General features: G+C 38.5%; 7 protein-coding genes across 8 annotated transcripts in view; 3 read left to right on the top strand and 4 right to left on the bottom strand.

Annotated features, from left to right (window-relative positions):
* Positions 1-13,788: 13,788 nt before the first annotated feature.
* On the bottom strand, positions 13,789-20,967 carry rhoua (ras homolog family member Ua). Its single transcript, XM_061744789.1, has 4 exons — positions 20,411-20,967; positions 18,399-18,457; positions 16,898-17,086; positions 13,789-14,967 (listed from the first exon to the last, which is right to left on the bottom strand). Exons 1-4 carry the CDS (start codon positions 20,715-20,717, stop codon positions 14,683-14,685), a joined length of 840 nt encoding a protein of 279 aa, XP_061600773.1. The 5' UTR covers positions 20,718-20,967; the 3' UTR covers positions 13,789-14,682.
* A 1,766-nt stretch (positions 20,968-22,733) lies between these two features.
* pdcd2 (programmed cell death 2) lies at positions 22,734-26,556 on the top strand. The gene is made up of 8 exons (XM_061744802.1): positions 22,734-22,993; positions 24,059-24,167; positions 24,318-24,374; positions 24,691-24,876; positions 24,972-25,127; positions 25,207-25,307; positions 25,378-25,491; positions 26,067-26,556. The coding sequence occupies exons 1-8, from the start codon at positions 22,814-22,816 to the stop codon at positions 26,238-26,240; spliced, it is 1,077 nt and encodes a 358-aa protein (XP_061600786.1). The 5' UTR covers positions 22,734-22,813; the 3' UTR covers positions 26,241-26,556.
* Positions 26,557-27,301: 745 nt separating this feature from the next.
* tbp (TATA box binding protein) lies at positions 27,302-33,838 on the bottom strand. Its single transcript, XM_061710866.1, has 9 exons — positions 33,747-33,838; positions 32,065-32,285; positions 30,531-30,696; positions 30,255-30,432; positions 29,913-30,000; positions 29,598-29,689; positions 29,214-29,381; positions 28,999-29,093; positions 27,302-28,535 (listed from the first exon to the last, which is right to left on the bottom strand). The coding sequence occupies exons 2-9, from the start codon at positions 32,113-32,115 to the stop codon at positions 28,456-28,458; spliced, it is 918 nt and encodes a 305-aa protein (XP_061566850.1). The 5' UTR covers positions 32,116-32,285; positions 33,747-33,838; the 3' UTR covers positions 27,302-28,455.
* Positions 33,839-36,526: 2,688 nt separating this feature from the next.
* psmb1 (proteasome 20S subunit beta 1) lies at positions 36,527-38,986 on the top strand. The gene is made up of 6 exons (XM_061710867.1): positions 36,527-36,722; positions 37,030-37,137; positions 37,274-37,355; positions 37,861-37,990; positions 38,233-38,339; positions 38,430-38,986. Exons 1-6 carry the CDS (start codon positions 36,622-36,624, stop codon positions 38,613-38,615), a joined length of 714 nt encoding a protein of 237 aa, XP_061566851.1. The 5' UTR covers positions 36,527-36,621; the 3' UTR covers positions 38,616-38,986.
* Positions 38,987-41,370: 2,384 nt separating this feature from the next.
* psmc3 (proteasome 26S subunit, ATPase 3) lies at positions 41,371-48,140 on the bottom strand. Its single transcript, XM_061744814.1, has 3 exons — positions 47,474-48,140; positions 43,578-43,904; positions 41,371-41,824 (listed from the first exon to the last, which is right to left on the bottom strand). Exons 1-3 carry the CDS (start codon positions 48,089-48,091, stop codon positions 41,486-41,488), a joined length of 1,284 nt encoding a protein of 427 aa, XP_061600798.1. The 5' UTR covers positions 48,092-48,140; the 3' UTR covers positions 41,371-41,485.
* A 4,560-nt stretch (positions 48,141-52,700) lies between these two features.
* wdr76 (WD repeat domain 76) lies at positions 52,701-59,037 on the top strand. Its single transcript, XM_061744826.1, has 15 exons — positions 52,701-52,805; positions 53,836-53,955; positions 55,131-55,220; positions 55,335-55,418; positions 55,673-55,728; positions 56,047-56,164; positions 56,293-56,394; positions 56,572-56,609; positions 56,729-56,882; positions 57,236-57,394; positions 57,543-57,658; positions 57,792-57,890; positions 57,985-58,137; positions 58,221-58,274; positions 58,378-59,037. Exons 1-15 carry the CDS (start codon positions 52,719-52,721, stop codon positions 58,631-58,633), a joined length of 1,686 nt encoding a protein of 561 aa, XP_061600810.1. The 5' UTR covers positions 52,701-52,718; the 3' UTR covers positions 58,634-59,037.
* Positions 59,038-59,159: 122 nt separating this feature from the next.
* LOC133463345 (FERM domain-containing protein 5-like) overlaps positions 59,160-70,436 on the bottom strand; it is a 99,637-nt gene continuing 88,360 nt past the window's right edge. The window contains exons 8-14 of one of the 2 annotated variants that reach the window (XM_061744847.1): positions 70,279-70,367; positions 69,655-69,718; positions 69,209-69,300; positions 69,053-69,127; positions 68,858-68,926; positions 68,630-68,736; positions 59,160-63,007 (exon numbers count right to left, since the gene is read on the bottom strand). In XM_061744847.1, the coding sequence (XP_061600831.1) occupies positions 62,418-63,007; positions 68,630-68,736; positions 68,858-68,926; positions 69,053-69,127; positions 69,209-69,300; positions 69,655-69,718; positions 70,279-70,367 (1,086 nt within the window). In that variant the 3' untranslated portion in view covers positions 59,160-62,417. Of the gene's footprint in view, positions 63,008-68,629; positions 68,737-68,857; positions 69,128-69,208; positions 69,301-69,654; positions 69,719-70,278; positions 70,368-70,436 lie in introns of both variants that reach the window. The other variant, XM_061744838.1, reaches the window with a different exon arrangement.

Raw genomic sequence — 70,436 nt, forward strand, 5'->3', positions numbered from 1 at the left:
AAGGGCATCTGATGTCACACCTAGGCCAAATCAATATGACCATGATAATCTGCTATAAAGTGAAGAGCTGACAGAACCTACAGGCAGAGGTGTCAAATAACGAAGTACAAATACTTTGTTACCTTACTTAAGAAGAAATTTTGGTTATCTATACTTTACTGAAGTAATTATTTTTCAGACGACTTTTTACTTTTACTCCTTACATTTTCACGCAATTATCTGTACTTTTTACTCCTTACATTTTAAAAATAGCCTTGTTACTCTATTTCATTTCGGCCTTAAAAAAAAACTATCCAGCTAAATTTGGTTGTGTTTGTGGCACAGATGCTCTTAACCAGTTTTGTTCTTACATCCGTTCCCTCAGATTCCTGCAACTAAACTTGGATGTACATTCCAATAAAGGTTAGGATAAATGATAACATGCCTCTGAAGTTTGACTTTTTGCACCATTACAATACTTATAGGCAACTAGTCATCATATCTGCTGCTCCCTGAAACACATGTTAATGCTCAATAGTACACATATATGGTTCTTTAATATATAATATTAATATTATACTAAGATGCATACATTTTCAATGGCTTTTGTCCTTAATGGCTTTTTCCCCCCCTTACATTACTTTTACTTTTATACTTTAAGTAGTTTTGAAACCAGTACTTTTATACTTTTACTTGAGTAAAACACTTGAGTTGATACTTCAACTTCTACAGGAGTATTTTTAAACTCTAGTATCTATACTTCTACCTGAGTAATGAATGTGAATACTTTTGACACCTCTGCCTACAAGCTTCATTAAATACACGGGGACTAACAATATGTCATTGTAAACACGGGTGGCTGATACATCCGTCTCGGTTAACGTACTTGAAACCTTCATCCTAACATTGCCTAATTTGAACATTTAGCCATGAGTGTGCATCCACGCTGAGGAACCTGCATGTCATTTCTGAGTTTCAGTGTTCGGCTGCGGCATGCACAGCAAAGGACGTGTCTGCTCTCTGCTACAGTCTTGTGTTTAGCATTTTCTCCGATGTAGAATAAAAAACTCAAAACTGCTACCCTGAGCAGATCATGATCACTCAGTTTTAACACAAAGAGAAACCTATTTTACATCGGTATGAAAAATAAAATAAATCAAAAAGGTCTTGTGATGGAGGAAACTTTGATGCAGCCCAGGGCTCTTTGATCTTGTGACTTGTTTGAAAAGCATTTGAGAGGAGCAGCATCTGAGTGGTCTATATGTGGTGCAGCTCAATCATATGAAGAGCCGTCTCATGACTGCTCCTGCTGCTGCTGTTACCACTAATATCACTAATTTCACCAAAGAAACCAAAGCATTACTATATATAGTCCAAATAATCCTGAGAACATAAATGGAAATGGGAGACTGTGTGAAAACCACAGTCCACAAAAGGGGTTGCTCAGGCCGACTGAAAACCACAAACAAAGAATTAGGCAAATTAGGGTAAAATCTTACTTACAGATCCAGTCCTTGCAGTTTTAAACAAGACAAGAAAAACTTTGAAAAAAACCCATCTAAATCTGATTGATAGTATTAGATCATTTGTGTAAACGTGAGTAAAATATTGTTCAGATTTCATTAGATACAAACCCAGAGTTGGATTCTGGGATGTGATCAGAACAGGCGTGTCTCTACGATGTGCATGATTCTACGACGGAGTATTAGGGCCAAACTAAGACAAAAAAAATTGGAAATTACGAGAATAAAGTCATAATGTAATGAGAATAAAGTCGTAAAATTACGAGAATAAAGTCGTAATGTTGCGAGAATAAAGTCGTAATAGAATAAAGTCGTAATATTATGAGAATAAAGTCGTAATATTACGAGAATAAAGTCGTAAAATTACGAGAATAAAGTCGTAATGTTGCGTGAATAAAGTCGTAATAGAATAAAGTCGTAATATTATGAGAATAAAGTCGTAATATTACAAGAATAAAGTCGTAAAATTACGAGAATAAAGTCGTAAAATTACGAGAATAAAGTCGTAACATTACGAGAATAAAGTCGTAATGTTGCGAGAATAAAGTCGTAATATTATGAGAATATAATTTATGAGAACTCTAACAGGAAGAGCTTCTTCTCCCTGTGTTAAAATGAGGAATATTGAGCATCTTGTGAAGTTATATTTATATATTTATAATATATTACGACTTTATTCTCGTAATATTATGACTTTATTCTCGTAATTTTACGACTTTATTCTCGTAATATTATGACTTTATTCTCGTAATTTTACGACTTTATTCTCGTAATATTATGACTTTATTCTCGTAATTTTACGTTTATTCTCATTACATTATGACTTTATTCTCGTAATTTCCTTTTTTTGTTTTTTTGTTTGGCCCTAATACTCCGTCGTATGATTCAGCTTATTCTCCAGAAACATAAAACCTCCCTTCACTTTCAAAACCAGCCTCCCACAACTTATAGCGAAAAGGATGAGTCCAGCGTTAGTTCACCAGCACATCACACACCCTTACTCTCCCCCGCTGTGTGTTATAGGTTAGACAAATAGACATGCACATCCCACAAGAAACCCAATACATGTCAGAAGATTGAAACGTTAAATTCAAGCTGCAGCTCTGAGAAGAAATAAAAGTTTGACTTTTACAGATGGTGGACCTCCCGGCACAGAGACTGAAGCAGCGTCTCTGGACTCTGCAGAGCTTAAACCGGGCCTCTCTAGCTCCATTGTGTGACAGCTCATACAGCTGAGAAAAGGACAAAAGTTCTGGCCACAAGCCTGCTGTTCACTGTGTGTGCGTGTGTGTGTGTGTGCGTGTGTGTGTGTGTGTGTGTGTGTGTGTGTGTGTGTGTGTGTGTGTGTGTGTGTGTGTGTGTGTGTGTGTGTGTGTGTGTGTGTGTGTGTGTGTGTGTGTGTGTGTGTGTGTGTGTGTGTGTGTGTGTGTGTGTGTGTGTGTGTGCCAACTGGTTACATCTGGTTTAAGAGGCCACAGAGGGAGGCCGCTATCTCTCACCTCTCAGTTACTAATCCCTGTTTCCCAGAAGTTTGATTTTGTGTATGTGTGTGAAGCTTTCTCACAAGCGTGATACATCTTAAATTCAAAAATTAGATTTTGTCTGTGTTAGATTATGATTGCAGGAATCCATGCAAATGAATGCATGCGAGCGATACCAATTTAGTAGTGGGAGCAAAATAGTAAAGTGGAAAATATTGTATTTTTTAGGTTTGTACTCAAGACTTCTCCATGGGAGTATCTGAACTTTCAACCTGAATATAGTCACATTGTGACATTGAATGTTTCGTTGTGAAACTTCAGGATTTGTGCTGTGGACCAACAGTTATTTCATGTTCTGTTGTGAGATTGGGCCGGGTATTAAAAATGAATTTGAATAGGTCAGTTGTCAACATGTCAAGTTGAGAGGTGCTTCATGCTCCCCTCTTACCTCTCATGCCTCGAGTCAGTCTGTTCTCTGATAAACTGATTGAAGCTGACTCGGTTTAGTCTCTGTTAGAAACTAACCCTTCCTTCATATTCCAGGAGCACGTACTGTTTAAAGCCAGCGTGCCAAAGTGAGTCTACCGTTTCACAATGGTCACCACTGCCAACGCAATCCACGTTGAACTATACTGATACATACCCTCAAGTCAATAAAAGTAAGTGCTCAGGAGACCTTACTCACTGGACCTCCTACTGAAAAACAAGGAGGTATTTAAACACTTCATGAATAGCTACATGCAATGTAGATGACCCAGTTCCAGGTTCTTGTCCTTGCACATGCAGGCTTTTACACCTCACTGGTTATGTAATTGAGCATCAGAGGTTTCTGAAAACAGCATGGCACTTTTATGTTTATAGGTCCTGCGGCTGAGATCAAACCAAAGGTCAGACTTCAGATGTACGTAATCTGTTGCACAAATCTGTCTTTTTCTGGAGGGATTGAGATTGTGGGGTGTGGTAGCCATGTTGGCAGCTACAGAAATGGATAGAAAACATTGAGTAAAGATGAAATGAATCATGGGAGAAAAATAAAGAAACACGGGAAGAAAACAAGCAAATAATAAATCTGTTTACAGTGACAAGTTATCAACTGAAGCGAGATTTCATTATTTGTAGATGGAGCTTTTGATATAATAGATCTCAAAGTTTGCACCGTTGATCCCACCTGCTGCCGCTGAGACGTCCAGCATGTTTTCTGATCATTTGTGGTCTGAGCGTTTACATCTGAGAAGTTCAATTCAATTCAATTCAATTTTATATGTTGTCTCTAGGCGCTTTCCAGAGACCCAGAACATGACCCCCGAACAATTACATACACATAAACATAAACAATGGCAAAACTCCCCTTTAGGAGGGAAGAAACCCTGAGCAGGATCACAAGAGGGGACCTTCCTGACGAAGGCCAGCTGGGCAGAGCAGGAAAAGAGAGAACAGACAGAGAGAATGAAGAGAGAGGAGAGACACAGACACAATGGGTATGCTGGTGTACTACAAAGACGACTGTATCAACAGATGTAGACAGACACTGAGGTGGTCAGAGGGAAGGGCCGCAGGTCAGCACGCAGCTCCTGAGGCTCTGGCCTGCAAACATGTACAGAAGAGAAAAAGGAGGGGGCAGACCCGTACGACAAACAACAATGGAGAACAATGGAGAACAATTATACTTATGAGATACTTCTAATTTATAACTCAGGGTTGATCTGAAGAAAGGAAAGAGAAGAGGAGTTCAGGAGGGGTTATGTTGGTGTTCCGCTGCAGTGTAGGCCTATAGCAGCATATCTACAACAGGAGTTACACATCTCTTGAGACACATGTGTAATTAACAAACTGATGACTTACAAACCTTCAAACTGACAAGCTCTTCTAACACGGTTTTAACAAACGTTTCTTCATTCGCATTTAGTTTCTGTTTTCAAAATCTTCCACAGCTTGGGTACATACATTAATGTCCACACGAACAACTAAATTACTGTATTTTCTGGACTATAAGGCGCACCTGTATATAAGCCGCACCCGCTCTATTTTAAAAAAACAATAAAAAAAGATATACAAGCCGCACCTGTATATAAGCCACACCCACTTTTATTTAAAAAAAAAAGATATGCAAGTCGCAGATATTTATGTTGTTAGATTAGATATTTACTACATGTACAGAACGATTTTGAAGTGTAAATGATGTACATGTTTGTACCTAAATAGATCCTTTCCTAACAGTGTCTTTTAACACGGCAGCAACTTTACTGATTAAAACGGGACAGAACCAAGAGAAAATAACCAGTATTTATTTATCTATTTGAAATCTGCTTCTACCTACTTCTATCTGCTAAAGAAGAAGTAGCGTATTCTTCTTTGCATTTATTTTGTCTTAGTTTTTATTCTAATTCCGGTTAGCACTCCCCCTAGCGGTGGAAGAAAAATCCACAGAATAGCCGCACCTTTGTATAAGCCGCATGGTTCAAAACCTATGAAAAAAGTAGCGGCTTATAGTCCAGAAAATACGGTAGTAATCATGACAAGTCAGAAGTACAAACAACTATATTTTAGTACCAACAACAAGAAGATGTAACTACCTTCTACTGCTGATATACAAACACCAAACATGTAGCTACCAACATGATCTCGAACTCTAATTTACAGGCACAATCTGCCACAAATTCAGGATTAAAAAGAAAGATAAATACAAGGAAACTCAAGTCTGCAGGAATGTGTCACAATGTAAATAAATACCACAGAATCAAGAAGCAGATATGTTATTTTACTGTTATAATGGAAACACACGTCAGTAGGTGTTACTGATACCACGACTGTCACCTTGGAAACATGTGGAAATGATGCGTGTACCGATAAATACAGGAAAGCATGGGCAGCAGTCTCCATTGCTCGCTACCATGCTCATACTAGATAGTCTTACTATGATAATAACTACCATTACTGTTGATGATACTGTTACCATAGAAAACGCCACAGCAGCTGCTGCTAAATTCTTACTTTGGAGACAAACCTGAACAACTGAATACAAAATTTGTTTTGGTTATGAGATATCCTAAGTCAAAAAGCCCAAATCAGTCATCAGTAACGTTTCATTAACATTTTTTATTTATCAGTTTAACTTCTTACAGTTTATTTTGGGTGTAGTCTGGTTTACACCAATCTACAACATTCTTGAAAAACCAGTCCCATCTTGAAGACTGCTGCTGCTCTCAAATGTTGCCAGAGATTCAAAAGCATGAACAAAAACAAAAAGAAACTAAATGTCAAGCCGGTGTGATTATCAAGATACTTTAAATGAACGTAATGCCCAAATGAATTACCAGTTACACAAGTCAATCATAGTTTGAGTGTCGGGTTGTGAGTTCAAAGACTTGCTGTGGAACAAGGTGCGTTAAATCAAACACTCTCAGTGAGAAGTGAAGAGGAATCATTTCTTTCACTGTTCATATTTGTGGACCCTGCACCCCACGGTGTAGCCACACATGTTTTTTCACTTATTTTGGCCTGATTGCCCCTCCTCCTCGCGGACTAGGTAGTTATGTGTTGATATCTGTAACTCTCCTGGCTCATTTATGCCGCTGTGGCTGAACAAATTACACTTTTATCATTCTTGCCGGTACATAAAGTCGAGTCACTCGTAAATGTCTCACAGTCTGACCCTGCTGCAGTCCCAGCAGACGTCTAATCAGGAACAATAAGTGAAAACAACTGTGGGGGTTTGGCAAACTTAATACACTGGTTACTACAACAAATATTAATTGTGGGCCAATATTTCGATACTATTATTTTAACTTTGATAATAAACATATCAGCCAGAAAAACCTGGAGAAATATTATGTGGGATATTGTCTTTCTGGGAGTTATTTCAAGTCTCACAAACAGACGGAAACACACTATTTCTGTAATTCTTAAAGCTGAAGCTTTCCTGGGAATCAGTCCTGGGGCAGCTGTTACTACTGATGCAATGTGGAGCTTTCCACTAAATCCATCCAAGCAGTGACTAAACAAATGAGATAAAGTTATTACCCCAAGATAAAAAAAAAAAAGAAAAAGTTTTTACTACACTTGTTTTGAAGCAAAACCAGATCGAGAGTCAGCTGTTGGAGATCTGGAGGTGGAGGAGGGGGAGGAGGCTGGGAGTGAGATGTGGGGGTGTAATCTCCATGTGTTACACTGTTTCTCCACGCTGTAAAAGCTGGACGACACACTCAATGAACTCTGAAATACAACATTTAAAACCCTGTAGGCAACTCCAGAGACATCCACAGACACACCCCATCCCCACGTTGTGCACTTTAATAACCTGAATGAACAGCCGAGAGGAGAGAGTATTTGAAGAGGCAAATCTTGAAGGGAACCACTGTTTAAGAGGAACGAGTAGGAAAAGGTGTGTTTAAACACAGCAGGAGTTGCCAGAACACAGATAAACAACAGTTGTTTCACTTAGTCAGAAGGGATTCCAGCAGTGTGTTTCTGTCTGTTTGAATCTCTTTAGTGAAAATATAAAAGTTACTCTTACAGTAGTCAGGCTCAAAAAATCACTAAAACAACATAATCAGAACAATCAAGCTATTGCCTCTTTAATCAGATGAACAACTCCCTAAGAGTAATGAAAAATCACATACGCTTTCAAATGACCGTATTTTGAGTGATTCCCATTTATCTTTGTTGTATTTGACAAAATTGTAGGTCACATGTCAAAATGTTGAAGATATTCTGTTTTTTTTTTACAAACTTTTCTAATTTTCTTGTGTTTTCTAAAGCTGCTCGGTGCTGAGGTTTTTTTTTTTTTTTTTTTTTAAAATACAACCATGTCATGTGCTCAGCATGAAATGCATGTGTAGGTTTAAATTCACACTCATCTATAAGACAGTATGTGAAAAACTGAACTCTTCCTAAAAGTAACTTTAATGCTTCAGTCGGTTTGTTGATTGTCTTGGGGAAGGTGTTACACCACTTATCCACCCCTTTATCTTAGGAATACGTGCACAAACAGATTGTGTTTTGTTACTGTAGTGTTTGTCACTTTTTCTTCCTTACCATCCAGCATATGGGTTTCCACCTCTCTTCTTTCTCATTTTCTTCTCTTGATTCTCCTAAAACACACACATATATACACACACACACACACACACACACACACACACACACACACACACACACACACACACACACACACACACACACACACACACACACACACACACACACACACACACACACACACACACACACACACACACACACACACACACACAAATCACTACACTGGCTTCCAGTGAGTCAAAGGATAGAGTTTAAAATCTTACTGCTGGTCTACAAAGCACTGACTGGTCTTGGACCAAAATACATGCTTGGTCTGTTAGTTCCTATGAAGCTCCCAGACCCCTGAGGTTCATCTGGATCTGTTTTGTTGTGTGTCCCAAGAACCAGAACCAAGCAAGGTGAGGCAGCGTTCAGTTATTCTGCTCCTCACCGGTGGAACAAACTTCCTGTAGACCTGAGGTCTGCTCCAACTGTCAGCTCCTTTAAATCAGGGCTAAAAACATTACTGTTTACTGAAGCGTACTCTTAAAATTAAATACTTACTTGCTGTATTCTACTGCCCTTATTTTTAACAACTTGTGCTTTTTATCATTTGACCTCTTTTCTTATCATTTTATTTGTTAATTACTGTTTAATTGTGTCTTGCCGCTTTTAATGTTGATGTAAAGCACTTTGAATTACCTTGTGTTGAATTGTGCTATACAAATAAACTTGCCTTGCCTTGCCTTCAACCAAATGCAAGTCTTCATTGACAAATCTTTGGTAATTAATAGCTTCTCCGAATCTCCCATGGGTGTTGTTACATTATGATGATGTTTTTCTGTATTTGTGTGTCCAGCAAAGGTATCTGTGGACGGGCAGCCAGTCAAACTACAACTCTGTGACACAGCTGGACAGGTCAGTGATCTTCATGAAAACACACACACACACACACACACACACACACACACACACACACACACACACACACACACACACACACACACACACACACACACACACACAGATTGGATTTATAGCTTGTTAGGAAAGTGGGGATTGCATTTCAGTTCTGCTTGTTAACAGTCCGCACTGATTTCACTCTGACTCCCCTTTGTATTATAACACACACACACATCTATAAAAGTATAAAATAAGCCAGAAAAAGACCCACAAACCACTGCCGTGACAACTGGCAGCTTCTCTCAAGTTTCTATACGTGTGCATGCATTTGCATGTGGATTTTTCATGGCCAGTTTTACACTCGAGAAGTTGCTGTATAATGATGCATTTTGTCCATTATTTGGTTAACCAGCAGTTTTATTTTGTTACAATATAAAGAGTTTTCATAATTGTAAGTCAGAAAAACAACCCACAAAATAACACTCCTTGGCACAATGGATGTTGCACCAGATGTCAAAACACACAAATGCAAACCCAGGGTGACAAAAACAAAATACTTTGGAGCATTTTGGCAATTCAAAGACTTTTAAATAGCAATTAAAATAATCATGCATTTTTAGAAAACTGCAGCGTCATTGTTTTGCCAAAGTCTACACAGTTAGTGATGACTGGTGCATTTCACCCTGTCAATGTCAGCTCAGTTTAATCATTTGTGGGTTTTGCAGCTTCATTCTGGGTAATATTTGATCAGATTCTGACTCAGACTGGTTCATTATATAATACATGGTCAACAATTTGCATTGCAAAAAAAAGACTACCAAACAATACAGAAATACTGTATTTTCTGGACTATAAGCCGCTACTTTTTTCATAGGTTTTGAACCGTGCAGCTTATACAAAGGTGCAGCTATTCTGTGGATTTTTCTTCCACCGCTCGGGCACTCTAACCGGAATTAGAATAAAAACTAAGACAAAATAAATGCAAAGAAGAATACACTACTTCTTCTTTAGCAGATAGAAGTAGGTAGAAGCAGATTTCAAACAGATAAATAAATAACATGTACATCATTTACAGTTCAAAATGGTTCTGTACATGTAGTAAATGTCTAATCTAACAACATAAATATTTGCGGCTTGCATATCTTTTTTTTTTTAAATAGAGCGGATGCGGTTTATATACAGGTGCGGCTTGTATATCTTTTTTTATTGTTTTTTAAAAAATAGAGCGGATGCGGCTTATATACAGGTGCGGCTTATAGTCCAGAAAATACGGTAATAAAGAAAATGAGCACATGACAGTGTTTGTGGCATTGCTTCACCATTACCATTCAATTTATGATTAGCACCAACTTCATCCAAACAACAGGTTATATAAGAACAAAGCCAGTCGTATTACTATTAGTTAACTTTATTGTTAGGTGGAGCCAAATAGTTTGTGTTCCTACCCGAGTTAAGTCAGGTCATGCCCCCTTCTCTACACTGCCCTCAAAAGCAGAAACAGGCCACTACACCAAACAACACATGACAGACTTCAAAATAAAGCTCTTACATAACTCTGAGGGGCCTGGAAGCTGAAAGTCAGTTTACAATGATCCAGTCTGAAGTTGGATGAATCTCCGTCTGTGTGCTTGTGTGCTTCAAGCCCCAAAGCATCACTCGCATCTCAAACCCTGAGTCCTGATGTTCATCGGCTGAGCGCAGCGTGGCTGTTGCACTTCACAAAGCCAGCGGTGCATTTCCAAAACATGACCTCAGCCAAAATGGCATGAAAAAACATGTTGAATGTCTACAGCCACAGCAACCAACAAAAGCTGCGTGCTGTCTGAAGAAAGAAAGAAAGGAAAAAAAGGGGTGAGACTAGGTTCAACTTCTTTCAGATCTCTTTTTTGACAACATTCATATAGTTCTCTTCGTTAAAAGAAAAACAAAAACCAGAGAAACCTGTTGACTGTCTGTTAGCTCTCATTCTGGTGGTAAAAGAGTATGGACACACATGCATTCCCAATTCCACCAATAAACACTCAAAAACAGCATGTATTATGCAGAATATTCTTTATTTATTTAATATATCTGTACAAAAACACCCTCCTATGACTGCAGTCCTCAGTTTCACTGAGAGAGGTTGCGGCAACATATCCTCAATTATGTTTTTACATAGAGGGACAACGAAAACACAGCGATGTTTCCTGAGAGAAGCACTCAGCTGGCGTCCCGTGTGAGTGAACTCAGGTTTGCATTAGTGGGGTATCAACCCCAGCAAAACAAGGGAATCTTGATGTTGAGTCTCTGTTTTCTTTGCTTTTGCTTAATCTCAGATCTCACAGTGCTTTATGGAACCAAGAAACAGACCAGCGTGGGAATTTAACAGAGATAACCGAGCACACATTGATTCCCTGAACGCATGTGCAGCCCAGGATCATTCTGCAGCCTTACTCACACCTGCCTGAATGGATGTTGTATATATTTTCACTTTTTATTAAATTAGACTAACGGACATCCTGTATCTTAGTCACTTATCTCGTAGCATCAATGCTCTTTGGAAGCCTATTCCAACATTAATGGAAGCAAGTGAGCTCAGTCATATTTCTGGCAGTTTCAAATCTCATACAGCATGTTATACTCGTATATATCAACACACCACAGGTATGTTCAACCTACAACAAAACTCCAATGCAACATTCTCAACCTTGTCTCTTCCGACTGTCTTTAAACATGACTCTTCACTTTCAGACGCCCATCTGTTCGACATTACGCTGCCATACATTTGTCATAAAGGTTCAACACTGCCGTGGCTCAGCCACCTGAGAGGAAGTTACATGTCAAAGTGGCACTATATAACTGATGATCCCACAGCCAAGGAAGTTGTTTTCAGAGATGAAAAGGGCAGAGTATCATTTGAGAACAGAGTAGCTGCTGGGCTGATAAAGCAAACAACTGTATCTTATGGGAAAGAGTGAGAAGAGGCAAAAAACTTGAATGATTAATTCTCAAATCCTTGTCAGAAACCTGTCTGTCTGATAAACTGACTCACTGAGAGGCCAGACCAAGAAATCAGTCATATATTAAGGTATTTAAAAAAAGCAAATAATTGCATGAAGAGAAACATATTGCGCTCTGTAAACTTTGAATGTACTGTAAATAAAATCGGACACAGGAAATGCCAGCTATCATAAGTGTGTGTGACCTTAAGCCTACTTCACTCCACAATGAGCCAATACTGCACACAAACAGCAAGACAAGTAACCTATTATGCCTTTTTCCTCTGCAAGACACAATGCATTTGCTATCTGGAGAGTCAACATCGACACAGTGAACCCATTCAGACACAGCTGGATCATCTTCAAACCACTAGTGAGCTCCAGTCTTCAGATCAGGAGTTAAAACTTTAACTCTGAAGCTGAAACACAACAAGGCTAAACAAAGAGTACAGGTTTTAGAAATAATGTGTCGGGTTTGATTAAAGAAACACTGCATATATCTATGCCAAGAGGAGATTAATATGCAATATTATGAGAGAAAAATGATAAAATGATGCCTGTTTGCTTTAACAAGACAGAAAACACACAGTGGATCCCAAACATTTAAATCTGAGTTGGTTACACTAAACTCAATCATGAAATAAATATTTATGACCAACCAAATAAGCTCCATAGCTCAGTCCATACCTGATGTTCAACTGCACGCCAGAAAACGTGATACTCGTGGGCCAGAACTGCTCTGCTCTCTCAAAATTCTTGTAACACTCTGTGCAAAGATGCCCATTTAGAAAATGAGCTGAATCTTCACCCAGGATTTACAAAAGTGCCACGCAGTAACTTTAATTTTCATGGTCGCTGGCGTGACTTACTTGTATAAAAGGGTAAATTAAACTCTGTCTAACAGCAGAGACCCTGAACCATCATCAGTTCATCTGCTGCGTGACAAGTCAGTTGAAAATTGAACCTGGCCTTGAGCTAAAGAGAAAATGTTTCTTTTTTTTTGTTGATGTCTAGACGGTATAAATAATTACATTCTGGGTGTGTTTAATAATAAATTATCTTAAAGTCTAAGACACACTGTAGTCTGACTTGCTTTTCTGTTTCTTTGGTTCTAACACAAAGACACATTCAGATGAGGGCACTGCAGAAAAACAGATATTAGTAGGTTGTGCTCTTGGTTTAGTGAATACAATGTACAAAAGCAGGTGTGGCAGCTGGGAGTTCGACAGCCACACATTTAGTGCTTCAGTTTGCTGTTTTATTTCTGCCTTAGACATAAAAACAGCATGTGGTGTATGAGAGACAGTGATGAATAATTGTTATCATCTTAATCAAACAGCGGACTGGTTTTCTGTAAGGAAAACAAAAGCAAAGCAATATAAGTTAATCTAAAGCTCATAACTACTAAGAGAAGATTTAAGAAAATAATTCAAACTTCACAGTGTAAAATGCATGATTTCATTGAAAAACTAAATATTCAACCTTAGTTTGCTTAGATTATTTTCATGCAAAAAAAGAGACGAGTCTCTCTTGTAAATTTGAACATGAGGAATGAATATTTGGTTTATCTCATGCTGCTAAGTGCTCATACTTAACACTATTAATGTGATTAGAAAGATAAACTCACAGAGCGCAGTGCTAATATCAAAAACAGATATGCTATGTTTTTGCCTGCCTGTGAACATATACCACTGGTCACCGGGATGAACTTTTTAAATTAAAATGTCTACGTTCTCAGCGTTTGAGTACATTTTTCAGTAACATAAGATGACTCTCTAGCCTGGTTACTTTACTGACAACAGTTCTGACTTACTGAACAAAGTAGTCACAAACTGCTGTGTTGTCAAGCCCGATTAAGGTCAAATGCTGACCAGACAGATCTGTCACCACAGGGGAAAAAGAAAAAAAAAAAAAAGAATCAAGCAAGCCACACTAGCACTTTCAGACGCTTCAATTATTCCTTTGATGAGATATAAACGAGGTTGATAAAATACCAAAGCTAAGAAGAGAGTTATGATCAGAATGAAATCCAGGTTACATACTAATTTATGGGCAGCACAACAGGAAACTGTGCTTGTGGCCAGGATAAAATGAAGCTGTTAGTAAGGAAGTTCTTACACTAGAATAACAATGGTCCCAAATTGGCTCTAAAATTAGCTACTGGCAAGACTTGTTCTGACTTTAAATGTGTCCGGTGATTATGTCTGGGTCAGAAAATCCTGAATAACAAATTTTGGTCTGAGGGCAGCTCTGTTTCATTCAGTAGTTCTTTCTAATCATGGGTATTTGAAAGCAGTGAGTATATGTACTAGTATTTTGGTCACCAATACTAACAATTATATTCTTCCTTTCAAGGCTACATAACAAGGCCGCATGAAATCCACAACAGACGGAGAAGGATTTACCAGAACTCAAAAGTTTAAATGGTTTCAAGTTCCTCTTCGAATCCGGACCCATCAAGTCCTGAACAATACCCTCACATCTTCTGCTGGTCCCAGAATAGAACTGGGTCATACCAGTTTAATTCAATGAGACACGGAAGCACGCTGGAGAAGACTCGTATGAGAGGCTCAGTAGTAAATCTCATCCACGGTATAAACAAAAACAGTTTGCATCTGTGACCGTCTTACTTGATTTCCTTCAACAGTCTGGGTATGTTCCTTTACCAGGCTTTCTTTGGATAGAAAACCAAACTTTTGTGCAATCAGAGCCAAGACTCAGTCAGCTGAAACCAGACTAGAATCATTTCATTAGATGATCCGCACTGACAACAACCACCAAAAGCATCACAGGTCTGCTCTAGGCCACACAGCAGTACCTTTTCCACCACGATTTGGACAAGCTCTTCATCTTGTTCGGTGCCTGCGTTTGCTTTTTTGGATGTTTTTGTTTCCCTCTCCGGTGCTTACAAGAGCTGTTATTATTCAGGCTGGCCAGTATGGCTGTGTCAAACACTTCCTTAAGATTCTTTTGGGTTAAGGAGGAACATTCCACGTAGGCCACAGCTCCAATCTGCACTGCACAGTCCTGGGCATCCGATGGGTCCACGGGCTGCTCTCTGTATTTAGCCAGGTCAATGAGGACCTAAGAGAGGAGGCATCAATTATTATTCATATATATGTCTTGTGATATTACAAGAACATAAGACAAAATGACAAGAAAGACACACATCATTATTTATCTTCAATTACATTTTTGATGTTTTGTCAATTTGGTCAGCAAAGATGCAATATATTCACATTCGTTGCAGCGTCTTTACCCAACAGCTTTTGCGTTTCCCAAAAAAAAAAAAAAGCTAAACTTTGTCAAATCCACCAATCATTCTTAAAAAAATATTAATAATCATAAAACAGTGAATTTAATAATTACAACTGGGCTGACACACAAGAGTACAAAAACAGAGATCCAGAGAACAGAAGAAGAAAACTACAGTAATAGTAATGGGATAATAATGGCTGAACAGTTGCCAAGCTTATTTGAGCACATCTGTTTCCTAAAACTGTTAACTGTAAACATGACGAGCTTTCTGTGACTGTTACACACTACCAGTGGGGGGGTGGAAAAAGCAGTTACGGATAGATTGGAAGAGTTTAAATGTCACTGGTTCACCCTTTTCAACTAAACCCTACAGTAGTTGAGCAGGTCTTTTTCCACAGATGACAGTTTAAGATATCCCTGGAGGAAAAGGAAGTGTAAATAATAACATTTATGACAGCTGAGGTCCATTTAGCTGGTCCAGTTTCACAAGTCACCCCAATGTCACACTGTCTTGGCTTAAAAGGACAGTGCAATACTACCTGACGACTGAAAATGTCCCCACTCATATATTCCACTGCAAAAGCAATACTGGCAACATTCTTTCCTGACATAGTTGAGATGTTGAAGCAGTGCAACAAGTTTTTTCCTCATCTCAAAATATCAGTTTCAATTTTATTTGAAGGAAAACTTGATTACTTAAGAAATGCTAGCTCTTTTAGTTTCTCATCCCTGTCAAAATTAAGCCTAAGTTATTTTGGATTCTTTTCCCAGTCATCCCTTGTGACAACTGCATACCAGTTTATACACAACTACACATCCACTATGGAGTTAACAAGAGGGACCAAGCAAGAATACTGTACATCCTCAAGCAGCAACTGACCCTGGCAGTCCTCATTAATATCAACCATTGATAGAAACTTTTGCCTCTCATCCTTTGATTTACTGGAACACATACAGCCTTAGTACAGTGGACTTAACTCCACTCTTAATGAAAGTTTTCAGTTCATCTCTTGAAATCGATCGACTTTTATTTAGCATTTATTGTTGAGTAGTTTGTGGTGATGTTATGTAGCGCTCCGATACACAGGGTACATACATTTTAGCCCGTTATAAATATTTGCATCTGTCAGTATGTGAGAGTTTGCTGGATCCAAGTGATGTCCACTAACGGGAATACACACAACTTTGTGAAATATTTTATCTGCCCTCAAATGTCTGTGACTGTGTAGGAATGCAATTACCACTGCAAAGCCATAATGTGCATAACATAATGAATATGCCTCTTTCTGTAGCACATCCCTCCAGAGAGTTGAAGCTGAGCACTTGTTAAAGGCAAAGAGTGGGGCTCAGTTGTTCATTGACCCATATAAATGAGTCACAGAAGAGGAGTTGCATCCAAGTACTTTAAAGAAATGAACACTTGTCTTCTTAGAAGAGTTATACCTAATTTTGATGAAGGAATACAGGTTTCTAGGGGTTTAATTAAAGGAATATTAAACCAGTCAAGTAAAACATAATTCATGCAAGGATTGTGCTGATCTACTTTTGCATATCTGCAACAATAACCCAAAATAAAAGGCCTTTATGAAGTTAGAATGTATTCATAGATGAATGTACTTACTTGCATAACAGCTGAAGTTTTACCATTAACTGATTTGACAGACTTCTACAACTCTAGGCATCAAAATATTCTACATGTGTGCATTCTCAGTTGTTCATGTGATGTGATTTTTTTGCATTTGTTTAAACTCCACACCTTGACATCCTCTCGAAGGTCGCACTGTGTCCCAACGAGGATGATCGGAGCGAAGGGGGCATGATTACGAATTTCTGGAATCCATTTTTCTGGAACATTCTGGAAGGAGGCCGGACTGACGACGCTGAAGCAGAGCAGGAACACGTCTGCACTGGTGTAACACAGAGGACGGAGCTTGTCAAACTCATCCTGGAAAAAGATTGAGGAGAAACGTCCTTGATAAGTCTGACAGATAAAGCCAATCCACTGAAAAAGTTTAAAAGAGCATCCGGATAATGATAATGTGAAACCAGTGTGGCATAGACGATAATCTACAATAATCTCTCAAGGACAAAACTGGAGTCAAGAGACAAGGAGGAATTATATGATGGTAAATAGTTAGAGAGGAGGAAGCAACTGAATAAAGACAGTAAAGAGATATAGATATAGTAGCACCAGTGGAGCAGGAAAGACAAGACTTCTAAGACCCCCTTTATGTGTGCAGGAGACACAGGAGTATATCAAGAACAGAGACTGATTGAAGTCTTTACTTACAGATCATAATCTGCAAAGTTTGGTCTGGTTTCACCTCTATGTCTCTTTGATCTCAAATTGTCATTCCTCTCCACTGTAATCCCTTTCCCCTCCTTCATCTACTATCATATCCAAGGAATATCTGGAAGCCACATCTTATATTCACATGCTCCTAAGACTAAACACTCATTATTAACCAGCCAAGTATGGATTTCAATTGCAGTTTTACAATAATACTCTTAATATTAGAAAAAAACCTATCGTGTTTTAAGTGTTGGTGGGTTTGGCAGCTATTTCCTAACAATGTTGTTTGCAAGTTCAGCGTCTGTTGGCCTTATCAGGAATATGCAACTGGAAATACCTAAGAAGCCGTGACTAAAATGTCTGGGCGTCATTTTTCACCGTCTGTTCTTGTTTGTGCGTTTTATTTATTTTTCCAGTGAAAAGTAGCTTGGGATAGCCAATGGATAATTTACCATCTTCTAAGATAAAACTCTGCCACTGCAACTGTAGAGATTATATTATATCAGTTTCGGTATTCCAAGGAATTTTCTGGGAAAACCCTGGTAAACATGCAGTTTACCTGGCCATTTTTACAGTAATGCCTACCTTGGTGGAATATAATACAACCACAGCTACGGACATTTAGCCTACTTTAGGTTTTTTTCTTTTCTTGTGTAGCTTTTCATTGTCACATGCCCAAAAAAGGCAAAAATAATAATAAAGAAAATAATATAATTTCTTCTGCCTACTACCTAGACTAGAGAGAAGGAATTCTTCCAGCAGATGCCCAATATTCAATCAGATACCAACAACAGGAAATGTTTCTGTGTGTGTGTGTGTGTGTGTGTGTGTGTGTGTGTGTGTGTGTGTGTGTGTGTGTGTGTGTGTGTGTGTGTGTGTGTGTGTGTGTGTGTGTGTGTGTGTGTGTGTGTGTGTGTGTGTGTGTGTGTGTGTGTGTGTGTGTGTTTTCACGAAGATCACTGACCTGTCCAGCTGTGTCACAGAGTTGTAGTTTGACTGGCTGCCCGTCCACAGATACCTTTGCTGGACACACAAATACAGAAAAACATCATCATAATGTAATCAACACCCATGGGAGATTCGGAGAAGCTATTTATTACCAAAGATTTGTCAATGAAGACTTGCATTTGGTTGAAGGCAAGGCAAGGCAAGTTTATTTGTATAGCACAATTCAACACAAGGTAATTCAATGTGCTTTACATCAACATTAAAAGCGGCAAGACACAATTAAACAGTAAATAACAGTAAAATAATAAAAAGCACAAGTTGTTAAAAAGTAAGGGCAGTAGAGTACAGCAGGTAAGTATTTAATTTAAGAGTACGCTTCAGTAAACAGTAATGTTTTTAACCCTGATTTAAAGGAGCTGACAGTTGGAGCAGACCTCAGGTCTACAGGAAGTTTGTTCCACCGGTGAGGAGCAGAATAACTGAACGCTGCCTCACCTTGCTTGGTTCTTGTTCTTGGGAACCACAACAAACCAGATCCAGATGAAGCTCAGGGGTCTGGGAGCTTCATAGGGAACTAACAGATCAACCATGTATTTTGGTCCAAGACCATTCAGTGCTTTGTAGACCAGCAGTAAGATTTTAAACTCTATCCTTTGACTCACTGGAAGCCAGTGTAGTGATTTCATGACCGGTGTAATATGGGTAAAAACATCTATTCTGTGAATACTTGCCTACACTAAACTGCTTATGGTAATGAAAACAAGTTAAATTACATTTCTAATGAGACTATTTATTTGCTTTAATTCATGGTAAACGTGAATATGGTCATGAGTGAGAAATGGACAAAGTATGATTAAGTTCTGCCATCAAAATCTTCAATAAAACAGTGACTTGTTCTGTAATTAGATATGATCAACACTTTTCCAACTTAAGGTCTCTGGCTGAGACATCTAACATCATGCCTGGCTCTAGAAAAACTCACCTACTGTGTTAAGAAAACGCACCTTGAGTTTGATGACATTTGGGGAAAGTTCTTAGCTTTTCTTAAAAATGGTGATATTGATGAGGCCTTGTGAACATGACTATACTGTGAGGTGACCTGAAGAGGCATTGTGGAGATAATTTACACTTTATTTAAATACTTAACTTTTAATTATGCCTCGTATTTTGAGTTTATTTATCTTTTTTTACTATCTAGTTTGTTATTGTTATTATGATTTCAGTTACGAGCTTGTTTTCATTTTGTTAATGTGTTTCTTTTATTTATAATGTCCTTGCCCTTGTCTTGTTTTTGGTTGTGGGTTAGGGTTACGTTTTACTGCCAAATGGGGTTTCTGTATTTAGAATTTTATTAAAGGATAGCCCCTTGAGATGTGCCATCTCATTTTCAAGGGGGTCCCAAGAAAACATACAACATTACAATACATCACATTACAGTATAGACATACACAGTACTCGAGTTGTAAAAGAAAAAACAAAAAATCAGGGGGGATGGTGGATTTTATCATATGGGGACAGATAATTTGTGCTGATTACAAATAAATTATATAATATATTACAAATAATAGCACTGACCAAAACACCTGCAGAAATACTGCAGGAATGACATAGCAGCAGTTAAATGCAGCCTTCTGTAAGCTTTAAATATCCACTGGGCTTACATCAAATACATCAAAACACAACAATAAAAAACAGTTTTCTGAACTTATCAATATGCCTCTGTCCTTCACAGGATAAATAAAATGAATAACTGCAAAAACTCAAAATCTTAACAGGAATATTTGTCTTATTTCTAGTTAAAATGTCTCATTTTAGTAAAAAAAAACTCATTACACTTAAAACAAGACTCATCACTGGAAAAAACAACAATTTTCACTTGTTTCAAGAAAAATCTGCCAGTGGAACAAGATTTTTTTGCTTGTAATAAGAAGATAAATCTTGTCCCACTGGCAGATTTTCCTACTTATTTCAAGTGAAAATTTACCTGAAAAAAAAAAAAAAAAAGATATGATCAACAACATACTTTACCTGAGAAGTTGTCAAAGGCAGTGGGCACGTACTCTGTGGGGTATCCATTGGTGGTGTAGCTGACCACCAGGCTGGTCTTCCCCACGGCCCCGTCCCCCACCAGCACGCACTTCAGGCGGGGCTCCCCCGGCCCCGGCCCCGGACCCGGCCCCGGCCCGGGTCTCCACGACCCCGCGGCGGCGCGCCGCGCCCTGCCGGCGGAGCCCCCCTCCCGGCCGGCGGAGCCGCGGAGCCTCCGGGGCGGCACGGGGGGCTTGTAGCCCCCGCGGTCCCGCGGGGACGCCGGGCACGGAGAGGAGGGCGACATGGAGCAGGGAGCGGACCGGGGGGGAGAAGAAGAAAGGTCACACGGCTTCTCGAGTTTGGCCAGTTTTCACGCCGTCCATTCCTCCGCCGTCCACGTTTATCCGGTCCCCATGGCTGAATGAGCAGCAAAAGTGCTGAACTTCTCGGCGGGTCACGGGCTCCTAAACCGGGACGGTGTCCCGTTAAAGCGCATAGTTATAGTGAGCGCAAACGCCGGTGTGAGCGGCGGAGCTTTAATGAGCGTCTGTCATCTGTTGGGAAGCGGGTGCGTCTTTTCCTGCCCCGTCCCAAACTACCCCCTCTGTGACGTCACTGTGAGCGTGTGTAAAGCCCGAATTTTTAACAACTGGTACTTGAATTATGGTTCCGCGTTAAATCGACGCAGAGCCTACGCCGTAGCCTACGGCGTAGGATCCGCGTTGGTGTAACGCGGTACCATAAATCAGCCTTAAGGCAAGGCAAGTTTATTTCTATAGCACAATTCATCTCTAGGTAATTCAAAGTGCTTTGCATCAACATTAAAACCGGCAAGACACAATTAAACAGCTAGACTTACTCTTAATTGTTCTTATAGATCTAGTGTTGACCGAATGCATTCTTGTCTCAGTTGGCTGAAGGTGAATCATAGGTTATCTACCAGTTTATTATTATTTATTCGAAACATTATTCATAGCAGGCATCCCACTGCCTTCTCAAATCAGATTAGTTATAGTGCAGATGTTCATCATTACAGTACCAGAGCTTCAACTCAGCGTCAACTTACATTACCAAGACCAAGAACTAATTCAATGAAAAACACTGTTGTATATAGAGCAATTTCATCATGGAACACTCTTCCTTTAAATATTAGGAGCATTTCAAACAAGAAATTATTCAGAAAAACATGTTAAGTTTTTAGATTGGAGAGTTAATAGTGTTATGTTATCATTTTGGGAACTGTGATTTCTTCTTTTCTTTTTCTTCTTTTCTTCTCTTTTTAATTGCAATTGGATCTGTGTATGTTTTGTAACTGGAAGTGTATGTTATTGTGTATTGTTGTTTATATTGTACTTTTTAAATAGGACCCCAGGAAGACTAGCCTGGCGTTTGTGCGTCGGCTAATGGATCCTTAATAAACATAAACATAAACAGTAAATAACAAATGAAATTATAAGAAAAGAGGTAAAATAATAAAAAGCACAAGTTGTTAAAAAGTAAGGGCAGTAGAATACAGCAGGTAAGTATTTAATTTAAGAGTACGCTTCAGTAAACAGTAATGTTTTTAGGCCTGATTAAAAGGAGCTGACAGTTTGAGCAGACCTGTGTGTACTTGGACATCAGAACATTTATGGGTAACTTTTGAGAAATGTATTGAAGTTAAGACGTGAATACTTTTCAACAAAATTATCGTAACTTTTTTTTTATTCCTTCTTTTTGTAGATTATAAAATAATTTTCCATAATGTTTGTTTTCGTGAAGTTGCATTCTGGTTCTGATTCTGCACAAGTTGCACTAAACTGAAAACATTGAAAGTTCTGAGTTTATACTTTATCATTCAATCAAGTTTGTCACATTGAATTGATTGTAACAAAAAATAAAAACCTAATCTGAAATGTTGCAACTGAAGTATACATGTATAATATTTGTGTGATAATATATGATATAAATGACCACTGTATACCAATATTACTAGTATATGCAACAGCAATGACAACAGTTTACAAGCAATTTTATTATATATTTTGTTTCCGACTACAGATAAGACAGTTGCGCCATCTAGTGGGTAAAGTATAGTACTAACCTCAGTATTACTATTTACGACCTTGTCTCAGAACATTTTGGCATATATTTTTAATTAAGTATAATTTGATATGTATAATATAAATTGTACATAAATAATGGAGAGTAGGTGGTACATTTATAATGTTTTATCGAATATATTATTACTTGTTTGTGAACTGAGAGACTCGCTCACTGCGGAACTGAACATCGGTTGAAGTTTCCCGACGGACGATTTAAATGTACATCAGCATGTGTTGACGGCTAAAGCAGGGGCTCCGTGTTTTCAGAGAGGCCAGTAAAGTTGCGTGACCATTGGACTTTAAGATAAATAATAAGATGTCTTCGGCTGAGGTAGTGTTGGGTTTCCTGGAGGAGGCGGAGCCGTGGCGGCTTCGGTCGCCACAGTTCCCCAGTAAGGTTGGAGGGAAGCCGGCGTGGCTGAGCCAGGCAGGGCTGCCCTCCCAGTCCGCGCTGGAGTGTGAGATGTGCCATCAACCCCTGGTCTTCCTGCTGCAGGTTTGTATCCTGCTGGGGATCTCACGCTGCAGCCTGACACGCACTGCAACAACTAGGGTTGACACCTTTCAGAAATAGAAATAAGGGACGCCCCGATTTCAGCAGCGCAGGCGGAAAAAAAGGGAAATCCCCAAAACTTCTAAAATGCATAGAAATGTATTTATTTTATAAAACAAAATGCTTTGATTTAAAGTTTAAAGTGCCTTAAGTAACTTTTATATAGACAAAATTAACAGGCTATTCGTACTGAAATGAAATTGCTATTTCATGGATATTTTTGTTTGGGTGTTTATTGTATTTTTCTTTGTTTCTTTTACCTTTCTATTCTTTTTCTATTGATTGATTTGTTTTGGTGATTTTGTATTGAGGGGGAGGATTTTTTATAAGCCCTTCGGGCTTCTTTTCCCCTCATGCACAAATTATTTGTCCTTGTATGATAAAAAAAATTACTGTTATCACTGTGCAAATAAATAAATAAATTAATTAATTAATTAATTAATTAATAGCATTGAACTTGCATGACTGTACAGACAGCCAACCATACTAGCAACTGAAAAAGCCTCCTATGCTCTGTATGTCCACATCAGCCAAGATGTAGAATATAGCTACAGGTGAAGAATATGGTGTAAAAGTTAACTTATTTCAATAATTCAACTTAAAAGGTGAAACTAATACATTACATAGTGTCATTACATGCAAAGCAAGATGTGTTAAACCTTTATTTGTTATAATTTTGATGATTGAATTGTTTATTGATTTCATAATAGATTTTTTTATTTATCTGTAAGCCATAATCACCAAAATTATAACAAATAAAGTCTTGAAATAGTTTTTCAATATATTCAAATTTTCCGACCTTCACCTGTATATTATGACATCAATAAATAAGAGCATAATGTGTGTCTGTATTGGTTCAATACGGAACGCAACTTTTAATTCCCAATTACGTAACAATTCCGTATTTCAAGGGACGGGTGGCAACCCTAGCAACAACCACCCCCTTGCACTGTGCTCCAAGTGATCCCGACTCTCCCCGTGTAATGATCCTGCGTGTTTTTACTCCAGGTGTATGCACCGATACCTGGTCAGGAAAGAAGTTTCCACAGAACCCTCCTCCTGTTCTGCTGCAAAACCCCTGACTGTTATTCTCGCAACGACAGCCGATGCATGAAAGGTACAAACTGTATAACAAACATATGTTTATCACGTGCCATTGTTGTGATGTGTAGGCCTGGCTGTCACTGTTGTAGTTGCAGTCTTTTTAAAAACATTTGACTTAATCTGTAGCGTTATACGATTTAAGCATATTCGTGCAAATTTTCAGTTTTCAGAAATCAGCTGCCCAGGAGAAATGAGTTCTACCCCTTCGAGCCTCCTCCAGGTTCGTGTTTTCAAGTTATACTCAGTTTCTGAACAGGACAGAATGCTACTTTGTAAAAATTACCTGATGAAGCCTCCGAAAGAGGCCAGATTTTTTCAACCTTGTTTTGCTGTACGCAAGTGGTCCATATAAGGTACATCTCTGAAACCTAAGTTTTTAAATCTATGCATAATAGGGTCCTGGTCATACATTCATACAAAAACAGGGATTTTAAATACTGTGAAATACTTTGGTCTGGGATTGTTCTTTTCTTTTTCTTTACAGTTGTTTTGTATACTTTGCATACCTATGAGTCCTTATTTTGTTTTTCTTTCAGAGGATGAACCACCCAGTGGTCCAGAGGAGGATTGTGTGCTGTCTGTATCTGGAATTAAACTGTGTTGGGTATGTGGTTGTCCCGGGAGCAAAACCTGCTCCCGCTGTCACGCCGTAACCTATTGTGTCAAACACCACCAGACTCTCCACTGGAAACACTCTCACAAAAGAGAGTGCTGCAGCCCAGGTACAGTTGCATCCTGTTGAGCAGCAGTGCAACTGATTTCCCCTCTGGCTAAAAGCAGGCTGACCCCATTTCTCTGCGGCTCTGCCTTTCTCTAGGTACAGAGGCATCCATTGTCACTACCTCTCCCCTCCTCTTTCCTGAGTCAGAGCTCATCACTGAGCCGGAGGAGAAGCAAGAAAAAGATGCAGAAGGAGAAGATGAAGAAGAAGGCAGTATTCAGAAAAGTGTTGATTGCTGTTCTTTATCAGACGGTAAGCTTTCAGTAATCTTTGACAAACTGGCGTTCATAGTATAAATGTCATTTTTAATTGTGAATCTCTTTTTTAATAGCACTGGCAGAGGTAGACCTGGAAGAGATGGCTATGCATGAGACTGAAGAGAACCGAGTGTTTCAGCGATTTAAAAAGAAGATTGCACCAGAGCCACATCAGGTATTTAAAAAAACAACACTGCACTGTCAGAGTTAAGAAGAGCCATCTGACCGTATTTTGTCTCGTCCAGGTGATACGTTACAGTCGAGGAGGGAATCCCTTGTGGGTTTCCTCTCAGCACATCCCTTCAGATGAGAACATACCACCATGCACTTGTGGTGCCAAGAGAGCGTTTGAATTTCAGGTAATAACTGCTTGTTAAATCCTCAATAATAGAACATCTTAGAGTTGGAGGTCTTAAAAATGTATTTATAATGAAAAAACACTGATAGCAGATCAGGAATACAGTGATCCTAGAATCCTAAAAGGTTGCAATTAGATAACTTAGATACATTTCCTTTATGGAGTACATTACACATAAACAGATGTAAAAGTTAAAGCTCTGAAATAGTAAATGGAAGTTAACATGTTAGTTACTGACGAGACTACCAGAATCAAAACCAGCTAAAATTCTTGTTTAAAAGAAACTATTTTATGAAAAAAAAAGTCAATTGAAAACTTGAAATAAAATGTAGGTCTCTACCATGAGAGGTAGGTTTGTAGAATAGAAATAAGTATGACCAAGACAGGTAAAAAAGGAGAAGAATCTCCACATCTGCCAGGTAGACACTACATCTTATAGTAGCAAGTTATAATGCATGTTCTTTTGTATCACCCCGGGCATGTGTGCAACAAACCACGTTGATGTTTAGTGTTTTATGTTCACACGTTGTTGAAAAGCATGTGTTTTTTTAAAATCTCTAAATCGTGTGTTTGTAGGTGATGCCGCAGCTGTTAAACAGTCTGTGTGTGGACTCAACCGGAGCTAGTATCGACTGGGGGACTCTGGTGGTCTACACGTGCTCAGTGAGCTGTGACCATGACGACCAGTACTACCCTGAGTTTATCTGGAAGCAAGACTTCAGCTCAGATCAACAAAGTCAAGATAGATAATCCAGTTTGACACCCATATTCCATTTCCATGCATATTCAACTGCCGCAACCTAAATATTGGAAAACATGTTCATGGACAATACTCTGTCTGGATGGTCTTAGATTACTTTTTTTGGCACAGTTGAAAATTCCTCTCTCTGGATATTGACAAGTTTTCTATGACTTCATTAAACGTTCATATATTCACGGTTAATCATTTTAGCCGTCTCAGTTCTTCATATCTTTTATGCTGTGAGGCAACTGGAGCAAGTGACCAGAAAAAGAAAAGAGGAACATGACCCCGTGCTGCACTACTACAAAATAAACAGCTTTTACCAATGAAGAACAGGAATCAATAAGAATTTTGTCTTTGTTCATTTTTAAACATCTACCTCAGTGGCTTTTGTAGTGCCATTGTAAAAGAAATATACAATTCACAACAGAATTAATGTGCTAAACTTAAAGGGGGCAAATACAAACATTATCATCAAGCTGTAACCTATTGTGCCCAGCACCCCCAGTCTCTCCACTGGAGGCATTCTCCAGTTACTACACACAATTACAAATTTACACGTGTGGCAGAGGGTGTAATCATTCAAATAACATGATTGAACGGTGATATTAATAGTAACTTAATATCTAAACTTGCAAGTATCAGCTGTGACCACAATACCCATTAAGCTGGTAACACAAAATCAAGATGGTAAAAGTCATGTATTGAAGGGGATGGTTTTTTTGTCCATTTATTCAAGCTAAAAATGTAGATATGGTCTTAAAGACTAAATCGTTGAAAGTGACAAGATATTACATTGATAAATACATTAACACTGAGTTAGTTTTAAAAAATTGAAAACAATCTTTAGTCACGTGTTATGTAAAGCAGGAAATAAGGCACTTAAGTGCCAGAGGTTCAGAATTCTTTTTTTTTTTTTTAAGTCCCTACAATTGTATGACCTGAACTTATAATTTTTTCTTTACATTATTCCTCAAAACATTGATGCACTTACAAGGCAGCAAAAACTCTTTCAGGAAGAAAAACTGTTCCAAAATGTTGCAGAGAAAGAGACGACTGTAACGAGGACCAGTATGTACACATTTATTAATGCACATTCCAGCACATTAACAAATTTTGAATACATTTAGAAGTAAAGGGGCTTCATCCTCTCATGTGGGTGGTACACAGACAGTGAACCTGACTGAACATGTGCATCAAAGTCCACTGTGGATCAAACACTTCAAACCAGTTGCCTGATAAAACTTTTAAATGGCTTTCAAAAACTTCAAAAGTTGAAGTTCTGAATGTAACTTAAAAAGTAGCCAGAACTTAGACATATTTAAATATTTTACTGAGCTAAGTGCCTGAGTAAAAAACAACCAACCAGGGAAGGCACAAAGAATTGCTCAGAAGAAACTGTGGAATAGACAAAATGTATATATTTTTGTCATTGTAGCTATCTAGTTCCTTTCACATTTTCATTGATTTTGTTAAGAATCCTGATTCTCTTTGCAATTGCAGTGCTAGTTTGTCCAAAATGTTGGCTGAGCAAAATTTCACAAAGTTATTTCACAGACTCCAACTGTTGAAGCATGAAAGCTTTGTGCACTTAAATGCAATGGAGAATTAAACAGCTTTAGAATTTAGATACATTTATAATTAAAGAGCATCCACCCAGTTACTGTTTAACGTAATACTGAACTCAACAGGAAATTAATTTTACAGGATTGGAGGAGTGAAGGACACTCAAAAAAAAGGGTGGGGTGGGCAATGTATTTAAACACATGTAGATAAAACTTGGGGACAGAGCAAACAATTATTAAAAATGTGATGTACAAAACTACCTACAACTCTTTAAAAATAAAAACAAAAACAGTCCATGTCAGACTGGTTCTCTCATCAACAATTTTTACATTTTCTTACAGTTTTATGTACAGTCAGTGGTGCGATGGAGACAAGTCAAGTCTGAAAATGCAGAAACTAAGACTACACTGAAATGAGCGCTAGAATTTTAGGTTTACCGCGACGTGTAATCAGAACACAGAAAGATAACCTTTAAAATCTTTACAAGAAAAAAGAAATTGAAAAGGGGGGGGGGGGGGGTATAAAATGAAGTGCCATCCTTTTCTAAGAGTCCTGACATCAGTCCACTTGTGGGGGTTGACATGAAGGAGACACTGATGTGTAAAAGATCGGAGTAAAAAAATTAATAGACTCGGGAGATAAAAGGAACTCCATGTTTTACGTTGTCTTGCGAAAGCCTTTCAGGATGGGGTATATGTTTTCAAATGCTTCATAAATCTCCGCTCTCACCTTGGCACCTTAAAAGACAAACAGATCTCAGTGAGTACAAAAAATCCCACCAGTTACGTTTCAGTTTGATTTTGGTGAATCTCATCAATTTTCCAAATACAAAAATATACAATTAAAATATGTCAACATTAAATATATTTTTTCAATTATCTAACATACAGGTGTCAGTGCCAATGTCAAGCCTAGTGTCAGTCCAGGTTAATTTATACACTAGGGCAGGGGTCTCGGACTCCAGTCCTCGAGGGCCGGTGTCCCTGTAGGTTTTAGATGTTTCCCTGCTTCATTGCACCATGATACAAGTGACTGTGTCATCAACAGAACTATCCAGACTTTGATGACAAGCTGGTGATGATGATTAATCAGGTGTGTTAAAGCAGTGAAACATCTAAAACATGCAGGACACCGGCCCTTCTGGAATTCAGTTTGACACCTGTGCATTAGAACATCTGATAGAGTAGATTGAAGTCTCACCTGTGAGTACTACTTTCCCAGAAACGAAGATCAACAGGACAATTCGTGGTTTGATCATTCTATAAATCAGTCCTGGAAACAGCTCCGGCTCATAGCTACAACACACACACACAGGTAAATAAATAAGCATTAATTCACTTAATTCCAGTCACAATAGTGAAACTGAGCAATCGGTGCAACCTCAGTCATCTGCTTTGGTTTTCAGGCTGTATTACCTGCTAAACTGCTGATGTGTGAGGACCAATCCCTCCAGCCGAATGGGAAACTTTACATCACAGCTGCCCACCATGTTCTGAATCTTGAAGTCCAAGAATTTTGCAGGAAAACCAAGCTTTTGCACCACACGTGCATATTTTCTGGCTGCTAACCTTGATTGCTCCTCACTACAAAAGGCAGGGAGTTAACAGGAAACCAAAGAAAGATAAACATTTGAACAAATACTCAGAGGAATTCCAGTCAGAAATGTAATAAAAAAAAACATTTTAATGAGATGCACAGCAAAAAAGAAAGGATACTAGGACAGCAAAAACACCAATTCTGGCATTTTAAATGAAGCAAGGTTGTGCACATGTAAGGTTAGCAATTATAAACAGTCTGACCTCTTGGCGCCGGTGCAGACCATCTTCCCAGAGCTGAAGATGAGAGCAGTGGTCCTGGGCTCTCGTATTCTCATGATGACCGCAGCAAAACGCTATGAAATGACAGGATGAATTTTATTAGAGATTATACAAAACTATAAATGTTTCTACTTTAATTGTAGAGTTATTTTTCATAGGCATATATAATACATTTAATGGGAATTTGGTGACTTTTATAAGCCACAGGTGTTAGAGAGATATATTGTTTTGGAACACAACAATATAACAGAATATAACAATATTGCAGACACATAAGCCTGATGATGATGGCCTCACCTTTGGGTTGTACTCTGCGTTCCTGGCTCTCAGGGCAATGGTCTTCAGGTCCAGTTTGCAACCCAGATTTACAGTAGAGACTATATTTCTGATTGTTACAAGTGGGAGAGAATCAGAGAAAAAGAACTGAGTAAAAGAAGAATTAAACCAAACTTATGAATGAATTAAATAAATTCAGTTGTGTCAAAGCAACATAACTGCATGTCCCGACATATTTATAACTATAGCAATTTAGGAAAATATCTTTAGTTTAACAGCTATTTTTGACAGGGGTTACAAATCAATAAAAATGTAAAAAGACTTTACACTCCAATAACTCTATCAACAGGATATGAAACATACTGTAGCTGTGGTACAATGCCAGAGCTCTCTGACGCAGGCGTAGCCGGTGTGATGGGGGTCATGGGTGTCAGTGGAGTGTTGTAGAGTGGGGTGTTGCCTGGCAGTGCTGTGGTAGTTGAGCCTTGTACTGTTTGGGAATGAAACAATTGAGGAGTCTGCCCTGATGTTCCTGGAAGGCCTGAGGTGGACAAAAAAGGTTCTTTAATAATAAACTAAAACAAAACTAAACTACACATGAGATTAAGGGGACAACATCAATAATAATGCGAGTTGTACCTGTGTTGGCCTGCTGTGCCTGTTGCTGCTGCTGCTGTCTTTGTTGTTCTCTCTGCTGCTCCTCAAGTATAGACAGACTGTTGGTGTTCTGAACCGGCTGGGGCGTCAGACCCGAGCCATATGGCATCATTGGACTGAAGATTGGCATGCCTGGGGTCATGGCACCCTGCACAAGGAAAAATCACCCCAAGAAAACGAAGGGGAAAAAAAAGCACAAAAATTGTAACTATGCAGGAATTTTAAAGAATGTTTTTTTTTAAGTTTGTTTTTTCACCAACAAAAAAACTGAATGAATGACAATAACTACTATTATTATCTGTGCATTCCTAAGTTTTACTGATCAACTTTTGGTTTTCAAGCAGCCACCATTAGAAGGACCTGGTGGACCCTTAAAAACTTTTGCAGGTAATTCAAGTTACACAGGCATCAGCTGTAGTGTAAGTAAAACCCCTGGATTGGCTTTTAGAGAAAAACATTTTTTGCTACCCGTCAAACTGGTCAGGTTTCAAAATCAACATAATAAGGTTCAGACCTCAAAAACAACTGTAATGCTGAGGCAGCCCCTAAAGAGAACAGTACCTAAACAAATGCCTCCAAATACCACATAAACCAAATAAACAGTAAAACCACAATGAAGAATTGGAGTGAGTTCTTCTACAACAACGTAAGAAAATGATAATGTGATACAGAAATCTTATACTCAATGTTATTGGTATTTAAAATGGATCTTCAAGCTACTGAATCAGGAAATGCTTTGAAATTAGCATACTGAAGCCAATCCTCTTGTTTTTCTTTTGTTTGTTTTGTTTGATTAGGAAAAATCAGGGCATCCAAAGACTGGTTTATCATTTATGAGGTTTTTTTTTTGGTCAATATATATTAGGTCAATATACTTTATTTTGTCTCCATACAATACATTATAACAGTTTAAAAATACCAATAATGATTTATTAAATTGTAAAAAGTGGTCTTTCTAAGCAGCATTTGGATTAGGCCTACATGTAAAACTAAAAACATAAGTAATATTGTTTTTTTTACATTAAATGCACTTTGCTGCTTTTATCAGGTATTTGACAAAAACAGAATTAAATTTTCAACTTATTTATTTTAAATGTATTGTGAAGTTTACAGCAAGACAGTTTTTTTTTTACCCAAAGAAAAAGAAAAACAACAAATGTAGTGCACCAAGTTACTGGAAACACCCTGGGGTCCAACATTCCCTAAATAGTCACGTATTTAACAACACAGGAGTGCCTTCAGGTGCACCTGCCTTTTAAATCAGCTCGATATTCTCTGGCAGTAGCAGATACCTATAATTAGAAAGTGGCCAATAACCGGTCAAATTGATTGGCCAACTGATTAATCAATCTCCTACCTATTACCAAAGCCAGTGTCTGTAACAAATACATTTATGTGCTGGTACTATTAGTTTCAAATTATTTTCAAAAGTAAACACGAGTCCCATTCCTGTAAAACCTTAAGGAACCGAATTTCATTTTGGAAATGTCTTAACTTAAAACAAAAAAAAAGTTACCTGAGGGGAAGCCAGCCCTTGGAAGGGTGGTATACTGTTGTTCTGGTCCATTTCTTCAGCTCCTCACTCTTACAGCACTCCCACCCAAGAGCACGCAGTTATGCAACTTGTGTAAACTTCACGCAGCAGCGTTCAAGGTTTATGTCCAGGATAAATACCACCAAGACACCAAGTGGACTCTGCAGAAACAGCCCTCTTGTGACTCCTTACTCCTGATGGCTCTGTAGTGGATGCAAAGATAAAAGAACAAACGATTTGTGACAAAAAAAAAAAAAAAACAGACCATCGTGCACTGTCAAAACTGAGCGATGTATATTTGAATTAATTAATAACATTTCCAGAAGAGATGCGAATAGGGTTGCCAACTCCCTGAAAAATAAATAAGGGACACCTCATCGGCAGGGCTGGCCAACCCGATTGCCTTCACCCTTCCTGGCGTGGTATATTTTTTTAGAATAGAAGACTTTATTTATCCCCCAGAGGAGAAATTCAGTCGTGCAGCAGCCAAAACACACACACACACACACACACACACTTTATACAAAAAATATAAAATAGAAATAACCAATAAGTAGTTAAATAATAAAAAGAGCAATATAAAAAGTAGAAAAAGAGTATGTACAAGAGAGAAAAAAATAGTAAACACAAAAAAAGGATAATATTTACAAAAAAATTTACAAATATTTTCAAAAATACTTTACTTTTTAGCCCCTTGAAACGATTTTTAACTGTTTGACTCAAACCTGAATTGAATTAGATGCATATTTTTGAATGCCATGAACACATGGAAAACAAATTATCCAGCAATTCACTTTAATGCAAAATAACAAAATGAACTCAATAAAATAAGTATCTTTCTTAAACAGAAACCCACCCTGCTTAACTTAAAATTGTATACATTAATATAAAACAATAGAAAGAAAGCAGAACATCCATTCTGTAATAGTGCACGTTTTTAGTGCAATAACAAAAGTGCAAACAGAAAGTCTGTAGAAAACATGTAAACATATTTGTGCCTCAAAGGCCATGACTGTAGGCTGAAGTTGTAGTAAAACAGAAAAAAATAACATGACTATTTTTTGACTCACAGTAATACGGGACAAACGTCCCTTTTCAGCTCAATACGGGACGTACTTTAGTTTATAAATACGTTCCGTTTTTCAAGGGACGGTTGGCAAAGATGCAAAAGTGGATGCAAAGATGAAAGAATCGAGATTTACGCGAACTTTATGACAAGACAACAGACTGTCATCGTGCACCGTCAAAACTGCGCGATGTATAATATATATTAATACATTTAATATTAATATATTTAATATTTACATATTTAAATCGATGTATTTGAATGAATTACTAACATTTCCAGAAGAGGCGCGAACGCACCAATCCCATCCTAGTAACATTTAACAAGCTTAAACGTATCACAACACTACTTTTCCAACACAAATGTGTCCTCTTGGATACTTCAGGGTTTTATCTGAGAGTGATAAAGTGATAAATCTCTCCAGCAGCACATATTGGCAAATACATGTGAAGCGTTGACACACTGGTTAGCCCAAGTTAGCCCATAAAGCTAATATCGGCTAATTTTAGCATCCCGACGGCCTCCGTGTGTGCTAAAATGGTCGTAAATAACCACGACTTTAATCAGCACCAAAACGAGGAGCTGTGAACAGACTTACAATCACGCTCTGGCAGGTTAAAGCACCAAACACTGATGCAGCTTCACCCCCTACTGCACCATCCTGCTGCGCCTCGTCCGCCACTTCCGGGAGGTGAGCCTTTAACTTCCGGGGTCAGAGGTCACGCCGCCACACATACAATCAACCATAGATTTAAAGGCCTTTATGCAATCAACAACAACTTGCAGAGAAGATCTTTTTTTCTCTTGTAACCTAACTAAGACCTTTTGGGATGCTTTCCAATACTGGATAACCTATAATGATCAAACCATTCCTATTCTTACATTTGAAAGCATTAAATTTGGTTTACAAGTGGAGGACAAAAAAATAGACTTTGGAATCAATAATTTAATTATATTGGCTAAATTCTTTATTCATAAATGTCGCTTTTTGAAAATTAATCCAATCTTTATTGCATATCTAAACAAAATAATTCAGTACAAAAAATATTTAAAATCTTGCATGATTCAAAAAGCCCAGCATTTTCAGTTTAAGTATCTTTGTACCCTAATTCATAATTCCTCCTCCTTTTTTTATTTTATTGTTTATTCCTTTTCTTTCTTTTTCGCTCTTTCTTTTTTTTGTTTTACTCCTTGGTCGCTCAGTGTTCTTTCATGCAAATGTTGAATGAATGAATGAATGGTTTATTTCGGACAGAATACATTGAAACATTTACATGTTCATTACACAAATAAAATAAAAGGTAAATAGAAATGTCTGAAAAAGGAGTAGGCTGAAGCCAAGGGCTTATTATAGCCTATCCTGTGCAGTGTATATCATTCACACAATATGACATCCGGTGGATGATAATACACAAATAAGAAAAGAATTATATAAAAAGAAAACAAAGAGAAATTGTCCTTGCATTATATTATATAGAAATAGTAATACCAAAAATGCAAAAAGGGGTATATAGTGGTGCTATTTTCATGTTAATCTATAATAGGCTATAACAGATTTCTTTATAACTGTTTATCGTTTTATATTTAAACATTTTTTTGAAAACATAAATTGAGGTACACATTCTTAAATCCTTATCACAGCATTTCCACAATTTGACACCTTTCACGGAAACACAGTTTTCTTTACTTTTGGATCTTTTTGGATCTTCTGGAATGTATGTTTTTTTTGTAAAATCAATAAAGAGGTTTGGAAAAAAAAACTTGCAGAGAAGACTTACTCATAGATATTTATCATAGTTCATTAAGAATACACCGATGTGGCATAGATGTACAGTTCTGTTGGGTACCAGCACATGAGGGAGTAACAAAGAATGAGGGTGCTGATAAATTAGCAAAAATGGCATTGCAAAAGGAAATAAAAATACCAGTTCCACTAGGAAAAGGAGAAGGTAAATCAGTAATAAAGAAGAAAGGAATGGAAATATGGCAGAAAAGGTGGGAGGAGGATCAGAAAGGACAGGGATATCAGAAAATACAAAAGTCTATCATAACAAAGAATTATACAGAAAGGAACAGGAGGGAGGAAATAGTCATAACAAGACTCAGACTGGATCACACAGGATTAAATGGCACTTTGTATGTTATGGGAAAAAGGGACAGTGATAAGTGTGAGAACTGTGGAGGAAAAGGAGATTATAGATATTGTGAATAAATGCAAAAACAAAACATCAACTGATTATAATGAAATAGACATGAAAATAGTAAAAAAAGGTTGTTGATGGGATATCCAAACCTCTAACGCATATTTTTAACTTATCGTTGCAAACTGGTCAATTCCCCAATGGCATTAAAATAGCTAGAGTTACGCTGTTGTACAAAACTGGAGACAGGGGGTTGTCAGAGTCAGATTGTTCAGCGGCTCTGCACCCATTGCTAGACCGAAAAATAAAGATGACGTTGTTGAACAATATCGGAGGCATCATTTTTTATTATTTTTTATTTATTTAAATCTTGAAACACAATGAAAGATTAAGAACAAAGGCAAAATACAAATACAGATAGACTCCAACACTAAATTGAAAAGAAATAAACAAAAAAATATATATAAAGGACAAGACAGTTGAATGTAAATTAAAAAGATAAATTAATAAAAATAAAAACAGCATAACATGCAAGAGTAAGTTTCATGTTAACAAATTCAGCGATTTAAAGATGCCGATGGTCTTTTGTGCCTGTGTGTTTTTCGATGAGTAGATCGTCCAGAACGATCTACTCGTCGACGATTCGTCCTCATATATTGTTCTTTTTTGAGTATAAAAAGTTCAGGCTTTCTGTGGATGAATTTGCACTTATGTATGTGAAACTTTGCTAAAAATAAAGACAGATTTATAAAAAAGAAAAGCGTCACTATCTTTGTGATTAAAATTATGAAAACCAAAAATAACGTTCTTATAATAAATCAGAAAATCAGAAAAGACAGAATCAGCAATATACTTCTGGAAGTCCCTCCAGAATTTATAAGTGAATTCACATGACCAGAATAAGTGAGAATATGTTTCAGGATGCCTTTGGCAAAAAGAACAATTAAAATCTATATCATTCTTAAATTTTGATAAATATTGTTTTGCAGGGTAGAATTGGTGTATCAATTTAAAAGAGATCTCTTTGACTTTATTTGTTAGAAAGAATCTTTGTGGTAACGACCAAACTTTGGTCCACTCAAATTTCCTCTACTAGCAGTACTCTTGTTTATAAATTGTGTTAAAAAAAAAAAACAAAAAAAACCCTCTAGTTAGGGTTCGCAGAACCATTAATCGTTGCTGCCGTTACACCAAATACTCTGTAGGGGGCGCTGTCGGACACAGGGCGCCTGGACACCAGTGCAGTGATCGGAGAGGAAGAGGCTGCCATATTGCGGTGATACAGCGAGTTTACCTCACAAGTTACACATCACACAGCTTTCCGGATCAAACATGATTTCAGCACAGACTTTCGGAGATCCTGGCAGGATGAAGGATTACCATTACACCGGCCCGGTCGAGCACCGGTTCTCACCTTACGCGTTCAACGGAGGGTTAGTCTGAATGTCTGTGGTCCAGTTAGCTTAGCAGCGTGCTAACGCTCACGCTCAATTCAATTAGACCAGCTAAATATCTAAAAAAAAAACATTATTGGGGCTGAGAAAATGCTTTATATACCATTTTGATTTATTTTGAATCACGTAAAGTTGATTATATCAGCGTTAAGCTTAATATCTTAGACCTAGATTGTGGAGAAGTTAATGTCATAGTTTCGTTTTCGGCGGCTTCCGCTCGCTTTTGTTCATGTGGTGTGTCAGGAAAACAGGGAATCCTTTAACTAGCCTGTCTTATTTTTCTCAGAACTGTGCTAGCAGTTGCTGGGGAAGATTTTGCCATCGTAGCCTCAGACACCAGGTTGAGTGAAGGCTACTCCATCCACAGCCGGGATTCTCCAAAATGCTACAAGCTGTAAGTACAGAGTCACTTCTCTGTGGGTTTAGTGGAAGTTGGCACATAAGCCGGTGCGACACCTCCAAAACTCTCTCTCTATTTTAAATGTGTTTACCTGACTTACTGTTCTTTGTGCTTCTTCTGACCCTTACAGGACAGACACTACTGTAATCGGATGCAGTGGTTTCCATGGCGACTGCCTGACTCTGACAAAGATAATTGATGCCAGACTAAAGGTCAGCTAGTGTGATTTTATTTGGCTTTTGATTTCATAAATTATGGGTTGTTTTTTTTGTTGTTGTTTTGTATGAACTTGTTTTCTTCGCCCAAGCTTTCTACCTTTGTCCAGTGGCATCACGCATCTACACTTCATTCACAAAACATACTTTGGTTGCAAGATATTGGAAGACAAAAATGGATATTGCAGTTTTATTTTTGTTTGTAATACACTGTAATATGAGAACAGACGTAATTACAACAATAAGTTAAATAAGTTGCAACAAAGAATTGAAAAATGACTGCAGATTTATTTTTTTGTTTCTTTATGTAATGTCTTCATTTCTTTCTTTGTACAATTCTTGGTCCTCTATGTACACATGAAGGCTGCATGGAATATTGCATACTTTTCAATGAGACATAACAGTGCAGATGCTGTAACATATTGTGCAGCACCCCTAACCCTAATACGGATATGATCTTTACCAGCTACTCTTATTACAACACTCTCCATTTTTCTCTCAGATGTACAAACACTCAAACAACAAGATGATGACCAGTGGGGCCATTGCAGCCATGCTCTCCACCATCCTGTACGGCAGGAGATTCTTTCCTTATTATGTCTACAACATCATTGGGGGTCTGGATGAAGAGGGTGAGTACTGCTACATTTCAGTGTGTCATTTTATTAGTCTTTTTGTCATTGTTTTGTGTCATTATTAAGCCATCATATAATCCTTCACATGAAAGTGATATAATGTGTTAGGGACACATTTGTGCTGATTTAAAACTTCTGGACCAACGGCTCATTTGTAGCCTTGCCTTAACTGACAGCTTGAATTTTGATGGCAGGAAAGGCATTTTTGCAACGTATGTAATATTGAATATGTGCAACAGGTAAGGGAGCAGTGTACAGCTTTGACCCAGTGGGCTCCTACCAGAGAGACACATACAAGGCTGGAGGATCAGCCAGTGCCATGCTACAGCCATTGCTAGACAACCAGGTAGAACTTTACACTGCAGACACATTGATACGCTTGTGTTTCTCTCCTTAGATACAGTCTTACTTTTCCTAACATGTCTTTTTACCACAGATTGGTTTCAAGAACATGGAGGGTGTGCAACATGTTCCCCTCACTCAGGACAAGGCAGTTCAGCTGGTCAAAGATGTCTTCATCTCTGCTGCAGAGAGAGATGTCTACACCGGAGATGCCCTTCGGGTCTGTGTCGTCACAAAGGAGGGCATTAACGAGCAGACTGTACCACTGAGGAAGGACTAAGGTGGAAAGCGTGTATCTCTGCCTGCCACCAGTTTCTTCTTTGGGCTGTTTCTTTCACATTCATTCTGCTGATTTGTGACCATTACTATTAGGTTTCTTAACACAGGAGTGTTGATCCAGTGGTTGATTAAAGATCCTCTTAAGTTTGGCTCTAATTCAGTAGATATGTTTTTCAATTATTCCTTTATTTCATTTCTACTGTCATCACATCCGTGTTTATATGGTCCAACAGTCTCATCCAAGGTCAGCACTCCTGTTCTGAGAAACCACCCTCGCCTAGACCCTGCCTCTGTTTGGATATTTCATTATGTTTGGACATATATGCTCTGCTATTCTTTTTACATTCTTAATAAATGTAAAGAATTCAAGAATCTTCTCTTGCTTCAGTGCTTGTGTCTGCACCATGGCCCGTATTTCTGTCAGACAAATACAACTAAAGACTTACACATGTCAACAGAATAAATAAAGTATTGCACTTGTTAGATGGAAGGCATTCATACTATTCAGTGTTGACTGGTCTGACTTTGACCAAACATCTATTATGTTATAGCTGTGCACAAATCAGGGCTTTATGATTTTGTATTGTTTTCAAAAAAATTAGGGTTCAACATCTAAACCTGGCCAAGCAACTGAGTCTAATCTCAACCATAGATTTTGCAGTGTTGCAGAACTTGTTCTTTTGAAATATTTTTTATTTTATCTAACATTTCTTTTGGAAATGTCACTGATAAATGAGCAAGAAGCTACTGGAAAGTGCTGATGTCATACAGTGATATAAATGTGACACCTCACTTTCAAGTGTCTTGTTGGAGCCTGTCTTTTCAGTATTATATTTCTATGGGCCCGTTGTGGAAAAGTACATGACCTTCTTTCCTGTTCAGTGAAGTGTATAGTATGAAGAAGTCAGCAGATAAAATAGGTGAGGGAATTAACCTAATCTACCTGGTCACCTGGATGGGGTCTCGCACCATTACCTTCTCATGGTGTAAAGCACACACATTATTTGTCCCTTTGGTATAATTTTTTTGTTGATCCCGAGGAGGGAATGCTATTTTGGGACAAAGACAAAACCCCAGCATTGGTATATGTGAACTTGAAATACTCAGGTAAAGTTCAGAGGGTATTTTTAGGTCCGTTGCTTTTTACAATCAAAAATGCAGGCTTACAGCTTACTCTGACTTTACTCCAGGTTAGTAATAAAACCTGCTTTCTGGAATACTCACAGGATCAGGTTCAACATAACCAGAAAAAAGGTTAAGTTTAAACTGCAAAGTAGCATGGGGATTAAACTAAACAGTACATTTTGGGACTGAAAATACAGGTATATGGTGTAATCTCTGATTACTTATAGGTAAGTGACAAATCCTGCTTTCAGGAGGTATTCTACAAAGTAGATTTATAATTAGTATTACTTTTCCAGCTAGTGTGCCTTTTTTATTTTTTAGATAAGCAGTTTTCCTGTATTACAATACCTAACTCCGTAGAACACATTATTTCTGGTAGCTTTATACCCCATTTATTAAATCCATATTTTAATGTATCTACTACATTGTCATGGTCACTGTGCAAACATCACTAGCTGATAGAGCAGTTAATCAAATGATCACAGAATGAAATCAAATAAAAGATTTGTCCATTTCTTTTATTGAACTATCTCCAGTATCCTGCCTTCATGTTTAAGAATTTTAAAAACGGATTGGTTTTACAAAGTGAATAATTTTACATTTTAGATGTTCAGGGCAAAATGTCAGATGCTCAAAAAACTCCATCACTAATCCATTATCTGAGCCCATAAGAATGTGAGGCCACTAATCAGCAAGGTTTCTGAAAAACTTCAAATAGATTTGAATAGATTTCTATACAGGTGATCAAATAACTGGGTTCCAACCACATTTGATTTCCCAGAATATTAGATATAAATGAAAGGTTGGAAAATTGTCTATAATTTGCTAGAATGTCTGGGTCAAAAGGGAATAAAAGTTTATTTAATCGCAACTTTATAAACCTGCGGCATATATCCTGATTTCAGGGATTGGTTGATCGGATCCAATATTGGTGTACTGTACCAACAAGAGAAAACATTTTTGATCAGTCAAGTGGGCATGTGGATGATTTAGCTTTATTGACGACTGAGATCAGCTCAGGGAGGTCTATGGGAACAAAACAGTCTAGTCAGGTCAGGACCTGAGGAAGTCACTAAAGCTGGAGGGAAAAAGAGTAAAATGCTACAAAGAGTTAGCACCTTCATTCTGTCCTGTAGTTGAAACTTGATTCTTTGCTCACATTAAAGAAATAGTTTGAGAAAATGTCCAAACCATTTAATTTTGTTGGATATTTAATATACACATTCACGAGAGGTGATGACCATATTACATTGGACATTTTGTCACGTATAATTTCCCATTATTTTGAACATTGTCTTCTCAATAAGGAATAATATCTTCCCCAAGGTTTTTGACTTGTTGGAAAAGTGTTGCTCTTATTAGTATTATTGTAAATCGCATGGATCCATACTAGGAATTGAAAAGATTATAAGTGATCACACTAACTGTATTATGTACTGTGTATGAATATCAACACATTCGTGAGATTTGAGTAAAAGAAGAAAATAAAGTGAGGGCACTGATGTATTTGAGTAGATGTTCCACTTACAAATAAGTTAATTTAAAAGGGGAAAAAAACAGAGCAGAAATGGGTTTATTCTGCAGCATTCAAAACCCGAGTGTATTCTTAGTTGGACAAAACACAACACAGCTTTTACTTTTATTCACTTTATTAACCCAAGATCAGTTTTAGTAACAAGTGTTTACTCAACAACTGCTGTAATAATCAAAGACACGCTCACACAAACATGGACACAGTCAGTGTCCTTAGGCATAGTACTGAAGGTTAGCCTTCTTCTTGGCTTGGACCTCCAGGATTCCCTCCATGTAATCCTCATGGTTGAGCTCTGTAGCCCCGCGGCGCAGGGCGATCATACCGGCCTCCACGCAGACGGCTTTACACTGGGCGCCGTTGAAGTCGTCTGTGCAGCGGGCCAGCTCCTCATAGTTGACGTCAGGGCTGACGTTCATCTTACGGGAGTGAATCTGCATTATGCGTGCTCTGGCCTCTTCGTTGGGCATGGGGAACTCGATCTTCCTGTCCAGACGACCAGAACGAAGCAGAGCAGGGTCCAAGATGTCTACTCTGTTGGTGGCAGCAATCACCTAAAAATGATGAACAATAAGACGCTGGTTAAATCAAGGGCCATCTTACTGTAAAGCAAAATTACTCTGGAACGAGATAACTTCCAATGTTTATGCTCCCCAACAAACTGAAGCCTTTTTTCACTCCCAATAAGTCTGGCTTACAAGTGGTTTCATTACAGTGTTTATGGTGAAAGATCACAGTCACAGTACCTCAAGTTCTCTTTGCATTGTGTATATGGAAATGCTCTTTTATACCGTCTGTGTTTTTAATGTTAGAAATGCTGATACAAGTACACATGTTTACGTTTATAACACATTTATAATACATTTAAATTAAAGGATTACATTTCTCTAAACCTTTTCTGTATTACTCTACTGTTTTCCCTGATGCAACAACACTTAAGTGTGTCTCCAAATTGGACAAGATAACTTTCATTGCTTCAGAGTCCAATCTTTATGTTCCCTCACAATCTGAAGCCATTTTTCACTCCCAATTAGTCTTAAGTGATTTAATTACAGTGTTCATGGTGAAAGATGTTTAGTCACAAAATTTCAAATTCTCTTTGCATTGTGTAGAATTTGACTGCAGTCCTTACAAACACCAGGAAACTGGACCATATTACACCGGTCATGAAATCACTACACTGGCTTCCAGTGAGTCAAAGGATAGAGTTTAAAATCTTACTGCTGGTCTACAAAGACCTGAATGGTCTTGGACCAAAATACATGCTGGATCTGTTAGTTCCTATGAAGCTCCCAGACCCCTGAGGTTCATCTGGATCTGGTTTGTTGTGGTTCCCAAGAACCAGAACCAAGCAAGGTGAGGCAGCGTTCAGTTATTCTGCTCCTCACCGGTGGAACAAACTTCCTGTAGACCTGAGGTCTGCTCCAACTGTCAGCTCCTTTAAATCAGGACTAAAAACATTACTGTTTACTGAAGCGTACTCTTAAATTAAATACTTACTTGCTTTACTTGTTGATGTAAAGCACTTTGAATTACCTGGTGTTGAATTGTGCTATATAAATAAACTTGCCTTGCAGTATATACAGTACTTGAGGTGAGGGGGGATGAGGGAGATTGGCATCCCCCCTGAAATAAAAATGGTCAAAATCATCCCCCCTTTCCATCCCTTATGTCATTTAATCAATGAATGTGGTTTTACTGCTATTTCAACATTTAGAGTCATCACCAGAAAAATAACTTATTTGACAATTTTCACCTGTTTCAAGTAAATTTTAACTTGAAATAAGTAGGAAAATCTGCCAGTGGGACAAGATTTATCTTCTCATTACAAGCAAAAAAAAATCTTCTTCAATTTTCTTGAAACGTGAAAATTGTTGTTTTTTCCAGTGATGAGTCTTGTTTTAAGTGTACGGTAATGAGATTTTTTTTACTAAAATGAGACATTTTAACTACAAATAAGACAAATATTCTTGTTAAGATTTTGAGTTTTTGCAGTGATCCATTTTACTTATCCTGTGAAGGACAGAGGCATTTTGATTACATTACTTTTACTTTTATACTTTAAGTAGTTTTGAAACCAGTACTTTTATACTTTTACTTGAATAAAAAACTTGAGTTGATACTTCAACTTCTACAGGAGTATTTTTAAACTCTAGTATCTATACTTCTACCTGAGTAATGAATGTGAATACTTTTGACACCTCTAAAGCACTTTGAATTACCTTGTGTTGAATTGTGCTATATAAATAAACTTGCCTTGCAGTATATACTATCGTTTATAAAGAGTAGAAACTGGTGCATGCTTACCTTGACCTGCATGTTGGGCTGAAAGCCGTCCAGCTGGTTGAGCAGCTCCAGCATGGTCCTCTGCACCTCTCGGTCTCCCGCCTTCTCGCTGTCGAACCTCTTGGTTCCGATGGCGTCCAGCTCGTCGATGAAGATGATGGACGGGGCTTTCTCCTTGGCCAGGGCGAAGGCGTCTCTCACCAGCTTGGCTCCGTCTCCGATGAACATCTGCACCAGCTGCGGCCCCGCCAGCTTCAGGAAGGTGGCCTTGGTCTGGGCGGCGCAGGCTCGGGCCAGCAGGGTCTTCCCGGTGCCGGGCGGGCCGTACATCAGCACCCCTTTGGGCGGCTGGAATGAATGAATGAATGAATGGTTTATTTATGTGTCATACACCTTTAAGGTGCCCAGCCTATAAGGGCTTACAAGACACAGATACCCCACGCCAGCAAACAAACAACTGCGTACAAACAAAAACACAAAATTATAATATCCACTTATACATTACAGATCAGGACAATAAATACTCTTCATCAACCGGTAAGTTCTAAGTTTCGGTTTATGCCAGATGTTTACAATTCTTCATTTTACTTACAATAGAACCTAACGCTCTGCCTGCCGTATCAGCGAGTATATTAATACCTTCTTTGAACTTTAAATGTTCATCCAGGGTGAAGCCAAGATATTTGTAAATATTTGTATAACATAAAGGTTCAACTCCAACATTAAAATTAAAAGTGCTTCTACTTACTCCAAGTTTTCTAAAATGTATAACTTGGGTTTTTCCTTGATTAATTAACAATCTCCATTTCCGACACCAGCTATCCACAATGTCTAACAGGGACTGTAACTCATCCTCCCTCTCTGCCAAGATAACAATGGCATCCGCATACAAAAGTAAATTCCATATTGGGTCCTATTTTATTTACCATTTATATAAACGTTTTGTGTCAAAATGTGACTGATGCAAAATTTCATTTTTATGCAGATGACACTATTTTGTACTGTTCTGCTTCATCATTAACAGATGCCTTACAAAAGTTACAATCTGCTTTTAATGTCATTCAGAGTAATCTTAATCAATTAAGACTTGTGCTTAATTCTGACAAAACTAAATTAATGTGCTTTATAAAATCCGGGAAGACAAATGATGACTGTCAGATTGTTACACAAAATGAAAAGGTGATTGAACGAGTTTCAGTCTACAAATACCTGGGATTTTATTTGGATGAAAATCTGTCTTTTAAATACCATATCGAGTGTCTTACAAAGAAACTCAGGGTTAAACTTGGTTTCTATTATAGAAACAAAAGTTGTTTTTCCTTTAATGTTAGAAAAAGACTGATTCAGGCAACTTTTGTATCAATACTTGACTACGGTGACATCTTATACATGCATGCAAATCTCTCCTCCCTGAAAATGCTGGATTCGGTGTATCATGCAGCATTAAGATTTGTAACAGATTTAGGTTTTCGTACTCATCACTGTAGTCTTTATGAGTGTTGGCTGGTCTTCTTTGTACAATCGTAGATGGGAACACTGCTTTGTTTTCTTTATAAAGCCATCTTGTGTGACTTGCCCCCTTATTTGTGTTCTCTCTTGGTTCCTAAAGTCAACACCAAAAGCTGTAGTCTCAGGCACGATAGATGATAATGTATACTATTCCTCGTACGTGGACTGTTTTTGGGGAAAGGGCCTTCAAAGCATTTGCACCCTCGTCCTGGTATAAATTACAGAGTCATCTTAAATTGGATCATCTCCCAAGTTTGGTAGATTTTAAAGCTAGGATCAAGGTCTGTCTGACTACTGAATGCACATGTTCTTTTATCGAACATTGAGTGATTATACTGTAGTGATGTGATTGCCAAACTGTTTTAGCTGTTTTTTAGGTCTGTTTTGTTGATGTTGTTCAATGTTGTTCAGCGTGGGATGGCTCCTGGTAGCCGACAGAGTACAGTTTCTTGCATTGATTTTGGTGTACAAGATACATTACACCTCCAAAATACCCTTGTACTTGTCTAAATACTTTCAAAATGTAAAAGATGTTCACCACCATAACACTAGAGGCAGCTCCACAAATCACTTTCAGCCCAGGGTTAACTCCAAGAAAGGTTCAAATTCGTTTGCATCCTATTCTACCAACATGTGGAATTCCTTACTGACAGCCATAAAAGAGAGCAAATCCCTAATCTCCTTCAAGTCTGCCCTAAAAAGCCACCTACAGGAGGCTGCTACTCGTAACTGGGAATAATCAAAGCCTCTACTGCACATCCCGCTGTTCCTTCTGATTATTGTGTGACAGAGCAGACTCTGTCAGAGTAGCTTATATTATTGTTTTCATGAGCAAGTATTAGGAGTTTGATTTCAGTCCTACAGAAGGTGCACATTCTGCTGTGACATGTGATTTAACTACTGTACTTGTGTCTATCCATGCAGATGCAGTAATTTGGGAGCGGCCATGATTGCCTGAGAGCTCTGATTGCTTTATGGGGAGCACCTTGTGTCAAATGTTGTGATTTGCTGACTGCTTTGCCAGGGGTGGAGACAGGAGCAAATATAAAGGAAATGGTTCAGTACAGAGGGGGCTGCCATGGGGAGAGGTTGATGCCAACACCTCTGCTTAATTATGATTTCTGTTTTTTTGAGTTGCTTGGTTTTTGTTGAAAAATCTAAGTTGTCCAGGCCTGGAACCACATTAAAACTTTACTTTTTTTTGCAAGCCTGCCTTCCGTCTGTCATTAAAGGGTATTTTCTTACTGACAAGTAGCCGTTTACAATCCACTCGGTAACATATTGTTTCTTGTTTTGTTTTGTATTACCTAGCTTATTCTATTTGTCTCATCACCTTTTAGTCTCTCTCGGTGCAAAATAACAGTAATTTCCCCCTTTTGTTTTTTTTACAATCTTCCCAACAAAGTACTGCTTCTTACCTGTATGTCATTCAATGTTATATGAGTTTAAAAAAGGTCTCCAATGTAAACAAGTGTAATGCTTTCTTGGAATAATGCCTTTTAGTTGACTTTGTATCAGCGAATCTGTACTGTCATGAAACTGTACCTGATCCTATGCAATTCTTCTAATAAATTCTTCAATCAATCAATGTGTAACTGATTATTCCTGGTTAAATAAAGGTTAAATAAAAAATTCTTAATTGGTTGCGCTAAATCATCACCTGGATGTAGGGTTGCCACCTTTCAGAAATAGAAATAAGGGACAACCTGATTTCGTCAACACAGGCACCATAAAAAAAAGGGACATTACCCAAACTTCTAAACTGCTTAGAAATCTATTTATTTTATATGGAAAAAACAAAATGCTTTGATTTAAAGTTTAAACTGCTTTAATAGCATTGAACTTGCATGACTGTACAGACAGCCAACCATACTAGCAACTGAAATATCCTCCTATGTTATGTATGTCCACATCAGCCAAGATGTAGAATATAGTTACAGGTGAAGGTTGGGAAATTAGAATATGGTGTAAGTTCATTTATTTCAATAATTCAACTTAAAAGGTGAAACTAATACATTACATAGTCTCATTACATGCAAAGCAAGATATGTTATACCTTTGTTTGTTATCATTTTGATGATTTAATTCTTTATTGATTTCATAAAATATTGCCATTCTTATTTGGGGTTTTCATAAACTGTGAGCCATAATCACCAAAGTTATAACAAATAAAGGCTTGAAATATCTCACTTTGAATGTAGTGGGAAATAATATTTGTTTCACCTTAAGTTGAATTTACTACTAATGAAGTTTTGCAATATATTCAATTTTTTCAAATTCAAACCTTCACCTGTATATTATGATATCAATAAATAAGAGCATAATATGTGTCTGTATTGGTTCAATACGGAATGCAACTTTTAATTCCGTAACAATTCCGTATTTCAAGGGACGGGTGGCCAGCCTACCTGGATGCCCAGGTTCTCGAACTTCTCCTTGTGGTTCATGGGCAGCACTATCGCCTCCACCAGCTCCTGGATCTGCTTGTCCAGGCCGCCGATGTCGCTGTACTGCTCTGTGGGTCGTTCATCCACCTCCATGGCCTTCACCCTGGAGTCGTACTCGGTGGGCAGGGTCTCCAGGATCAGGTAGGAGTCCTTGTTCACCCCCACCAGGTCCCCGGGCTTCAGCTTCTCCGCGTCCACCAGCCCGATCACCGGGAGGAAGTAGGTCTGGCGGGTGGAGGTCTTGATGACGGCGCACTTCCCCTTCCTCTGGGAGTCCAGGTCCACGTTGGCCCCGTCCTCCTCCTGGTCGTTGGGGTCCACGTCCAGCAGCTCGATCACGTTGGAGACCAGGTAGGGCAGGGTTTTGTTCACCTTGATCTTCTCCGTGTTTTCTTTGATTTTATCCTTCATGGCCTGCAGCTCGTGGGTGACGCGGAGCACCTCGCTCTTCATGATCTTGATCTCGCTGTCGAGGAGCCGGGTCCGCTGGACGATCTCCTCCGTGGACATCTTCAGCACCTCCTCGCCGATGCCATCCTCCACCTCGTCCCAAACTGATTTGTCACTCAGCGACGCCATCTTTGCTGTGTGTGGCGGTGTGTTCTTCTTCTTCTCTGGTTTATTGTTCTTCTTCTTCTTCTTCTTCTTCTCTATGTTTAATGGCGGATCACAACCAACGTTATTAGGTGCATACCGCCACCTACTGTACAAGAGTGTGTAACATAATTTCATTTAGCTCAGTGGTTCCCAAACTGGGGGGCGCGGCGAGGTTGGAAGGTTACGGAGCCCCTAAGGGGACATGGATTTTTTTTTAATATATAATGAGTTTTACGCGCACGCTTGAAACCTTTATGTGCTCGCGTAAAACCTTTTAAGTGAGCACGTAAAGTTGTTTACGTGAGCACGTAAAACGTTTATGCACTCACTAAAAAGTTTCACGCGCTCTCGCAAAACTTATAAGTGAGCGCCTAAAAGTTGTTCTACGTGAGCGCGTAAAAACAAGTACATGGGAGTTTTGCTGGAACAGGAGACCCTCCAGTTGCGCCCTGCTCTGTTTATGAATGGAAATGACATTGCAGGATTTAGCTGAGATATATTTTAACCTGGGACTCCATTATAAGGACATTGCCACTTTGCTTGCAAGTAAACAACTTTACGTGCTCACTTAAAGGTTTTATACGGAGCCCCTAAAGGGACACAGATTTTTTTTTTTTATAATGAGTTTTAAGCGTGAGCGTGAAACCTTTACGCGCGCGCGTAAAACCTTTAAGTGAGCACGTAAAGTTGTTTACTTGCAAGCAAAGTGGTAATGTCCTTATAATGGAGTCCCAGGTTAAAATATAGCTCAGCTAAATCCTGTAATGTTATTTCCATTCAAACAGAGCAGGGCGCAACTGGAGGGTCTCCTGTTCCAGCAATACTCCCATGCACTTGTTTTTACGCGCTCACGTAGAATAACTTTTAGGCGCTCACTTATAAGTTTTGCGAGAGCGCGTGAAACTTTTTAGTGAGTGCATAAACGTTTTACGTGCTCACGTAAACAACTTTACGTGCTCACTTAAAGGTTTTACGCGCGCGCGTAAAGGTTTCACGTGCACGCTTAAAACTCATACATAAAAAAAAAAAAAATCCGTGTCCCTTTAGGGGCTCCGTAGTTTTACGCGCGCGCGTAAAGGTTTCACGCGCACGCTTAAAACTCATTATAAAAAAAAAAAAAATCCGTGTCCCTTTAGGGGCTCCGTAGAAGGTAGATTAATTTAAAAAAATTATTATTATTATTTTTTTTTTTAAGATTTTTTATTTCTTTAAGATTTTGCCTTCAACACGTGCAGTGAGAGAGACAGGAAATAGGGGGAAGAGAGAAGGGGAATGACATGAAGTAATGGTCTGGCCAGCGGGAATCTAACCGGGGACCTGCTACTTCAGGCCCCACAACTACCCGGTGCTACTGGAAGGAAGATGCATGTGGTAATCTCTCACCTGCAACCCCGGTTTGAGGGGATCTGTAACATGAAACAAGCCCACCCCACTCACTGAAAAGGTGTGGGGATTAAAACTGACATTTTTGCAGAGCAATTGTTTAAATTTTGATTATTTGTTTAGCTGTTGCTGCTGTTTTTCAAAAATATGTTGAAAGTAATGCATACTGTATTGTACAGTAAAAAGGAAAAAAAAGAAATGTGTTGCGGCTCGAAAATTCTGTTACATACAAAAGGGGGGCCTTGCAAAAAAAGTTTGGGAACCACTGATTTAGCCTGTTTTTTAAATTCTATTTATCAGCGTAGTGTCTTAAGCAGAGCTGGGTAGAGTAGCCAAAAATTGTACTCAAGTAAAAGTACTGTTACTTCAGAATAATATGACTCAAGTAGAAGTAAAAAATAGTCATCCAAATAATTACTTGAGTAAAAGTAAAAAAGTACTTGGTGAAAAAACTACTCAAGTACTGAGTAACTGTTGAGTAACTCCTGATTTATTTTTAACACAACCATTCAAGCAGACAAAAGTACAAAATAATCATCTTGTGTGTGTGTGTGTGTGTGTTTGAGTCTGTGTATATGTGACAAAACATGCAAAAACAAACATTTTTTTCCCCAAAGAATCACTCAGTGATGTAATGAGATTCATGCGTACGCGGAGGGGATAAAAGAAAAGTAAAGAGTTCAATGTAGCCTAATGTAGCGGAGTAAGAGTACAGTTTCTTCTTCACAAATCTACTCTAAAGTAAAAGTAAAAAGTATAGTGATTCAAAACTACTCTTAAAAGTACAAAATTTCCCAAAACTTACTCAAGTAAATGTAACGGAGTAAATGTAACTCGTTACTACCCACCTCTGCTTTTAAGAAACAAATTAGTGCCTTTCTGGTGATTTCAACTCCCTCTCCACACTGGAAGATCCACCACTCCCGTTGCCAGAAAAAAGCCCAAAATATAATAAAAGACACTTCACACCCCGGACACTCACTGTTTGAACTGCTGCCATCTGGGAAACGATACAGACTCATGAAAACAAGGACAAACAGACTCAAACACAGCTTTTATCCAACAGCAATAACCACTCTTAACAAAAACAGGAGCTAATGTGCAATAACAAAAAAATTATTGTATGTTGATGAAAGTTCTTGTAATGTCTGTATGTTGATGTATGTGTGGAGGGGTGAATGTGTCTAGATATATATATATATATATATATATATTTATTTATTTATTTTATTTGTTTTTATTTCATTTTATTGATTTATTTTTCAGTTATTTTATTTGTATATGATGCGCTGATTGAATTTGGTTCAACGCTTACAAAAAATGTATTCAATTTATTAACCACTTCATCCATGTTATGTATGATTATGCTGTTTAATATATTCCATATACCCTTAATGTTATGCTTATTGTTATCTATTAGTTTTTTATAATATTCTTTCTTATAATTTCTTATATTAGTTAACTTGTTTTTATATTTCTTATATTTATTTTCTGCTTCATTTGTTCTATGTTTTAGGAATTCTCTGTATAATGTATTTTTCTTTTTGCAGGCATTTTGCGATCCCTTTGACATCCACTGATTATCGTTATACTTTAGTTTTCTACTATATTGTTTAATTGGACAATTTTGTGCTATTAGATCTTTTTTAAGTGCAACCATAGACTCTTCTGTCCTAACTCTTCTATGTTGTGGTATGTTGTTCTGCTTGTTTCTCACATAGTTGCTGTTATAAACTATAAAGACCGGAAGGTGATCACTGATGTCATTTATTAATATTCTTCCCACTGTATTATTGTCTGTCATTTGTAAAAATATTATAAATTAATGTAGCACTGTGGGACATGATCCAGCTTGGTCAATCCCCACCGGCAAATCGCACCCTGCATATATATATTGTAGCGAGTGACCCTAATATGGGAGAGTTACAAAGTGGTGGAGATCAGCCGGAATTCTCGTCTCTCTGCCTGTCAATGGAATGCACGATATGTCATGAAGGGTGCCGGTGGTGGCGGAGAGAGGGGTTGAGGGCTGAACCCTGGGTTTATTCTTCTGCTTATCCTGCTTATACAATGCACAACAACATGTGAGTTTATATATGGAGCCTAGTATGATCAAAGATTGCAGAATCTTTGGCCAATATTATATATATTGCCCAACAGGGGGAAAAAACTTGCCACCATGAGAAGTATTCCTTGCCATAATCACTACATAAATACCATTGGGTGTTATTATTTAAATGGTCTGTGGAAGGTTCTGAATGTGGTCAGTTGTCTAATGCTTAACCTCAGTCTATATCAGTCTATCATACTGCCTATGAGGCCAAGAGGACGACCGAGGAGGGGGAAAAAAAAAATAACATAAAAGAAAAATAACATAAAAAAAAATAACATAAAACAAAAAAAATAACATAAAAGAAAAAAAACATAAATTAAAAAAACAAAAAAAAAACATAAATTAAAAAAACAAAAAAATAACAAATTAAAAAAACAAAAAAATAACATAAAAAAATAACAAATTAAAAAAACAAAAAAATAACATAAATTAAAAAATAACATAAATTAAAAAAACTAAAAAAATAACATAAATTAAAAATAACATAAAAATAACAATTAAAAAAACAAAAAATAACATAAAAAAACAAGGGAAAAAAAAGAAGAATAGGATATAAGAATAGCCCTGAAGAGAATAGCCGAAGACTCACCACCTATGGTGACTGGAGAGGATAGCATGAACACAACTGTACCGCAATCAGACCTTCGACCGGTTTTTGCCATAATTACACAGATCGCTGTGTATAAAGTATAAATTGTGATCCTCTGATCGCACGTTTCCCTGACTTCCCAGATAGTGTAGCGGAAGTGTCCCCGTCTTTAGGACGGGAGACTCGTGTTCGAACCTTCTGTTGGACGTGGCTCAAGACGGCACTACCGTCACATACTTCCGTAGAGCGGGAGACACAAAAAGTTATTGTGGACAAACCAAACCCACTGCTCTCAATTAAACCACATATCGGCTATTTTCATGCCTGAACTTGGGGAATTCGTGAGAGGATTATAAGATTGAAACCCGGGGTTCAGCCACTGCTCTGTATGGGACAACCCCTTTATTGGATAACTTTCAGCATCAACCAATAAGCTGCGAGAATTCTGTTTCGCAACATAAATGGGCGGGGCTTGTTACAAAACAGTTTTTCCTTGTGGCGCCAATTACGTTTCTGTAGGCGATATGAGTGGCAGCTGTGCGGCCGAGCCTCACCTGGACATGGACATCAGCCTAAAAGCTTCTATACAAACACGGGAAACCGCCCTAAAGGTAAGTTGACTGGTGGTTGTGTTTTGAATGTGGTTTTGTTTTCATAGTCTTATCTGTAGGAGCCAGCCGCTGAACATTTCAAAGTGCTGCAGAGTAGAAAAAAAAAAAAAAGTAAAAATATATTTAAAAACAGAGCGTATAAAAGCAGTGGCGTCAATTCAGGCAAAGCTAAGGTATGGCAAGGTTACGAGTCACAGAACTTAACTAGAGTATCAATCAACACGTCCAGCAAATACTCATCACAGAAGTCTGCTATGTAGCTTATCTGTGTGGTCAAGAAAATGTGAACTTATTCAAATGCAGTCTCGCTCACACTGCAAAAACAAAAAAAAAAGGAATATTTGTCTCATTTCTAGTTAAAATGTCTAATTTTTAGTCATTTTTAGTCTCATTACACTTAAAACAAGATCATCGCCAGAAAAATAACTTATTTGACCATTTTCACCTGTTTCAAGTAAATTTTCAATTGAAATAAGTAGAAAGATCTGCCAGTGGGACAAGATTTATCTTCTCATTACAAGCAAAAAAAATGTTCTACTTATTTTAAGTGAAAATCTACTTGAAACAGGTGAAAATTGTTGTTTTTTGAGTTTTTGAGTCTTGTCTTAAATGTAATGAGATTTTTTTGACATTTTAACTAGAAATAAGACAAATATTGTTAAGATTTCGAGTTTTTGCAGCGTAATAACTAGTGAAATCGATCATGTTGTTCTGATTTGCATTTGTAGTTATTTTATATGTATTAAATAATAGAATAATCAATACAAATAGACAGAGTAATTCCATAAATGTATTTAAAAAACAAACATTTACATTTTCCCTTGAAGCCAAGGTGTGGCGGCTGCCATACCTTGCCATACCCAATTGACGCCCCTGTATAAAAGATATATTTAGCTATAAGCTTAACATGATGTAACGAAAGGTCGTTGAGAGTTTTGCTTAAACTCGACATTTCATTGGGGAGCAAAACCTGTCAGAGAAGTCTGTTTTACTAGTTGGGAAGTTGATTGTTATGATGCTCACATGGCAGGACATGATGACTCCCGAGGAACCAGCAATCCGGCGATCATCTCGGACTGGGAGAGGCTTAACACCCAAACGCCTCCAGTACTCCCCGGACACAACGGAAAACAAGCCCACAAAGAAAAGGGTAAGAGAGAGAGACTTAAATAAGGGAGAAAGTAGTGAAATGGCTGACAGACAGGGAGAAAGACCAAACACCAGCTATTTCAGTTTCTACCTTCTATAAAAAGACACCATTACAGGTAAAAAATATATAATTGCGTCAAGTAATATCTAAGGTGACATATTATGTAAAGATTTTCCGAGTTTTGATTTTATATTTGGAGGAAATACAGATTAATCATCTGTCCACTCAATTGTACATCATGCATCACAAGTTATGTTTCAACTTCTGTGCAATGTCAATTACTACCAGTGTTTTTCTTGAAAATAATTCATATCCTGTAATGTTTTGACTATAAATCAACTTCTTTATATTTTTACAATGTAATTTGAGGTTTTCCAATATATCCTTTATATTTTGTAGGGCTCAAAAAGACAGGCATACAGGGTCATAGAGGAGTTTCCAGACTCAAGTGAGGAAGAGTGTGCTTCTGGTAGCAGTGATGAGGAATGGCTGCCAGTAAAGAAAAGTGCAAGCAGAGAAGTGACAGTGAAGGTGAGGAGTCTGGAAATGCTGAGGGAGAGATGAGGATGGAGATGGAGATGAGGATGGAGATGAGGATGGAGATGAGGATGGAGATGAGGATGGAGATGAGGATGGAGATGAGGATGGAGATGAGGATGAGGATGGAGATGAGGATGGAGATGAGGATGGAGATGAGGATGGAGATGAGGATGGAGATGAGGATGGAGATGAGGATGGAGATGAGGATGGAGATGAGGATGAGGATGGAGATGAGGATGGAGATGAGGATGGAGATGAGGATGGAGATGAGGCTGTTGAACCTGAAACCTTCCGCTGAAAAAAATCTTGACTGTTTATCAATAGAGCTCAAATAGAGAGGCCTACAGGGGAGGGTAGGGACCACCATTCCAACACAATACCATATTACAACTGTACCTATATAACTACCATGCTATTACATTGATGTTTTTTTTACAGTACAAAACGCATGAAGTACACTTAGTGGACAAAAAAATACATCTTTATAGAATAAAGATAGAATTTTTTTTTTTTTTTTTTAAACCTTGTTTTACATCCCTAAGGATGTATAAAAACACTTACCGGTAGTAAAATTCTCACTGAACTTATCATAATTCATGCATGAGAGGGTTAATATGCATACATTGTCTTGACAGAAAACAAAGGCCCAGGTAGAAAAAGAGAGCCTGATTGAGGGACCCAAGGATGAGAAGGATGCTGGAAACGGTCATGTGGAACGTGAAAGTGTGAGTACATAAACACTGCAGTTTATTTCCACGCTTCATACAGGCCTTCTCCATACCTGCAGGTAAATGTTAGACCTTTGTCCATGAAGTCATTGTGATATTTTTGCACAACAGGGAGGACTGTCTGCCTATGAGCTGGAGCGACTGGAGAACATCAGGCAGAACCAGGCTTTCCTGTCATCCATCAACTTATTAGAGGTTAGTCAACAGCTTGGCTGTTGCACATACTGTTGGTTCACCCTTTCCCAGTTTAAGCAGGGAACCCTTCATCTCGCATTTGGGTGGTTCCGGATTTAAATGTGTGTTTTCAATATTTTGGTTTGGTTACTACTGTATGCACATTTTTTTTTTCACAAATCTAGATGCTTTGTTCACTATAACCATCATGGGATGTTATTTAAGCAGAGATTAAATAGAGGATGTATATAAATTGTTGTTTTCCTTGTCAAAAGGCAACCGAGGAGTTGCAGCAGATGGTACGACGAAAACCATCACAGAAGGGTCTGAGGTACAGTTGGCGCTCAAACTATTTCTGCTCGTCTGGGAGCTCAGTTAACAGTATTACTAGAGAAGGTTAAAATGATAGTAATGCCGTAGTTTTTCTTTGTGGAACATAGTTGTACTCATATCAGTTTTGCAATAGTTTTTGAAGTTGAACCCACACAAATAGCCAATTCAACAATTTTACATTATTTTGTGACAGCTATGTTAATTGTAAATAGATGTTGTTTGAACAATACAAATTTAGATGATTCTTCTTAGTCATACAAAAAGGCTGTAAAAAAAAGTTATAATAATCTTAGCCTGATATTATTTGTGCTTGTAGGCCACAGGCTGTTAAGAGGGAGGTGCTGCCACCTCGCAAATCCCTGCGCCTCCAAAATATAGAGGCAGAGATGTTGAAGCTTCCACCTGAACCCACGGCGACACTGGTCTTTGAACGGGTACAATCTATAAACCTAATATTAACGTGTAACGCCTCACTTCATGCTGTTTAACTACTTTGGTTTCATCAGGTTGCTCCGCCCTTCTTGGTGTACCTTACTCAGTTACTTACTTTCTTGCTTTGTAGTCTTCTTCAGTCAAGAAGCCCGCTGGGCCTCTTCCCATGGCTCCAGTCAACATGGAAGAGGGTTCCAAGCTACCATCTCAACTTTTTGATCTCTGTTCTGAAGTAGGTTTACATCTCTGAAGTATTACAATCTTTGATTCTTATGCGTCTGATTCCTCACTTTGTACGCCATCCAGATGAGAACTGTTTGAACTGAAATGATTTTCTTTCCTCTGAATAGAACAGTTTTCTTTTTTAAATCTTTGTTATGAATTGTAAATGATGTCTTTGTTTCCACAGGAGACCCAGGAAACAAAGATGTCACTTGACTTGAAAGAGTAAGATACTAAGCTTGGGCATTTTTATTTCTCTTTCATCAACTCTTTATCTGAGATGGGGGTTTTTTTCTTGGGAGGTTTTCACGCACTTAACACAGCTCTATTCCATCTGAATACAGGTACCGCTCTGCAGTAAAGAGCATGAGGATAAGGGAGGATGCAGTGGTCAAAGTGGTGAAGGACCGCATCTTCTCTGCAGCCTTCCACCCGTGCAGCAGCAGTCTGTTGATGGCTGCAGGAGACAAGTGGGGAAGATTGGGCCTCCTGAAAGTGGTGAGCTTTGGTCCAAAACGAGACTGGTGTTTGACCACTAGAGGGCAGAAAGTTTGCACAAAACAGGCTCACAGCAATAGGTCTTAATGATTTGTCTGCTTTATGGATTCTGCCGCATTGTGGATTATTAGCCTGCAGTAAAACAGCACTGATTTGATCTGTTTGTCTGCATGTTATGTTTGTTAGGCTTTTCTGGTATAGAAATCTTTTTTTGTTTTGCTCAACTTATTAGTCATGTACTGTACACCCCCAGTTACTAATTTCTTTGTGCACTGAGCTTTCTTGAAAGTTCAGTGATTGGTTACACAATAGAGCTGTTGTAACTTGATGTCATCTGTATGTTGATGTGCCAGGGTTCTGATTGGGGCGATGATGGAGTTCTGCTCTTTGAGCCTCACACTCGTCCAGTTGCCTGTATGGCGTTCTCCAGGGCTGATCCGACCCAGCTGCTTAGCCTCAGTTATGATGGATCTATGCGCTGCATGGATATAGAGAAGGCCGTCTTTGATGATGTAAGAAACTTTTTTCTTCGGTAAAACATATTAGAAATAACCATCATCTGCTGTATGTAGCACAGTAGTTACAAATGCCCCTTTTCTGTATTTGAAATGTTTACCGGGTGGATCTCCATGTATAAAGACTTTCGTATGTTTTTTTTAGGTGTATGATAGTGAGGATGGTCTGAGAACTTTTGGATTCATGTCACATGACTGCTCAACGCTGGTGGTGGGGAACTGGTATGGAGAGGTTGCCATCGTTGATAGGCGCACTCCAGGGTGAGGCTTTACTGATGTCTTAAACTGCTGGCTGTCGTTTGCCTCCTTTTGATAGGAGTGGATAGTTTGGTATTATATTAGCATTCAGAGATGACTTTATCCATTTTTTAAAATGTATTTGATCTCTTTAAAGGAACTCTCACGAGTCTCTTCACTCACTGGACTCAAAAACGGTGCGCTGCGTCAGCGTCCACCCTCTCCAGATGCAGTACTTTGCAGTGGCAGAAGACAGGTATGGCTGAATATGGACTTATTTCTTTTCCATTTACAAGTTTGTATTTAATGCAGACTTTTTTTTTTTGCTAAGTAAATATTTTTGTCTTCAGGGAAGTGAATATTTATGACAGCCGGTGCCTGAAGAAGACCAAAAGCCAGGCAGTCTTTCAACTCCATGGCCACTCTTTAAGCATAAACAGTGCTTATTTCTCCCCTTGTACTGGAAACAGAGTGCTCACCTCATGTATGGATAACCACATCAGGTAAAGCCAACACAGCCGATGTTGAATTTGAGGTGGTTATGATGTATTCACTGGCATTAACTATAATCTGCCTCTTTTTAAAGAGTATTTGACACATCTTCAATGACTTCTAAATCGTCCCTGCTGACATCCATCAGGTACACCCACACAACTGCACTTTTTTGCAGATGCCGTCCCGATTTATTTCTTCTGTGCTTTGACAAATCTGTAACCTCAACGTTTTTCGACTTGCTTTTGCAGACACGATATGAGAACGGGCCGCTGGTTGTCTAAGCTCTCAGCAGTGTGGGACCCCAAACAGGAAGACTGCTTTGTGGTGGGGAGTATGATGAGGCCTCGGCAAGTGCAGGTGTTTCAAGAAAGCGGTCAACGCGTGCACTCGTTTATAGACGACGACAACCTTACCACGGTGCTTTCTGTCACTGCTTTTCACCCCACAAGAAACGCCCTGCTAGGTGGTAATTCATCAGGCCGTCTGCATGTCTTCTCTAGTTAACGCGAGGGCCAGAAAGGATGTGACCAACACGGATTCAGCAGGGTTACAGAAATCAGTAGATGGTTAGTTGAAAGGCTGTCTAACTGTAAATGTTTAGTTGGAATTCTCATTGAACAAAATATCCTGCTTGTCTTCCCTTTTGTATTTCTACACCTTTTTTATTACTATCACATTGTAGCATGTCACACATGTCCTGAAATATCATTTTCAGAGATGCTGCTCTTGGATATATTTAAAACTTTTGTATCTCATGGGGGATGATGACACTGTCGGTATTTTATTTTATAAGCTGTCTTTTCTGTTTTCAATGTTACTTCTGAAGTAAATATATTTTTGTGTATTAAATATGAGCGTAATTAATGTTCTCAGTGGTAATATCTTTGTCGCCAGATGAGGGTAAAAGAATAAAAACTGACATTAACCACAATGATTTCGAGCACCTCGTCACCTCTTTTCCCTCCCCAAGCTTAATGTATTTAGCTTGTTACAACATGAAATTTATCTTGAAACCAGACCAATTTCCAGGTACAAAGAAAAGATATTTATTTATAGAGTACACCAGTCGAAGATTGGAAATAAGCAGTCTTGTTTGGAGGTAATAAATGCAGAACACATGCTTACACATATATTGCCATGTGCCAAGCCTTGATACAGGAAGGAAGTTTATGGTAAGAACGTCTCAGGCCTCGTTCCTGTTGACAAAATTCAGTAAAATGAAAACACATGTGACTTGTTGGTGAAACTGTCTTGACTCTGGAAATGTTCAAGTTGTTTAAACTAAAAAAAGTTTATGTATAACAGCACAAGTCAGACAAGTGGAGATCCAGCTTGTAAAAAAAATGCTACTGCTGCTGTTTATGCTTCATGTAAGTAAGTTAAAATAACCTGTTTCACTTCCGCTGTCAATTAAGAATGGGTGCACACAGAACCATTTACACACACTTGCACAAGGAAACTTCCTTATCAGTTTTAGTGACTTCAGGTCAATAAGGGCAAACATTAAAAACCCAAATGGGATTTACACGAAACTATCAAAAGCATTCAGGAACGGGTTCAACAATTCCTTTCACACATGCATTTGAAGGATTTCTCTTTAATCTGGTGGGATTAACTAGATGTTCTGCACATCTCAAGGATGGAGACAAATATTAGTTTCAAGTTCACTGTAATTCATTTTCATAATCTGAAAAATGTATTTGATTATATTGTACCTTTCAGAATACACATGAGCGCAGAGGCGGGTGAAGACAAATCTTTCAATCTTGACTGGCCATGTTTCCGCACTCGCTATCTCCCAACACTTGTGATAAACCACGGTAGTCATTTATCAGATTTAAAAACCAAAACTGAGAATTATTAATACTTATGGTGATTTATAACCTGTACAGAAATAAAAGCAACCTTCACAGTTGTGTATTTTAATACTACCAGGGCTCATAAAGTCATGCTTTTTGTTGCAACTCTTCCTCTTTAAAAATAAATAAATTTCAACAGAATAGCCTTTCACATTATTCACTGCAAAAACCAAAGTCCCTCATTCAATCACTGACCTAAATAGTAGATGCATAAACGTTCTTTTTTCATATTCTTTTTTCAAGCATAATGTTGTATACCTTTTGATTAGTGGCACAGGCACACAGCATGTACACATATCCTGAGGATCCACTTGTGGGATTGAAGGGAGGCAAATATTTAGCTGTGAAAACATTTGGACAAGATTCTGGTGCTGCGGACCACAAGGAGACACTGTAGGCTAGTCTGTAAAATACAAGTAAGGCTGAAGAAAAACAAGACTGTAAGAGTCTCCATCTGTTGACAAACAGAGTGAGACAACAGAGGTTTCTTTGGTAAGTGTGATGATGAAGTTTTGCAGTAGATGACGTAAACACGACTTATCTTAGGTTCTATTTTAAGTGAGGGCGGGCTGAAAATCACATATTCACAGGAAAATAAATAAATAAATTAATTAAAATGCTTCAATGCATTTGAAAGAAAACCTCAGCAACAGGACAGTTTGCAGCAAAATAGTAACATAATTTAAATATACTCAGCCTTTATAGACAAATGCATAAATTTCAACACTCAACAAAGAATCACTCTGGAAAAGCTTTGAACTAAACACAAACTCTCAACAGTGTACACTTTGGGAAAATAAATTGTTTTTTTTTAGCATTTTACAAAGGTATAAGCAAATTTCCCTTGATGGAGAGGATTTCTGTTTTTTCAGATGTCTTACATTAACAGAAGTGACACCAAGATGAACCCCTTCTACGGACTGCGGGAGCCAAAAATCGAACCAAATACTTGACTATCAGCACAGAACTAACTCACACTGTCCCATCAATTTAACTACTATTGTAACGGCAACTACTGCAAAGTGACAACTATGCCTCACACGGAGAAACTGATTGCAGTAATAGCTTTATTCAACTGCTATTCAATTACTTTATTCCTTTACTTAATTATATTCTTACAAAGGCTTAAAACAAAAATCAAAAATACCAGCAGAATTTGGGCAGGAGTGTTTGGTAGCAACAGATGGCGTTATCGTGGACATGCTACCGTGGAGGAGCACCTCTGCATCCCAGATGTTGTAATGTTGGCAGTTACTTTCCATCTACACCGTCAACCTCCATGACCTACAAGATCTGCCCACCTGTGACATCATCAGCACTGTTGTTGCCAGGCAACAAACACCACACTCCAATGCATTCGTGATGATCACCAATAGCTTACAAAATGATGCCTATCTATGTTTCTTCACTTTTTATTTCCTAGGTAGCTTACACTGCAACAACATAAGTCCCCTTCAGGGATCAATTAACTATAATTCAATTCGATTAAACTGTTGGCCTTATCCTTTCTCACAACAGAACAAAAACGGTAACGGGAGCAAACCTAACAGACGTCTGACCACAAAACGTTGCGCCGACTACAGAACGGATTGTTCAGGCCTGCCGACAGGACAGCGGCCACATCACAGCGGTGTCGTAAAGCTATTGCAACAAAGTTTTTAGCAGTTAATTCAAACTGAATATGTCACATGTTGAATTTTATACCAGACTCTGAGATTTGAGTAAACTGTTATGTATGCATGTATGTATGTGTGTATATATATATATATATATATATATATATATATATATATATATATATATATATATATATATATATATATGCATTTACTTTTGAACGGTATAAAATACTATTTCAAAGATGATCTGACACAGGATTCATACATTCAATACGTGCCGCTCACACTTCCTACACTCGCCCCTCCGACCACGTGCTGCTCCATCTCCAAACAGAGGCCATCATGATCTGAAACCATTATAAGTGATACTTTCACATCATATCTTACAGTCTAAGCTGTGCTGCTTCTCGCCTCCTCTTAGAACTTTACATAAACTCACTTTTCAACACTCACTCTCTTACATAAATGTTAAAACATATAAATTAATAGAAAAATAAAGGCAACTATGATCTCTGACTAAGTGAAGTTTGCCAGACTTGTTTTAGTGTTTAAATAAATTAAACCCTGTTACTGTGACTTTGTGTAAAAATAAAATACTTCAAGATGACCTGAATTTTCTAAAGTAAAATGTGATTTCTTTTCCTCGTAGTTTTACATTATAGACAAGGCCCTCCATGGCTCAGGACGGGCATCTTCCTCCTGGAAGAAACCAGATCCCTCCTCTCCCCGTCCTCCTGAACCTGCCCGTTGTAAATGTCCCATCTCCATCAGTGGAGGCCTGTATTCAGTCACCGAGTCTGTTCACTCACGTCACTTGCTGACGAGGAAACCTCCCACCCACCGTAACTTACAGGCAAACCAGCGGCGCAGGGGGCAGAAATACTCAAAGTGGAACTGCTGAAACTCAGGAGTCTTGCGGATGTCTCTCAAGAAGGCAATGTCCAGGTCCGACTCAGTCATCATGATGAGGAGCAGCAGCAGGGCGAACAGCAGTCCGATGGTAACCAGGAACAGACGCAACACGCTTAAGATGAACTTATTGAGCTCCTCAGCGTCAGAAGAAGGAGATGGCCTGCTCCTGACCACACCTAGAGATCTCCTGCCGGGCCCCAAATCCACCGCCTGCCTCTCCTTTAATAACCTCGCCTCCGACTCTTTCTCCTCATCGATGCTGCATGGTGAGCCGTTCAGGTGGCGAGCCAGAGGTGTCTCTGCCCCGTGTTCTGCCACTGGTGTGGGCAACACGCTGTCAGAGGGGCTGTAGGTCTCATCGGAGATCACTGCCGATGTGCTTGCCTCACTGCCATCCATCACGTGGCCCCGGGAAGACATGAAGGAGTCACCATGGGAGACGGAGCGCACAGGTGTGGAGTGGGCACTGTCTCGAAGTGACTCCAAACCTAGAAACACAGACTCATTATTCACCTGCTGCTTGGAACATTTAAATCATCCTGACATGACTTTTAGACTTGATTTAGCCGACTAAAAATGAAGAATCAAATGCAAATCTCTTATTTCTTGTCAGAAGGGTGAAAGTTTGGTTTTGAACTGCAGAAAAAAGCTTTTACACATGAGACCTGGAACTATATTCACACAATTGTAGCATTCAGCAATCAGGCAGATTACATTGGAATATAAGCAATTAAGAGAAGGATTTTTCGAGAAATCGATGAAGGAACTTCACCTTTAACCATTTTGGAACCAACATTTCTTCACTTCATTCTTTCATCCTTTCACACATTTGTGTGCAATTTTATAATTATTTCTGAATACTTCAACTATGACCAACAATCCTTTGTCAGGCAGCAGTGAGCATCATTTGACATTTTGAAAATGTCCATTCTTGAGTCCATGAAAAGAGCTGAACAAAATCTAAAGGAGTTTCATGATGTTTTCAAAACTATTCTGTTCATGATGATGGGTTTTCTTGATGGATGGGTTAATGGAATGACAACATTTGTACTTGATGAGATGAGATGAGAAAACGAAGGTTTAACTGAGCAGTATATCAGAACCAACACCTCCTACCATCTGTCAATCACATTGGTGATGGAGTGATGATTCGGGCTTGTTTTGCAGCCACAAGACCTGGATACATTGACCATGAACTACATTACTCCAGAGGAAAATGTGAGAATCTATCAGCAGCTAAAGTTTGGTCAAAGCTGGATCATGCCCAAGGTCCAATCTCTTATTTTCCAAACTGTTGACTGGAGAAACAGAAACATGCAGTTCCTTGAGCGCCTTTAGGGGCAGGATCCAACATTGCAGAAACCATTTGCCACAGAACTCAATGAACTGAACACTGAACCAAGTGACTGTACTTGGTTTTAACCCTTCATACGGCAGTCAATAAAATACTAGAAATTTCTAAATGTAATATTGTAACTTTTCTTTGTTATAAAAATAGACCATAGTTCTACCAAAGTGACCAACTATGAGTTTTACCTTGTAATGAGTTAAGAGCTACTAATGACCAGGTGGGTTTTTCCTTTTGTATGTCTTCCAATATAACACTTAAGAAGTGACATTTTCTCTCTACATGGCTGTATGTACACTTGGTAGAAAGTATACCAACATGTACTTTCTGTTATTCCTTGACATAGTCTTTTTTTTGTTCTTTAAACGCATAACAAACAAAACAATTTCATTAAAAGATAGTCGATCTGGAATGCACTTTTGGGATGTCCATCAAGTTGTTTGTATTCATTGGTAATGAAAAAAAGATAAATGGCTGCATCTTTTTTAATGAAAAAAGATAAATGGTATCCTTACAGACTTCGAAAAGAAAATTCAACGCTGGTAGCATCAAACAGCCTTAGCTGTACTTCTGTTCATATAATGCAGTACTGGACGATCAGCCTCGTGGGTTCAGTGAGGAGCACTTATTGATAATAATCTAAATACACTTCTGTGTACCTCAAATGAGTAAAGTTCAAAGTATTTGGAATAAAAGACCTCAAAGGCTTAAAATAGCTTGGGTATGACGAAATCTTTTGATTCATTTTGTGGATTGCTGTCTATAAATATGCTTCAAAGGTTTGAAAAGTGAAGCTTTTAACACCTTGTAATGCCCAGCACCTGCAACAGGACCATCATCGTTGCATATTTCATTTCTGCAGCTGTGCCTTTTGTAATATGTGCAGAAAATAGTTTTGGATTGTCTTGTTGAAAAATGAATGGCCATTCTAGGAGAAATACCACTTTGCAACATGTCTCTGCTTCATGATTCATACTCAACTACTCAGTAACTTTCTCAAAAAAAATATCTCCCGGCAATCACAGTATCACAAAAGCAGGATTAGTTTATACCTGCAGAGCTTGCTTGTTGCATACCGTAACCATGGCAGAAGGGTGGGACAGCAAGCCTAGAAGGAGTTTTGGAGCTCTGTCCCGCACCAGGACCAGAGCCGGAGGTGGAAGATCCTCCAGGGAGGGCTGGGAAGAGCGGAAGAACCCCCAGAGCTTTGCCCATGAGCCTGGGTCCCAGGGACAACACGCGTACCTTCACATCCCGATAACAGTGGTTGATCATACGCAAGTGAACGTTCACCGTGGTCTTGATCCGGATCAGACACTTCACCATGATTCAGCTTCACCAAGGACACCAGTTTGACCTTGAAAGTGATATTGGCGCACTTTAATTAATCTTTCTGTAACGCTGGCTCACTTAAAAACACCACTTCTCTCTTTTATCCTGCTGTTCGTCTTCTGCCCCCGACTCCAGCAGAGCTCCTGCCTCTGGATGGAAACTCACAGAAATACGGAGACAGGCAGACAGCTGTAGACAAATAGGACGACGCTGGCAAGGCCAAGGAATGTGGTTCACTTGAGGCAGCGTTCACATTGTTCATTCCCCGCTATCGCCCCTGACACGCAGCATGGCCCCTAACACCAGGAGCTATTTTCAGGCCGAGGTATTATTACTCATGGAAATACCAGGACCGCTACAGCAACAGGACAAAACACAGGGCGTTTGTTTGCCACTGTTGCGGTATCAGGAGTTTCAATATCACAGAACTAAGTCCATTACAACAGGAAGAATCGTCTAATGAAAAATCATTTATTTTCATTCTTGTGAAAAAGCGATGGGAAAATGTTAATCAGTTTGATCAGGTCGATCTACTAAGAGAAAATGTACTCTCAGTGGAACCTTAACCAAAAGGTTAAGAGCCAGCTGGGGGAGAGAAAGGACACCAGGTGCCCTTTATGAACCGACAGGATGACTTCCTCATAACAAAACAATGGCAGACCAGTGTCTGGTGGTTGCTATCGGTGTGTTAGTGTGTCTTCCAGAGTACACACATCAGAGGGAAAGGGAGAGCACCGAAATGCAAATCATAAGAGTGAGAGACACCAGGCTGTGGATTTGAAGAGGCACTTAGTGCAGTTTGCTTGATCGTTGCAGGAATATATCTGCACTTCATTACAACCCCAAATCAGAAAAAGCGTAGACTTTACTGAAATCACAGAAAAAGATAAGGATTTTACATGTACTTTGACTTTTCTTTCTTCACAGACAATATTAACTTAATTAAATGTCTTTATATACGTACACCCATTTGGGGATTTCAGGTCTGCAGTGATGACCAAAACATGTTGGTTGAGCTTTTACAACTTTGTAATGCTATCATTGCTTCAAACAACACTTTAAAGCATTCTTGCCGTCAAGTCATAAATTGTTTCAGGGATTATTTTGTCCAAATCTTCCTCTAACACACATCTTAAGGTGTGTTGTTGAAAAGTTCTGGACTGGGGACAGTTCAGGACTGCAGGCTAGTCCAGTCCTTTCCTTCTGCTATTCTAACATGTGCACAATGTGGTTTTAGAGTGTCCATGGACAATGGAGTCCATGGACTTCCCTGGTGTTGTCATGAGAGAAATGTAAAGGGCTTTTCCAAGGACACTAATAAAATCTCATACATTTGACATTTGGACTTGCTGCTGATAACAGTCAGCATGGTTCTTTTTCTTCTTTTGTACAGGACACACTGTCCCCATTTAAAAAAAAAAAAGAAAAGAAACACACACATATCTGCACGGCCTCTGGACAAGGTAAATATAAGCTTATTTTTGTACAGTACAGTTTTAAGTGGCATTTGTGAATGTAGCTCTGGTTTACAGTGTGGTTTACAGAGGATTCCTGAAGTAATCCCTCGCCCATGTGGTCATTTCAGCCGTTGGTGAATGACACCTCTTGATGCAGTGCCATCTGCAGGATCAGACACCACAGGTGTCTAGCTTAGGTGTGCTCTTGCCTTTTATGCACTGAAATTCCTGCAGATCCTCTGAGTCATTGTAGGATATTGTACACTGGAGAGGAGAAACTCCTCCCCATTTTTTGGAAGAAAACTGTTTTAAATCATTTTAATGACATTTGCTCCTCCAGTACTCAACCTTTCATGCAAATAATCATTATAAACACCCGTTGACATCACCTGTTTGACATAGTATCATTATTTTGTTCCTCCCTACATCTTCATGCGAGCACTAAAATGCCCTAGTACCTTTATGTATGTGTGTGTGTGTGTATATATATATATATATATATATATATATATATATATATATATATATATATATGTATATATATATATATATATACAGTATATACTGTATATAATTAGAGTCATACAGTCGTCAATTAAATACAGTAAAAGTCAGTAAATGTAAATAAATACAGTAAAAGTCAGTAAATGTAAAAAAATACAGTTTCCTTTTTTTAAATGAGCATTTTTCATAGCACACGCTGTTCATTTAGTACTTTTGCCCTGATGAATAATCAATATGGGGCGTACCCGCAAGAAAGCGCTAAATACTGGGAGGGGAAAATGCAAATAGGTTCATTTACCACACGCAATGAGATTTACCAATTGCAATTTTCACAATTGCGGGGATTGTGATTGCGTCTGTATTTAATACGTTCGAAAGGAAGGTGCTAATCTGCCCATCATTACGCACCGATAGCTGCTGTTATTGTGGTGTTGTGCCGTATTCAGCACCCCTGCCGTGAAAAGCACCCCCTCATACACACTCACACAAACACATACTTAGGAGTTTATATTATATATATGTACAAATATTATGGAAGACAACACAGTAAGCAGGCTATTAATTAATGACATCAATAACCATTTACACGATTTTTGTCATCTGTGACTGTGATTGTGGGAAAGTATGACTATTGTGGAATCCATGAGCGCATTTAAACATGAATCATTAACACAAAACTGGACGCTAAACAGAACGTGACACGGAATGAGAATATAATTTTTGTCATTGTGTGTACGTTTTCATTTGTAGTAAATTAAACATGAGCATTTAGTCCTTTTTGACATTTACTCGTGAATAAGAGATCTGTGGGTAATATATGTCGACGAGGGGGTGCTTTTCACGGCAGGGGTGCTGAATACGGCACAACAGGGGCAAGGAGGCGACATCGCCAAAATCCAAGAATACGCAGAGAGAGAGTCTTTGCCGAAGTTTTATTAAAGCCCACTTTTTCTTTAGTTCTTCGCCTCATATCTTGCCACCTTCTTTTAACCTCATCTGCCGTTCTTTTTGTCTTACCAACTGCATTTATTCTATCGCAGATTTTCTCCCATATTGCGTTTCTTTTGATAATGTTTAAATTTCTTTGCTGTAGTTCATGAATGTGTTTATTTGCCTCTTCCACTAATATCTCTAACTCCAACTCGTCAAATTTCATTTTGCGCTTGCAACTATCCTGCTTTCCATCCAGACTCTCCATGGCTCAAACCGTAAGACACGCAACACCTCATTTAAATACTGCGGTTTGCACCTGTTATCGATTGCGCAAGCATTCTTAGTTGATCACCCGCAAAACACACAACAACAGCACGTGCAAACTTTTTCAGTGCACACGCAATTTAGTACTCTTTATTTGGATCTTAGTAAATCAGGCCCCATGTGTACTGTGCATGTGTAATCTACAATGGACGTGAAATGTTTTATGATTCAAACTTCTATGTGGTGTTCAGATGGCGTGACGACGGTGTTACCTTCCATTATAGAGATGTGCACAGCTCTCCGTCGGGTCCTGGGCACGCTGGTCAGACGAGGGCCGTGGGTAATCGATGGACAACTTCTGCTTGGCACCATCCCAGCCCTGGAAAAAACAAACCAACAGAAAAATAACTTAGAATAAAAATAAAATATAACAATAAATATTTCTAGCTTGAATGCACGGTTTGAACATTGTCAAATGTAATCAATGCAAGAAGTGTAACCTGTGGATCTCAGGAGGGTCTCTCTTAATTTTAGCACTTTGTTCCATTACTTCTTTTGCAACCTTTCCACTGAGGAAACAGAAGAGAAAATATGGTGATCGGTGATGAAGATAATCAAACCAGGCACAGTCACCAAGGGGATCAATATGGAAACATGTCTTCGATTTTTGCCAGTAACACACATGCTGGTGATACCTGTATCTAAAGCGGCTACCCTTGAAGAACAGATTACTACTGGACACAGTGCGAACTTGGCTCGATTTCTCCAACCTGTGAGTGAATGGAGGAAAAAAAATTAAACATACAATAATAAACTGAAGCAAATCAGTTATTGCTTGTGCTGTGACTCACTTGTAAAAAGCCTGATTCTCGACGCCACACTTCCACAGATGCTTGCAGGCCTCTGGTGTCGGTGCAAAGTACGTGAGGATGATCTTCCTGTCCTGTAACAGGTCCAGCATATGTACTCATTTGTATTTTTTACAATTATACAAAGCAAAAAACAACAATTTAGTGGCACTGATGGACACAAACATTTGCAAAGGCTCATATTTTCCTTCAAGGTAAACCCTATGATTATTCCCAAGATATGAGAATCTGCTTATAGGCTGGAGAGCATCATCTTTGCCACTGCTTATAATTTGCTCTTGAAAAAGCATAAAGCAATTCAGAGGACTGTATAATGGCCTAAAACAAGGCAGATCCCCTATAACTTAAGGGAAGTTAGAGGGGAGGGGAAAACAGGTGAATACACAGCAGGTTAATATAAACTGTGTTTTAATAATGAGCACACGTACCTCTTTCTGATTTGCATATATATGGAATGTCTTTGCTTCAAACTTGAGTTTGGTCACCTCGTCCCTGAAAATGAGTTGCAGAAACATGCAAAGAGCAGGAGGGAAAACAAAAGGTAGGAAAAAAAATATGATTAAAAATAAAATAAATGGAGAGAGCCGACAGAATGAGGGAAAGATTTAGAAAGAACAAGGCGGGACAAAAATGAACAAACAAAGGTAGTCAAATATGAATTATTGCTGCAGGTAGAGTAATGAAGTTTACTGTGTTTCATCTCTTTGCTCGTTAGATGCTTTAATTTCAAACACAGGAAACAAGTGCAAGAAGCTTCAAGGGGCGAAAAATGATTTATTAATCACAACAGGTAGTGACTGCTGCTGTGAAAACATTAAAGCAGAGTCTTAAAATCCTTTGATGCCCCTGGATCTAACTTATCTATGCTTGAAATGAACGACAAAGTGGCACAACACGTGAAAACTGATTGGATTGGAATTAAAATTTGAAAGAGAGTCACATCTATGCTATTTTTCACAGTTTTTTTTATACACATAAACCACAAATGATGCTTAACGCCAACCCTACAATTAAATATGAATATCCTGTTGAGTGCGTTCATCGGTGCTCACCATTTCAGGAAATGGACCCTCCTGTTTCCTTGCAGCACAGTGAATCCAAAAGGAGTGAAGGCCAGAAAAGCTGGGTTCCCAGATACATCCTGACGGGAAGTTAAACCAGCATTTGATGTTCAGTTAAACCAAAGTAACATGATACTTTCTCACCAATT

Source organism: Cololabis saira, chromosome 2 (assembly GCF_033807715.1).
Source record: "Cololabis saira isolate AMF1-May2022 chromosome 2, fColSai1.1, whole genome shotgun sequence".
NCBI classification, from domain to species: domain Eukaryota; kingdom Metazoa; phylum Chordata; class Actinopteri; order Beloniformes; family Belonidae; genus Cololabis; species Cololabis saira.

Excerpts from the sequence above, each read along its gene's own strand:
- rhoua (XM_061744789.1), bottom strand. The coding sequence starts at position 20,717 with ATGTCGCCCTCCTCTCCGTGCCCGGCGTCCCCGCGGGACCGCGGGGGC. Across the intron at positions 17,087-18,398 it reads TCTGTGACACAGCTGGACAG|GATGAGTTTGACAAGCTCCG; the intron begins GTCAGTGATCTT and ends ATCTTTTTCCAG. Across the intron at positions 14,968-16,897 it reads ACCTTCGAGAGGATGTCAAG|GTCCTCATTGACCTGGCTAA; the intron begins GTGTGGAGTTTA and ends CTCCTCTCTTAG.
- pdcd2 (XM_061744802.1), top strand. The coding sequence starts at position 22,814 with ATGTCTTCGGCTGAGGTAGTGTTGGGTTTCCTGGAGGAGGCGGAGCCG. Across the intron at positions 22,994-24,058 it reads CCCTGGTCTTCCTGCTGCAG|GTGTATGCACCGATACCTGG; the intron begins GTTTGTATCCTG and ends TTTTTACTCCAG. Across the intron at positions 25,492-26,066 it reads AGAGAGCGTTTGAATTTCAG|GTGATGCCGCAGCTGTTAAA; the intron begins GTAATAACTGCT and ends GTGTGTTTGTAG.
- tbp (XM_061710866.1), bottom strand. The coding sequence starts at position 32,115 with ATGGACCAGAACAACAGTATACCACCCTTCCAAGGGCTGGCTTCCCCT. Across the intron at positions 29,690-29,912 it reads ACGCAGAGTACAACCCAAAG|CGTTTTGCTGCGGTCATCAT; the intron begins GTGAGGCCATCA and ends GTCATTTCATAG. Across the intron at positions 28,536-28,998 it reads TGGGAAAGTAGTACTCACAG|GTGCCAAGGTGAGAGCGGAG; the intron begins GTGAGACTTCAA and ends TTGTCTTTTAAG.
- psmb1 (XM_061710867.1), top strand. The coding sequence starts at position 36,622 with ATGATTTCAGCACAGACTTTCGGAGATCCTGGCAGGATGAAGGATTAC. Across the intron at positions 37,138-37,273 it reads TCTCCAAAATGCTACAAGCT|GACAGACACTACTGTAATCG; the intron begins GTAAGTACAGAG and ends TGACCCTTACAG. Across the intron at positions 38,340-38,429 it reads AGCCATTGCTAGACAACCAG|ATTGGTTTCAAGAACATGGA; the intron begins GTAGAACTTTAC and ends TTTTTACCACAG.
- psmc3 (XM_061744814.1), bottom strand. The coding sequence starts at position 48,091 with ATGGCGTCGCTGAGTGACAAATCAGTTTGGGACGAGGTGGAGGATGGC. Across the intron at positions 43,905-47,473 it reads TCGAGAACCTGGGCATCCAG|CCGCCCAAAGGGGTGCTGAT; the intron begins GTAGGCTGGCCA and ends CATTCATTCCAG. Across the intron at positions 41,825-43,577 it reads AGCCCAACATGCAGGTCAAG|GTGATTGCTGCCACCAACAG; the intron begins GTAAGCATGCAC and ends CATCATTTTTAG.
- wdr76 (XM_061744826.1), top strand. The coding sequence starts at position 52,719 with ATGAGTGGCAGCTGTGCGGCCGAGCCTCACCTGGACATGGACATCAGC. Across the intron at positions 55,419-55,672 it reads CATCCATCAACTTATTAGAG|GCAACCGAGGAGTTGCAGCA; the intron begins GTTAGTCAACAG and ends CCTTGTCAAAAG. Across the intron at positions 56,610-56,728 it reads ATGTCACTTGACTTGAAAGA|GTACCGCTCTGCAGTAAAGA; the intron begins GTAAGATACTAA and ends ATCTGAATACAG.